The following is a 68,410-nucleotide window of genomic DNA, read 5'->3' on the forward strand; positions in this document are numbered from 1 at the left end:
ATTCTTGAGGTCAAGGAGACCTTCCCAATTACACATGCACAGAAAGCCTCCTTTGAAGGTCAAAAGGGAGGGGGCGCCACCCCATAGTAGGTGATGTCAACTTACCCATAGGCCGCTTCACTGGAATACATCTTGACTAAGAAATACGTATGCACACAGGAGAGGATCCTGAGATATAGCAAATATGGACTCAGAACCAGGCAAAGCAAAATTATTGGCCAAAGGAAACCTGGAAGAAATGCCCCATATAAGTGATTCAATCTACCACAAGGGTGTGACTCTCTCTCTGAGTCTGCCTGTCTGTCTATCCACACATACTATTTTTCCTCCTAATAAACACTTTACTTGTTTGACTATTTTCTGTCTTTGTGGGAATTCTTTTCCACAAAGCTGAAGGCAAGGGGCTTGTGACTGGCCACTGGTCCCTAGTCGTCTAGTGGGTAGGATTCAGTGCTCTCACTGCACGGCCCTAACCTCAGTTTCTGGCCGGAAACCGAAATCCTGTTCAAGCCTCTGCGGGCCAAGGCCATCCAAGATCACTATGACCTTAATTTTGGCTTTTGTGACACTGAAATTGACCATAGCCTAAATTTGACCTTCACTTTTTTCAGAACCATCATCTCTGCAGAAACGTTATCCTCACCATATCAAATAGTGACAGAGAATTTGACCTTAATCTTGTTGTTGACTTTGAACTTGACATAATCTTGGACATATATACACTACCAAATGTAAAACCGATAGCAAGTTGGAAGCAGCCACATAGCACAGGGTGATCAGCTCGGTGCTTTGTGACCACCTAGAGAGATATGGGGATATATATATATATATATATATATATATATATATAGCTGATTCACTTTGTTATAAAGCAGAAACTAACACACAATTGTAAAGCAATTATACTCCAATAAAGATGTCAAAAAAAAATCCTTGTCTAACATAACCTGTCTCTAATGATCTTCTTTCTGACTGATAATTTGACCTTGGCTTGACATTGTGACACGATTGTGAACTCAACCTTGACTCTTTTCACCTATGTCCCATCCCTTACAATTTTCTTGATCTTCTCTTTTACTGACTGATAATTTGTCCTTGACTTAAATGTCGACCTTGTCCTTTTTCTTGAACTTAATCTGGACCTGACCTTGACCTTGACTCTTCTCAGACCCATACCCTGTATCCTGACAATTTTTACTACAGAGTGATTATGGTACCTTGACCTGGACTTTTATACTGACTCTGTACCAGATCAAATCCTGGCATTGACCATAGTCAAATGTTTATTTTTATCACTGACTCATAAATTGACCCTGACCTTGATCTTTTGCACATCATATAATGTCCTTGACTAACATCCTCACAATTTCTATCACTGCCTGAAATTTTGACTTGAAGCTTGAGTTTGGCCTTGAACATCACCTTGAACACGACCTTGGATTAACCTTGATCTTGATGATTTTCAGACTCTTATCCCTTGTTGGGTAAAGAACCCATATCACCACCTCTGCCACTCTTAGGTGCCATAGATCAGAAGTAGCACTAAGTTCTGGACATGTGGAGAGAAGAGACCCAATACATGTACAATTCAAGCAGGAGTGGTCTTGGGTGGTGGACTATCTCTAGCCCATCATTCAGCATAACCAAAGATCAACCTGTCAACACCATTCTGGTGGCCCAATCTGGTCTTCCAGATCAGAAATTTCACACACACACACACACACACACACACACACACACACACACACACACATACCTCAGTCAGCATGGAATATCTACCTTATAGGCTGACTTTCTGTAACTTTAGCCTGACCACTGGGACCTGTAACAGCCCCATCACCATGAGAGACCCAAAATCCTATGGGCCATCTGGCCTACTCTTCATATAGAGTGCTAGGAGAACCTGGATTCCCATGTGTCCCACTCCAGGCCCAGGCAGGGAGGGACCAGGCCAGTTCTTCAGAGAAGGACTTGGAAACATTTTGAGGAAGCTCACCAGATGACCCAGCCCCACACATCATACTCCTGTTTGCCTGGGACAATCTAACCAGTGGAGAGTCTTCCATATGCCAGTTAACCCTCTTAAACTATACCTAGGTTGCTACCTGAACAGTGGCAGTAGCCTCCACCCCCTATCTACAAATAAATATATGGTAAATGATTTCCCTAGCCACATTGGGTGCAGCAGAATGACCCTGCCATTGCTGCCAGCCTCCTGGAACTCTACCTCAGTTACTATGTCCTGATTCAATTCCATTCCAGGGAGACCCAGAGCTCTGGAGGAGCCACATAAAGGCAACCAGTAAACTCCTGACAGGCAGGAGTCAAAAAAAAAATTCAGAAAACAACAGGTGTTGATAAGGATGTAGAGAAATTGGAATCTCCATTCACTGCTGATAGGAAGGAAAAAAGATACAGTCACTATAGAAAAGAGTCTGGCAGTTTCTCAAAAAATCAAAAACAGAATTATCATATAATCCAGCAATTCCCCTTCTGTATATAACCAAAATAATTAAATGTAGGGTTTCAAAGAGATATCTTTACTCCAATATTCAGAGCAAAATTGTTTACAATAACCAAAAACTTGAAATAACCCAATGATAGATGAATTGATTAACAAAATATGGTATATCCATACAATGGAATATTATTCAGCCTTAAAAAGTAATGAAATTCTGACACATGCTAAAGCATGGATGACCCTTGAAGACAGTATGTGGTACAGCAGGAAAAATAAGGCACAGGCCAACATCAGAGAAGCCTGAGACTTCCAGTTATAAGTCCTAGGGTCCTTTCTCAGTCTCACAGAAGACACATCATCTTCAGATCATCAATCACCAAGATTGTGTGGAACATCTTGGTCTCAATGGAGTCACAGTCTCATCTGAGGAAGATTTTTTAATGTCCTTCTGATCATACACTCTGCCAAAAGCAGAGTGCCTGGCCAATCTCAACAGTAGAAGCCAAAGAACATAACTGAAACCAGGTGCAAACCTTCAATCTCACACATTTTCTAAAACTAATGCTGATAAACTGCTAAGGTTGCCCCCTCATATTTTGCAGACCTTAGCACAGATCTATATCAATCACTAGTTAGCTATATTTCATTCGGGTTTATCCAAGAGTAAGCATCATGACAATTGTGTCTCAGACATAAGCACAGTGTTGAAATAGAGCAACTGAGAACTGAACTTACATGGTCGAAACCTCTGACCTAAAGATAAAGCATTTTAAATTACAAACCACTCGTCATTATTCTTCCTTCTGCAACATTCAACATTTATACAACAAAAGAAATAGAAAGATACACATCAAAATACTAATTATTTGTATCTTCCAATGAGGGATAGATATTGACTTAAAGAAATCTTTCAGTTTACCAAATATTCCAATACAGACTTATTCATAACTATGTACAAGCTTGAAAAATATTTTACCTCCTTCCACCATTAAGCATGAACTTTATGAAAAATATCAATAGACTGAAACAGTTAATTGATTATTAATAAAATTTGTTCTTTCTTTAGCCAATCAGCTTTCATCAGAAGAACAGCTTGTGGGGGTTTTAATTCATTTTCCTAATAAATTTGATCACTGATATCAGTATAACAGTAAAATCAAATTTATCTGACTAATTATACCAGTATTAGACCAGAATGAATTTACAGTATAAGTAGCCTAAGTTCCTTACAAAATAAATCAGTTAAATTACAGTAGTATCTTCTCAGCCTTCTTAACAAAATCAGTCTTTGAACTGATTACATGTTGCCATGGATTGGGGTATAAATCACAAGTCAAGTCTCAGTTAATTTTGGATTCCAAGTCTCTCATGGGCAGAGTCCTGTTTCATATTACAATGTTGTACTGACACAGATTCCCAACAGACTTTATCCTTATGCAATGCCTACATTTCCTCCACTGGTAAAATCCTAGTCATGTTTAATAGGTTTCCAGTTCAACCAATTGCACTATTATGTAAGTCTGGTGTGATAGTTAAATTTATATGTCAACTCAGCTGTGCCACAGGGTGCCCAGACATTTGGTCAACATTATTCTGGTGTGTCTGTAGCCTGAGGTAAGACAGATTTCCCTTCCTAACATGGGTGGGCCTCATCCAAGCAGTTGAAGGTCTGACTAGAACAAGAAGTCTGATCCTCTATAAGCAAGAGGGAACTTCTCCAGCCTGACTGCCTTTGAGCTGGGACATAGGCTTTTTTCCTGACTTTGGACTGAAACATCAGCTCTTCCTCGGTCTCCCCTGTTAGCATTCAGACTGAAATTACACCACTGTCTCTCCTGGATCTCCAAATTGCCAACTGCAGATTTTGGGATTGTCAGCAATTATGTGAGCATATTCCTTATAATAAATATCTTTATATATATATGTATATTTAAAAGGAATGAAATTCTGACAGATATTATAACATGGATGAACCTTGAAGACATTATGCTGAGTGAAAGAAGCCAAACTCAAAAGGCTACGTAGTGTATAATTCCATTTATGTGAAATGTCACAAATAGGTAAATCCATAGAGACAGAAAGTAGACTAGTGACTGCCAGGGCTGGAGGGAGAGGAAAATAGGGAGTTGTTTAATAGGTACAGAGTTTCTGTTTGGGATGATAAAAGATCTTTTGCACAACAATGTGAGTGTACTTAACACTGCTGAACTGTATGCTTTAAAATTATTAAGATAGTAAATTTTATGTTATGTGTATTTTATTGTTATTAAAAATAAAAAACAGAGAGATAAATTTAAAAAAATTTAAAAATTTTCCAAGTCCCTCTCTTGAAGAAGGGCAGTGGTCTGGAATGGTTAGGATGCCCTGGGAAGACACCCTTAGCCTGGCAGCATCCTATTTGGGAACGAGTTGTTGAATAGGCCTCCCCCCAATTTTTCTCAGTCTCCATCCAGGGGAAGCAACTATCCAGAGCCATTCAGAGAGGTGTCCTGTGTCCAACCAGAGTCCCACATGAGCACCATTCATCATATTTGCCTCCCCAAAATGTCTTTCAACCCCCTTCCATCGTGGGGACCAAACAACAAGTCACAGAGGTCTGGGGAGAAGACACTGTGTCTGACTGCAGTCCCATGCAGGTCTTGATTATTGATGTGCCTCCCCAAACGTTTTCAAATCATCCTTGGGAGATGGACTATATAAAAGGATAAAGGCCAAACCATACATAACAATGGATCTCTGACCCACAAACTCTGCAGCAACTGGCCAAGAGAGTCAAGATTTGGTTTCTGACTGTAGTTTCTATAATTTTTGCCCCCCAAAAGCCAAATGTGCTCCCCTAACTAATCACATAGGGTACCTGCTTCTCATCGGCTGCCCCGATTTCCTCATGCCAACAGCCTCCAATGGGCACACTTGAGCTTTCTTTTCTCCACCATAAAGCTCTCCCTCTCCCCTGCCTGCCTTTGCATCTCTGCCAAGGGAAGTGGTAGTGGCTGACCCTCTTGCTCTAGCAAGCTCTGAATAAGTAGCTTCTGTTGTTCTCACTTGGGTTGTCTTTATTTATTTCCATATCCTCTATAGTCACTCTAGCCAGGGAGTCCCAGGAAGAGTGCCCAGAGCTAAGTCTTTGTTCCCCATGGGTCCTGGTTATGTCATTGGGAGCACCTCCTGGAAAGGTGCAGGAGGGTGTCTCTAGCCCCAGGCACAGTCAGACATGGGGCCTAGTGGTAGGGGGCATGCCCGCCCCCAAATGTTTCTATGTCCCTCTTCTGGAGGAAGGGTTGGACGAGGGCGAGGGGAAGGGAGGTTGGGCAATTCCTGGCATCTAGCATTGAATTGCTGCATCCATCAAGCTGGACCAATGCCCCTCACACTTAATGCAGGCTTAAGGGATCGCCTTATATGAAAGCTGCAGGAATGTCATGGGCAACAATAAATAGGACACATGTCTTCCTTGGGCATTTTGGGTGCAAACATTCACTCTGAGAAGCATCAGAACTCTAAGCCAGAGAGCATCCTGGCCTCTGCCCAACAGGACTGTCCAGAGTCTGGACTGACAGCAACATTGTGATGCTCTCCTCAGCCCCGCTCACAGTGGAACACACTCTCAAGATCCTGCTGTCACTTGCCAAGGCAAGCCCCTCCTTTCACATGCCACACAGTGAGATCTGGTGGGACCCTGAGAGCAAGAAAGATTCTGGGTGGGGGGTACCTAATGGAAGCCTGGAGCTGCCTGGGTGTTGAAGGGCAGTACTGGCAACAATGTGGTGATCCTCCCACAGCAGGGAGGGCCCAGCAGAATAGACACAAAGGGTCAGGGATGACTCTCAGTCACCTAAGCCAAGTCAGAGAGGACAGAAGTGGGAACAGGGTGATGGGAGGGGGGTTCATGGGGCCCTCAGGCATAGCAGGAAGAGCAGCCCCAATGTCTATCTACTCTGGGGCCCTGCCCAGGAGAGGCATAAACTAGAGGGCATCCATCGGAGACATTGATCAGAGGTTATCAGTCAGAGGCTTTGATCAGAGGGCATCCATCAGAGACATCTATTAAAGGGCATTGATTGTCTTGAAAGCCCCAAGATGGAACATAACTGCCACTAATCCCCAAGAGGATGCCCAACCTGTGGCCTGGAGCCCATGGGGAGGTTACTGCAGCCAAAACTGATGTGGTCTCTCAGAGCCATTGGAGAAACTTGAAAATGTTTTCAGGGACACTTCCAGCAACTGGGCCCAACAATATTACTGTGGTAGTGGGGAAGGAGGTAGCCTTAAAAATTCTAAAAATCTGGGATAACCTCAGTAGTAGTGTTGGTTGCCTTGAAATGAAAAGCCCTGGGTGTTGGTGTACACCCCACAAACAGGTAGCATTTCTCAGCCATTTAGTACCTCTTTAATGGTGGCTGCTGAACCAGTCAAAGGGAGTCATGCAGCCCTGTAATTAGAACTCTTGTAGTGCTGTCTGGGTCAAAATGGTCCAAATCTGGGCTAGTTAGGGCTTCCCATCCATTGTGACTGAAATCCAAAGTAACATAAATTTAGGTGGCTTAAAAGAACAAAAATTTATTCTTTCACAGTTCTAGAGGCCAGAAGTCTGAAATCAAGTTGTCAGCAGGGCTGTGCTCCCTACTCAGGTTCTGGGGGAAATTCTTTCTTGTTTCTTCAAGCTTTTGGTATTCACTGGCATTCCTTGGCTTGTGGCTGCAACACTCTGCCTCCATCTTTACGTGGCCTCATCCTCTTCTCTCCTCTGGATGCCCCTAATAATTGTCATTAGATTTAGGGCCCACTTTAAATCCAAGATAATGTCATCCAAGATTCTTGTGTTAATTACATCTGCAAAGATCCCTTTTCCAAATAAGGTCACATTCACATTCCAGGGATTAGGACTTGGACATATCTCTTAATGGGGGAGCACCATTCAGCCCATTACAGGGTGCCTGGCAAAGTATAATAATATGCCCATTAAACAATACCAGTTTATCTGATCAGCAAGCACCTGTGTGAGGCGGAGGGGGAGAGGGGAGCTTGAATGCTGTCAGTGGTAAAAGAAATCAAACCAAAAACACACCCTTTATTCCAGTAGAATTTGCAGAAACTACCTCAGTCATATTCTGAGGAATAATGACTCACTTGAAAGTTAAGCACCTGAAGATGAACCAAGGCATTATTTGTGAAAATGTGCCAAGTTATACAGTGCTCTCCAAACAAAGGTCTCCTTTCAAGTTAGAGCAAATCACAATGCAGTTAAGCAATATTGAAATGAGCTCAGAATCACATAGTGCAATAAAAATACCATGTTATTTCAATTTAGAAGAAATGAAGAAGAATCAATGTGTTATTTGAGAAAATGTGCTGTATTAGACTTCACTAGAGAAAGAAAAACACTAGGGTATAGTATGTATAGATAGATAGACCCATATCTATCTACCTATCTATCTATCTATCATCATCATCATCATCTATGTAATGGAGAGAGAAAGAGACAGAAAGATTGACTGATATTTAGAAATTGGCTTAAATGATTGTGAAGGCTGACAAGTACAAACTTTGCATGGCAGGTCAGCAGGCTGGCGACCGAGGGAAGAAGAGTTGATGCTGCAGCTTGAGTCCAAAGGCAGTCTGGAGACAGAATTCCTTCTTCCTTGTGGGAGTTCAGTCTTTTTTCTAAGTCCTTCAACTGATCAGATGACACCCAAACACATAATGGAGGATAATCTGTTTTACTCATAGTCTACTGGTTTAAATGTTAATCACATCTAAAAATACTTTCACAGTAACATCTAAACTAGTTTTTGACCAAATATCTAGGTACCATAGCCTAGCCATGTTGACACATGAAATTAACCATCACATATGCTTGTAAAGTTATAAAGGGCTCACAAAACTGACATCTTATTTTGACTTAGAGACTTAGAACAGATGAAGATGAAACAGTATATTGTTTGTGAAAAGGAAATTAGGGTCACACAATCATGAAAAACTAACATCAGGACTTCTGTGGTGGCGCAGTGGTTAAGAATCTGCCTGCCAATGCAGGTGACACGGGTTCAAGCCCTGGTCCGGGAAGATCCCACATGCGATGGAACAACTAAGCCCGTGTGCCACAACTACTGAAGCCTGTGCACCTAAAGCTCATGCTCCGCAACAAGAGACGCCACTGAAATAAGTCTGCACAACACAATGAAGAGTAGCCCCTGCTCACCACAACTAGAGAAAGCTGGCACACAGAAACGAAGACCCAACATAGCCAAAAATAATAAATAAATAAATAAATAAATAAATATTTTTTTAAAAAAAGAAAGAAAAACTAACATCCAATTAGAACAAATGAAGATGAATCCAATTCTAATTATGAAAATGAACATGTAGTCACACTCAGAGCATCATGGAGAAGTCTCCTGGGCACAGCTGCAGTCCCACATGGACACTGGTAGTCAAAGGAGCCACCTCAAAATATATCTAAATCACCCTCCAGTAGCAGCAACTAGTGCAGGCCAGCCTGTGACAACCTGAGAGGGTGATCTGGGCTTAGTGGTAATCCAGGGGCCCAATTTCTGGATAAGCTTCTCTCCAAATTTTTCTAAGTTTCTCACTGGAGGCTGAGACTGGCCCAGGTAATGCAAGAAAGCCTGGGAAGGGAGTCCCAGGCCTGGCTGTAGTCCCACATGGGGCCTGAACATGCAGAGAATCTCCCAGAAAGCTTTTTAAAGAAAGAAACTCATGAAGAGCATTCTTGGCTCATCAACAGCCCCATATCACACGAAAATTTTTCTAGGTCCCTCCCAAACAGGGAGGCTCTGAGTGGGTATCTTGCGTCTGCCTACAGCCAAAGCTAAGGACAATTATCATTCATAATAGGAAAGAGGTGAAAACAGCCCAAATGTTCATCAGCTAATGAAATGATAAGCAAAATGTGGTCCATCCATACAATGGAATATTATTCATAAAAAGGAATGAAGCATTGATACATGCTACAACATAAGTGAGCCTTGAAAACATCACACTAAGTGGTGATGGTTGCACACATTTATGAATATACCAAAATCCACTGAATTGTACACTTTGAATGGGCAAATTGTATTGTATATGGATTATACCTTAATAAAGCTGACATTTTTTAAAAGTTGATTTTCTGGTTTCTGCATGTAAGAAACTTGGAAGTCATCACTCTGTCCTAACATGTAAAATGCTGAACATACTGAAACATCATCAACTCTTCTAGGATCTGTAAAAGAGGTGAGGACACAAGGCAAACTGCTGCCCCAATATTGGAGAGCAAGGCAGGCAAATACAGGGAGTGACAGCTTATCAGAGCAAAGACTCAAGAGCAGAAACTTTGCAAGAATCAGTGCCAAGATAGGAAAACCTGAATTATAATTGACAAATTGCTGGAGGCTCAGTGTGGACAAGTCTGACAATTAAAAACTCCAGTGGGACACAGTCATACGGGAGCCCCCACAATTTTTTGCAATTTACTTCCAGGAGCTCAACCAAGCACTCGTAGTAAATATCAGAAAAAAAAATCTCCTTGTGCTTCTGGCAGGGAAACGGGAAAAGGAAACATTTTTCAAACTTTATCATTTTAATAATTTTAAAATGTACCACTTATTGGCATTAAGTACATTCACATCTTTTACAGTCATCACCACCTTCCATCTCCAGAAAGTTTTCATCTTCCAAAACTGAAACTTTGTGTCCATTAAACACTAACTTTCCATTCCCTCCTCCCGTATCCCCTGGCAAACACCATTCTACTTTCTGTCTCTATGAATTTGACTACTTTAAGTACCTCACATAATTGTATTTTTCCCTTTGTATCTGGCTTATTTCATTTAGCCTAATGTCTTCAAGGTACATCGACATTGTAACATGTATCCAAATCTCTTTCCTCTTCAGGGCTGAATAATAATCCATTGTATGTAATATATGTCACATTTTGTTAATCTACTCATCTGCCAGTGGACACTTGAATTGTTTCCACATTGTGGCTATTGTGAATAATGCTGCTAAAAACATGGGTGCTTAAGTATCTATTTGAGTCCTCAGTTTCACTTCTTTTGGGTCATATACCCAGAAATGGAATTGCTGGATCATATGGTAATACTATATTTAATTTTTTGAGGAACTGCCATACTCTCCACAGTTGCTGCACCATTTGACATTCCCACCAACAGTGCACAAGGGCTCACCACGTCCTCACAACACTTGTTATTTTCTGGGCTTTTTGTTTGTTTTGTTTTGTTTTGTTTTTAATAGTAGCCATTCTAATGGATGTTGAAGTGGGATCCATTATGGTTTTGACTAAATTGTTTTGAGGCTCTACATTCACTAACTTGATTCCCCATTATAAACCCAACTCATTATTTTTTATTAAAGTAACTGGCTTTACAATATTGTGTTAGTTTCAGGTGTACAGCACAGTAATTCAGTATTTTGGAGATTATATTCCATTACAGGTTAGTACAAGATAATTGGTATAATTGTGCTATACAGTAAATCCTTATTGCTGATCTATTTTATATATAGTAGTTTGTATCTGTTAATCCAATACCCCTAATTTGTCCCTCCCCCCTCCCCCTCCCCTTTGGTAACCACAAGTTTCTTTCCTATGTCCGTGAGTCTGTTTCTGGTTTGTACATATATTCATTTGTATTAATTTAGATTTTACATATAAGTGATGTCATGGAGTATTTGTTTTTCTCTGGCATATTTCATAAGCATATTCTCCATGTCCATACACGCTGCTGCAAATGGCAGCATTTCATTCTTTCTTATGGCCCAGTAATATTCTATTGTATAAATATACCACATCTTCTTAATCCAGTTATCTGTTGATGGGCACTTGGGTTGCTTCCATGTCTTGGAGAGGCATGTATCTTTTCAAATTACTGTTTTCATTTTTTTCTGGATATATACCCAGAAGTGGATTGCGGGACCATATAGTACTTCTATTCTTAGGCTTTTAAGGAACCTCCATACTGTTTTCCATAGTGGCTGTACAAATTTACATTCCCACCAAAAGTGTAAGAGGGTAGCTTTTCTTATTCTCTCCAACATTTGTCATTTGTGTTCTTTTTGATGACAGCCATTCTGATCAGTGTGAGGTGATACCACATTGTGGTTTTGATTTGCATTTCTCCAATAATTAGCAATGTTGAGCATCTTTTCATGTTCTCATTAGCCATCTGCATGTCTTCTTTAGAAAAATATCTATTCAAGTCTTCTGCCCATGTTTTGATTGCATTATTTGTTTTCAGTGATCCTGAGTTGTATGAGCTGTTTGTATAATTTGGATATTAATCCATTGTTGGTCACATACTTGCAAATATTTTCTCCCAGTTCATGTGTTCTCTTTTTGTTTTCTTTATGCTTTCCTTTGCTGTGCAAAAGCTTTCAAGTTTAATTAAAACTAATAAATGAATTCAGCAAGGTTGCAGGGTACAAGATAATATACAGAAATCTGTTGTGTTTCTTTTTGCTTTTATTTCTTTTGATTGGGGACTGATCCAAGAAATTATTGCTATGATTTACACCAGAGAGTGTTTTGCCTATGTTCTGCTCTAGGAGATTTTGTTTTCATATCTTATATTTAGGTCTTTAAACCATTTTGAGTTTATTTTTTATTTATTTTGTACATGATAATCTCATTGTTTTACATGTATCTGTTTTCTTAGCACCATTTATTGAAGAAACTGTCTTTTCTCCATTGTAAATTCTTGACTCCTTTGTCATAGATTAATTGACCATAGGTGTGTGGGTTTATTTCTGAGCTCTCTATTCTGTTCCATTGTGTGTCTGTTTTTGTGCTAAATACCATGCTGTTTTGATTAACGTAGAATTTGTAGTATAGTCTGAAGTCTGGGAGGGTTATACCTCCAGCTTTGCTCTTTTCTTTTCTCAGGATTGCTTTGGCAATTTGGGGTATTTTGTGGCTCCACACAAATTTTAGTATTATTCTTGTTCTGTGAAAAATATCATGGGTATTTTGATAGGGATTGTATCAAACCTGTAGATTGCTTTGGGTAGTATGGTGATTTTAGTAATATTAAGTTTTCAGCCCAAGAGCACAGGATATCTTTCTATTTCTTTTTGAATCATCTTCAATTTCCTTCATCAGTGTTTTATAGTTTTCAGTGTATAGGCCTTTCACCTCCTTGGTTAAGTTACATAGGTATTGTATTATTTTCCACACTGTTTGTTTGTTTGTTTTTAATTTATTTGTTTTTGGCTGCATTGGGTCTTCATTGCTGCGTGTGGGCTTTCTCTAGTTGTGGTAAGCAGGGGCTACTCTTTGTTGTGGTGCATGGGCTCTCATTGCTGGAGCTTGTTGCGGAGCATGGGCTCTAGGTGTGTGGGCTTCAGTAGTTGTGGCATGTGGGCTCAGTAGTTGTGGCTCATGGGCTCTAGAGCACAGGCTCAGTAGTTATGGCACATGGGTTTATTTGCTCCATGGCATGTGGGATCTTCCTGGACCAGGGCTTGAACCTATGTCCCCTGCATTGGCAGGCAGATTCTTAACCACTGCGCCACCAGGGAAGCCCCTTCCATGCAGTTTTAAAAGCCATTTTCTTTTTTACTTTCTCTCTTTGTGATATTTCATTTTTAGTGTATAGAAACACAACAGATTTCTGTCTACTAATCTTGTATCATGCAATCTTGCTGAATTAATTTATTAGTTCTAAAAGTTTTATGTGGAGACTTTAGGGTTCTCTATATAGAGTATCAGATCATCTGAAAATAGTGGCAGTTTTACCTCTTCCCATCCAATTTGGATATCTTTTGATTATTTTTTTCTTGTTTGATTGCTGTGGGTAGGACTTCCAATATTATGTTGAATAGAAGTGGTACAATACTATTTTGGTTTTGTTCAAACAATAGCATTTTTGTAACAGGAAAGTAAATAATACACAAAATACATCATTTCAAATAAACCGACTTTTCATATTTTATGTTAAAGTAGTAATTTTGTGAGTAATTATTATCTATTGCATGATGGCTCTTGTCATGTGTGGCTGTGTCCTGTGTTAGCTTTTTAAGCCTGCCAGTCCTGAGCCCTCCCCAGGACCCTGAAGGCAGAGGCTTTCGGCAGGAGACACAAGCCCCGCCCCCTGAACACCGGCTTTTCCCCCGACAGGCCCTGCCTCCGAAGTGTACAAGTTCCGTCCTTCGTGAACCAGGCCGGTGCCGTGTAGTCTTGGAGGAGGACTCGCCTTTTCCGGTTCAGGTTGTCGCCGTACGGCGCCCGGGCTTGCCTCGTTTTTTCCGGTCTCAGTCCGGCGTGGCAGGGTAGACAGGCCACCTTTAGCCCTTTCAAGCCCTTTCTGTCATGGCGGCGCCCAGCCTCTTTTTCCGGCAGCAACCTGTCATGGCGTCGCCCCGAGTAGCCACTTCCGGATCCAGCCCACTATGTGTCCCTGGCTGTTCTGATTCCGCGATGCTCTGGTGGCGCCCAAGGCTTAGCGGAAGTAAAACGTCAGAAGTGAGGCGGTGCCTCTGCGGAAACCAGCGCGGCTCTGGGAAAGATGGTGGTGGTGGGGGGGCGGTGTTGGCTGGGCCCGGGGGCAGCGGCCTGTCTTGAGGGGCTCGGCCTTGCTAGGCCTGGCCCACCCCGTCGAGCAGCCCAAGCCCAGGTTGCAGCCGCGTACCCTCTTTGCCGCGCACGCTCCTTGCCGCTGGACCTGCATTCACAGTGAGTTGGTCGCCGCCCTGTGGCCGACCCGGTGGCTGGCGCCGCTGCGGCGCCTCACGGTGCTGTCATTCGAGGGCCTGCTCTACCTGGTCTGGCTGGGCGCCGCGGCCGCTGGTTGCTGGGGCTGGCAGCTGGACGTAGGTCCCCGAGGCCACGTTGCTCGTGCTCGCCACCATGTGCCTCGCGCTCTCACTCACCGTTCTCTCGGCGCATTGGTACGAGCACGCGCAGTGCGCGCTCACCTGCACCCGGCTAAGTGCTTGCGCACGAGCCCAATACCCAGCAAGGTCGGGCTTTGCCACTGCGCTGTGTCCTGTTCCCAACCCTGCCTGGGCCTAGGTCTCCAGCGGCGCTCTCCACCCTTTTGGGCTGGCTAAATCCCGACCTCACTGCTGACTTAATGTGCCACCCTGGCTCCGGTTACTTACCTTCTCTGGAATTCCCTCCTGGTGTGGTCATTTAGATTCGATAGTTTAGCGCTGGGCCCGGTATATGTTGCTGTTTGATAGGATTTGTTAATTATAGGTCCCATGTTAGCGGGTACTCGGTTTTTCCTGGAAGCGGCCCTGTCTTTGTAGTCTTATCGCCTATCTTGCTTTTCAAATTGTGAGGCTAGACCTGCAGGGTAGGTTTCCCTATCTATGAAACTTGGTTTGAGAACTGAGCATTAGTCCTACTGTACAATGCTCAGAGGCTCACCCTTTCATTCCCCCACTCTGTGTGGACCAAAGCTAGTTTGAAATGCAGTTAAGGCAGCGTTTAGGAGGAGCAGGAGCTATTTGTGAGCAAGTGACTTAACTGCTTGGAGTCTTCATGCCTTTCTGCAAGACGAGAGTGATTTAGTTAAGACTGCCATCAGGATACAACAGCAAGATAGTGCATGTGACCCTTAGCCCTGAAATATGGATGAGTGAGAGCTACCTTGGGTCAGCAGTTGATATCAGGCCCTCTGGGTCTGCCTTAGATGACACCAGCAGGTTTGGAGCCATGGGCACTGAGTTCAGCCTTTAGTCAGCCTCCCATCAGATCCCAGGCATGTGTTTGCTGAAAGAAGAGGGAAAGGAAACAGCACCAGGGGCTGCAGAAAGACAGGAATCCCTCACCCCCTCAAAAGTGGACTGAATCCTCTTTCTCTTCCGAGAGAGTGAAATCTCCCTTATCCCAACAAGCCTTATCCCTGGGGAGGAGCTCAAACTTCTGGGCTTGGTGGCTTCAAGTCAGTACAATGAAAGACCCCAGCGAGGGACAAAAGAATGCAGGGGAGTTGTGGTGGGGGGGAGCTGACTGTTGGCCTGCAACTAAAAAGTATAACTGTTAACCTTCTCTCCAAGGATGAAGAACAAAGAAGAGCTAATCAGCTGTGAGGTTAGGACAGGAAGATCGGGGTTTGCATCAGGGATCTTAGCCGGGGTCCTTAGTGAGAACTGTAACACCTACCTCAGGGTACCATTGTGATTATTCTGCAAAGGGCCTGCCGTGGGGCTGGCCCCATGTAGTGCTTTGCACTTTCCTTTCATAGGTTACCAGAGTTTGTAAATTTGTCTATTTTCATTATTTTCTGCTTGCTTTGGTGGCCCATGAACTCTCAGAGGGGCAGGGCCTTGTTTCTCAGGATCAGGGCTGTGCCTCCCCTCCCACCCCCATCCCCCAAACATTTATGGCGGCAGAGGGTGGGATGGATGCATCCCACGGGATTGAGGGAGCACTAATTGAACTCCATTCAGTGCCTCCATATCTTAGGTGTTTGGGAAATAGCAGTGAACAAAACAGACAAACCCATGGCTTTTATGGTGTTAGTGGGAAAGATAGAACTCATAGTCAGCAGTCAATGCTAAAGAGAGAAAATCAGGACAAGGATAGGAAGGTTGTGAGGGAAGTTTAGATGGAGCATCCAGGGGCAGCTTCCTGAGAAGGCGACCTTTGAGCAAAGGCCTGAAGCCAGTTGTTTGACTGTTCCAGGTGGAGAAAACAGAACATGCCAAGCCCCTTAGCTGAGTTAAGAACAATCCTCAAGTCTCATTGTCTGTCATTACTTAAGGACATAAGGAAGAATAGTGATGTGTTGGGGGGAAGAGGCAGCAGGCCCGGTGGCCTGTGACGGGGCTCATGTGGATTGAGAGCAAACCTCATGCCAGGTATTGTTCTTCCTGTTTGAGTTCATGTCATCAGCAGAGCTCTGGGCATTGGGTGTTATTTGTGACCCCAGCTTTTATGATATAAGCTGGACCAGAGGCATGGTGAGGTGCTGTCCCTTGCCCCAGTGACAGACTGGGGAATGACCAAACCAACACCTAGAGCCCAGAACATGTTCCAGAACATGTCCCGAGAGCTGCAGCCCCAGCAGCCTCCCCATTGGGGACTACGGAGCTGGCCTTGAGAAGGGTTCAGCAATAGCACTTTACCTCTCAAAGGAGTAGGACCCCAGCAAAGTGAGCTTCATGAAGGTGGTGCCAACTGCCAACAATGGTTCCACTGAGCTTGTGGCCCTGCACATCAATGAGGTAGGGACTGCCTGCCAGACCCCCCTGGCATGAGCTTGAGTGGGTTTCCCAGGCACTGAACCCCCAGGCCAGGGGCCTCTGCCACAGCCTTCTCCCACAGGGCAAAGATGGACAGGAGATCTCCATGCCATGGAGAAGAAGCAATCCCTCCACAAGGCCTTTCCCTTGGGAAACGTGTTCTCATACTACCAGAGCAACAGAGTAGTTCAGGAAAACTCAGAGGTCTGCGAAGCTGAGTAGTTTGAGAGCAACAAGTGAGTCCTGACATTCCCATGAGTTGCCCCTGCAGACAGTGGCTCCTTTTCCATTTGTGCTTTGTTGCACTCCTGAGTCGGGGTGCCTGGGAAGTGATTTGAAGACGTCCACCTTTCCAACAGAACATCTCAGGTGAATGTGGTGGGCACTCTTTGAGAAATGTGCTCTAGTCTACTCTCCCCCGAACTTGCCTGCTGACAGGCAAGGCTGGGAGCCCTTTCCCTTGGCATGTGTACTCTTCACTGGAACCTGGCTCTTGAGAGTTGGCTGCTCAATCTGGTCTTGTTGTTTTTGTAACTCTCCTCTTCATTTTAAATTCTTTGTTTAAATGTTAAGTTTTCACCATTCGTCTCATATATATCCCAGCATTTTATGAGTGATGATGAAAAAGATGTTGGTGATCAGGATAGCTCTTATTTGTACCAGGTAGAATGCAGATGCTCTGTATGTGCTTCTCCTTTAATCTTCACCAAAACCACCAGTGCTGACACAAGGCTGGGAGGGGAGAGGGCTGGGCTTCAGAGCCCCCATCCTGGACATGGTAGCACTCATCCTCAACCCCAAAACCTTCAGAAACTCTAGAAAATCTTTTCCTGACCTAATTGCTTTTCAAAAATTACAAATAGGTTACCACAACTGGCAATCTAATAGGAAGATTTGTAAGAAATATTTACTGATCCTCCATTATCCACCCAGGTCAGCCATGGTGGCAGCCTAGGATGTCCCTTTTCACACCATCCTTGCTCGTGCGATGGCACCACACACAACACAGGTGCTCCTATAGTCGTGATTTCTAAATTGCCTCTCCTAAGCATAGTTATTAAATTTGCCCAAGTTTTCAGAAACCCTTTTGATTTTCCAGTATGTTCCCAGCGTATCCCTCTTAGTGCTATTTTCACACTGCCTCTCTCCCCACACCTCATTTTTCCACTTAAAGATTAAAAAATAGCTTAAGTAGATTTTTCAGAGTTATCCCAATACTTAGAACATAGTTTGCACACCAGAATGTTTAATGAATGTTGCACAATCCTATGGAGGATATTTAATCTCAGTATCTGTACCAATGGTATACACATCTCATTTCTTAGAGTCTGTGAAGGAAAAAGTCATTCTGATAAAATCTCCAAACTTCCTATTAAGACATCTTCAGACTTGTCATGTAAATGTCTAATGGAAAGGACTGGAGGGCCCCCTAGATTTTATAATTGTTTCTTGTTCTTGTTATTGGACCCACACTGCTACCATTCACCTGAAATGTCTGTCAGATGGTATTTTGTGAATTCGATATTTATGTTCTTCATGACATTTCTGCATTACTGCTCTTGAATGATTAAATTTTCGGATTTTTACCTACTTGGCTTTCAAACTACATTATGGATCATTCATATTTCTTAGTCTTAATTATGATTTTGGTATTTTACATTAAAAGCTAGTCCATTTACCTTAAACAAAATGATGTGATCTCAGAAATTATTTTAATTGGGAAACTGATTTGCATGAGGTGAGGTACTTCTGGTCAACTCAGATACACACTTGTTAAGTTAGTCGATTCTGTAATAACAATTAACTTGTCTAATCTGAAAATCAGTAACATTTCTCCACTCAGCCTCCACTGTTTAGACAAATATATAAAAGAATCTGGAAATATTGGTTCCCAGACAAAGCAATAAGATTGCTTCTTGTTTTTAATAGAGAAGTCTACTCTACCGAGTTCATGAAAGACAGTGTCTTCTAATCAGCATTCACCACTTCCTTTGCCAGGAAATTTCATTTCCTGTCCATCATTTCAAACCGACATTTTTTGGTAAAGTCATTTAATGTATATAGACATAGTGGCCTCCCTGGAGTAGGATTAGCCAACATAGAGCTACTGTTGCTATTCTTAATCTGTAACTGCTACTGCTGATGGGTTGAACTGAGGAAGGGAATCATGGGGTAAGGATGGAGCTGCCCTGGCTTATTCTCACCTGTCTGGTGCACAGCTCATGAAGGCATTTTACAGCACACCAAGTGCATCTTTAACCTCCCTAATTTGTGGGAATTTTATTGTGACCTTCCAGCTCTGCTGCACACAATGATTTTACCTCATACCTAGTCCCCCAAGTCCTCTGCCTGACTCTTAACTCTCCGGAATCCTGCTTCTCTGGAAACACCAGGTTCCAAAATGGACCAACCAGGCCTACTGCAAGCTCCTTCTTTATTTGACCTTACTATTGATAATTTAGGGTTTCCATCTATTAGAAAACAGGTTTAAGTCTGATTTGTAGGTAAATTAGGTAGCAGTTAAAGATGAGTCCTGGGTTGTAAACAAGTCTCTTGGTGCCTCCCTCCACTGCCCCCTGCCCCCAAAATAGCACAATGTTTAAAATGCAGCTTGTGCTCAAGAAATACATATTAAATGAACAGTAACAAAAATAATAATTTGAAATCCCCAAGAGATTGAAAAGCTTGCTCTTAATGTGGAAAAAGTATTTTAAAGTAATGAGGGAGCCTGACCACAGGCAACACAATGTTGTGTAACTGGGAGGAACAGAAGCTCTCATAGGTCCCAAATCTTTGGCATACTGTATGTATGTTATTAAGGAGAAGCAAGAAGATACAATTTGCTAGAGATTGTGCTTCTCCCCAAATACATGGTGTGGAGAAAAACTTCACTGCTTACTAATCCAATGTAGTTTACTCCATTTTCTTAATTTGTGGTTGTTGCATAACAGAAGGAAATTTCAGTCTTATTGCAGTTTCTGTCCTCCAGGAAAGAAAAATGAGGCAGAGGAACAACCACTCTAAATAGCTAGTGGGAGGTATAAGGCTGATTTGATTTTTTTGAATGGTGCTTACGGAGTTTTGTTAAATCTAAACCATGACATTTTGGTTTCAAACAACCAATAAATACAGTGCCTCCCTTTGATGTCTTTCTACCTTGCCTAGGCCCTGTCCCCTGCTGACCCTGCCTTTACCGTCATCAAGACCTGTAGTCCCTCTGTTGCCTCTTGGTCTCCTAAGCCATCAGAGCCTTTCTGACCACACTCAGTTCCCTTGATACTTATCAACTATGTGTCTTAGGCAAATGGTTTACCACTCTGATGTTTAGTTTCCAAATCTGTAAAACAGATAAATATAATATCTATGTCAGACAGATTGGGAGAATCACTTTATCCTATGGAGTAAAAGGCCACCTTTAATGCCTTGCACAAGCGCCTTATAATTCCTCACCTCATTGGCCTCCAGCCCTTGCCAATCCCAGGGAGAAATCAGCCGTCTTGCTTTCTCTGCTCCTGCTTACATTGTCTGCAGCTCCCTAGCATCTGAAACTTTTCTGTAGGCATTCCTCCAAGGGTAGAAGAAAATGAACAGATACATGTAGCAGTCCTGAGAGTGTTGGGGGTTATAATCAAGAGCACCTTACCACAAGCACTTAATTTGATTGAAGTTTCTCATTTATCTTAAAAAATTTACCCTGATTTTCATTCTGTCTATATTAAAATAGTTTTAAAACATTCAGTTAAGCACTTAAAATTTCATTCAAATGTTTCAAGTAAAACTGATACTAGAGGAAGATGTTCTGTTATTCCTACAGCTTTATTTATTCTAGGCACACAGCTGATAGACCCAAGGGTACCTGAATTTGCAAAGCATAGCCTAGCTGATTGTTCTGTTACAGACTTGTAAGATATGCAGTCTCACCCCAGCCTTCATTCCACTCAACAATTTTTTCAGTCATTAATTGACTTTCTATCATATTCACAAGTATTATCCTGAACATTTCCCCTCTTTGAACTCTAGTCTCCTATCTTACTGAAACAATAGATGCCATCTGACATCCCTCAATTTCCATTTCCAAATTTAACAAATTAACACTTAGTCCCACTTTTCCCTTTTCTAAGTTCATGAACGTCCCTTTCCTCTGTTACAGTTTAACCTCCCTTGAGCCTTCTTGCCTCTTACGACCTTGTGCTTCTATCCTCCTTCTTTCTTTTGTTTTTTCAGTTTCTTTCCCTAATTGTTCCCAGATGTTTCTAGCCCAAGCATTTGCCCCGTAACCTAAGTTTGCCCAACTTCTCTGCCCACTAGGTAAGCCTCTTGTCTTTTGCTCCATAGTATTTCTAGATTTCCACCGAGATTTGGAATATGTACAACAAATTATGAAAAGGACTCCTCACCAACCCAGGACATGCAGTTTCCTCTCTAAGGTCAATAATTGTTCTCAATTTGTGCAAGAAAAACAGCACCCAATTGGTTAAGAACTATAAAGAAGTGATTTTTTTTTTTTTTTTTTTTTTTCTTTGGGCTACGCTGTGTGACATGCGGGATCTTAGTTCCTCAACCAGGGATCAAACCCATCCCCCCTGCATTGGAAGCACAGAGTCTTTTTTTTTTTTTTTTTTTTTTTTTTTTCTTTTTGCGGTATGCGGGCCTCTCACTGTTGTGGCCTCTCCCGTTGCGGAGCACAGGCTCCGGATGCGCAGGCCCAGCGGCCATGGCTCACGGGCCCAGCCGCTCCGCGGCATATGGGATCCTCCCAGACCAGGGCACGAACCCGTATCCCCTGCATCGGCAGGCGGACTCTTAACCACTGCGCCACCAGGGAGGCCCTGGAAGCACAGAGTCTTAACCACTGGACAGCCAGGGAAGTCCAGTGATTTTTAACTGATAGTTTCAAATATGACCAAAATCGCCCCCCCGCCTTTTTTTTTTTGGTGGTACACGGGCCTGTCACTGCTGTGGCCTCTTCCGTTGTGGAGCACAGGCTCCGGATGTGCAGGCTCAGCAGCCATGGCTCACGGGCCCAGCCACTCCGCGGCATGTGGGATCTTCCCGGACCAGGGCACGAACCCGTGTCCCCTGCATTGGCAGGTGGACTGTCAACCACTGCGCCACCAGGGAAGCCCCCACAATCCCATTTAAATCAAAATGTTCCTATTAGAAAGCTTTAGATAACAGTAAATCATCACCTATTTGAAATATTGAGGAAAAAACTTTAAAGGATTTAAAGGATTTTCAATCAGTAATTTCTGAATTACACAAAGCAACTCCTGGTCAAAATTGGAAGACTTACTGGAGTACTGTGTGTTTAAAACAGGAACACTTGCCACAAAGAACAAAATAGCATCTTGCTCTAAGTCATTTTAAATAAAGCCAGAAAACATCTTTAAGTTTTCTTTTCCTGGGTATGTTCAATGAATTATTAGCCTTGCTGAGATGAACCAGATCCATGGGACCCTGAAATCACCATGGTTAAGTAAAAAGTGGCTTTCAGGTGCTTTTGGATGAGCTCCAGGCAGGAATCAGAAATCTGAGCAGTAGCAGAACTGGGTCATGAGCCTACGAATCTGTCTATACACTGTGCCAATTCATGATCATTAGCTTCACTTTCTTGAGAGTGAAATTTGAAAAGGAAAGTAGCTAAATCCAAAGGTCTTTCATGTCATCTATTTAGAATAAGAAGTTATCAATATAAATTCCTATGAGCCACAGAAAGGATAGTAATATTCTAACGGTTTTACATGGTAAACACAAAAATAACTATAATAAGTGTGCATATTTATTTGACATTCTTTGATAATTTTTCATTTCTTTCACCTTTGCATAGGGCTATTTGGCATTTTCTAGACTTATTTCACCCAGATACTAGAAATAAGCAGCTACACAGACCTGGTGTACAAGAAATAAGATCTAATCTACAAAATAAATTTGGATTCTGCAGCCTGACCCTCAGCACTAAAAGGTAAGTGGGGGGAGGAGGGGGCATAGTCAAGGACACTGAAGAACTCTTCCTACTATTTCTTTTAAACATAGGACCCCCAGCTGTATTATGCCAACTGAACAAAGAATATTAAAAGGCAGAGTTTGTGGCCCACATTAATTAATACATTTCTTGAAAAGAAGGGTTGCATATTTTTTTGAAGTTGCATTACTGAGCTTCCAGCCCCTTATTAGTAAAACTGAGTGGAATCTCTAAGGGAGTTATTTTCTGAAAAACACTGATAAAGAAGATGGAAACACTTTAATATTTGGGGCCCATTCCATTTAAGTTTAAAAATATGTGTTCATTGGTTTCCTATGGTTGCTATAATGAATTAACACACACTTGGTTCTTAAAACAACATACATTTACTTAGAATTCTGGAAGTCAGAAGTCTGAAATTTGGTTTCACTGGGCTAAAGTCAACATGTAAACAGGACTGTACTCCCTTTTGGAAGCTCTGGGTGGAAGAATCCCTTGTCTTCTGTATTGCTAGAGCTTCATAGCATCATCAGATCCATCACATCACCCGATCCTTTGCAGTCAGATCTCCCTCTGTCTCTTCTAAAGACAGTTGTAATAATATTTATGACCCACCCAGATAATCCAGGATAATCTATGTCAAAATCCTTAATCATAACTGCAAAGTCCCTTTTACTGTATAAGGTAACATTCACAGTCTCAGGGATTAGGAAATGGACATAATTGGTCATTATTCAGGCTACTACAATGAGTGTCAATTTAAGTTGCTTGACTTAAATACTATAATGTAAGCTAAAAGAAAGAAGGCATAGTGTGGTGGCCAGATCCATATGCCCCACAGATGGTAAGACCTTCTTGTCATTGTCCATTGTGTGAGCCTAGAGCTGTTGAAATTTCTCCATAGAGCAAATTCAGACCTTAAATTGCTTTGACTCCAGATCTCCAGCTTTGTAAAGGGGCAAGACAACTGGGTCACGCCAGGGACAAAATCAATCATTCTGAGATGCTGAGAAGAAATCAGAAGGCATACTTAACAGCTGATTCCAAGTAGACACAATTATCCACCCTCTCCTAAAAGACCTTGTATCCAGAGATACATCAACAGCACTATGGAGGGAAAGAATAACTGACATTAATGAAATGACAAGGATGGCTGTAAAGGGGGCAAGACATTTTGTGAAAAGCCAGAAATACTCTCCTAAAGAAGAAAAATAACAATATTGATCTGGAGATTTCCGATCTGGGCAGTGACAATGATTGAGTTAACAATAGCAATGATTCTTTGGAAAGGCTGGGTAGGAACACTTGAAATTCCAACAGACCTAAGTTTTTTTTTTTTGCGGTATGCGGGCCTCTCACTGTTGTGGCCTCCCCCGTTGCGGAGCACAGGCTCCGGACGCGCAGGCTCCGGACGCGCAGGCTCAGCGGCCATGGCTCACGGGCCCAGCCGCTCCGCGGCATATGGGATCCTCCCAGACCGGGGCACGAACCCGTATCCCCTGCATCGGCAGGCGGACTCTCAACCACTTGCGCCACCAGGGAGGCCCCAGACCTAAGTTTGAATACCACTTCGCCATTCATTAGCTGGGTTACCTTGAACAAACTACTTTTCGGATCCTCTGTTTCCTTACCTTAAAGCAAGATTTTTAAAAAAAAAAATCTATTTCATACTGTTATTGTGAACATGACATGAGATCATAAATTATCTGAGTGCCTGGAACTCATGGCTGCTCATGGAGCCCTAGGTACAGATGCAGTAGTAGCTGAGGGAGAGGGGGTATGATATAGAGCTGTGACACAGCTTATGAACATTGAGCTGCATGCAGTGACTGTAAACATCAACCTACTTTGCCAGCTGCTTGGATATGTTGGTTGATGTGCCCTGGCACACTGCTGTGCATCATCTGGAGAATTACTAAGGTTCAGGTGAATTCTTGAATTTCATGCTATGCTCTCTGCACACATGTTCTCTGGCATCACTGTGGATGCTCTGTATTTCTGGACTTCTTGTGTCTTTGGCTTAATGGGCTTCAGTGCAGGGATGCAAGCTGCAGTTTGTATCACCAGACTCAGACCTCATTGATATTTGGTATTGACTCATTGACTCGCTTCATTTTGACATCAAGACGCCTGCTTACTTGCAGCTCTGCTGCCACAATTATCATTCAACTTCCCTGCTTAGGCTTTTGCCACCATCAGTCCTCCTCTTAACTGTTTTTTTTTGTTTCTTCCTAGGACACTAATATACTATCTCTGCTTGTTTCAGTTTTTACACAAAAAAAGGTGAGCCTTTTCTAGACATCATGAACCAATCACAGAAAGTAATGTTATTGATGAACTGATAAAACACCATATGGGAAAATTCTTTGTGTCTTTGATGCTTTCTCTTGTATAAGAGTTTTCCTGGATCTCAAAGGGATGGTTCCGTGCCCATACCCCCCCGCCACCCCAACACTTTTTTCCGAATTAATAGCTATTCAGTACTCAACTACCCAAACGCTGTTTGTTCTCCAGCTAGTAATTCTAATTTTTCTGACACTATCGCAAATTATGACTAACTTCTAGAGGGCGTATACTATCATTTTTTTTAATTGATTTTTCTTTTCTGAAAGGCTTTGAAACTACTTACGAATTATATTCAGATGAGACAAGTAAGGATACAACAAGAGAAAACATCTAAAGGATGTTTTGCAAATGTTTTCATTTCAGGAGTAGATGTTTTCAGATACACGTGTTCAGTTTTGGGGCAATACAATTGGTTCCAAGCTTTCTGGGTGCTAGAGTAAGAAGAGAAGCACATTGAGGCACTATTAAAAAGGAAAACATAAAAAGCATACTAAGGCAAAACTTTTCTTGCAACTAAATTCACATGGGAATTTATTATAATAGTCTTTGTCATAGTGTGTGGCTATCTTAACAATAGCTTTATAAAATATAAAGGATTATTTAAACAGAACATTTTTCATATCAACCCTCTGAAGGCATAGAGACATATATTTCATCCTAAATCAATGAAGATCTTTCTTGAAAGACCATGTATTAGTTTGCTAGGGCTGTCATAAAGCACCACAAACTAGGCTGCTCAAACAGAAATTTATTGTCAGAAGTATGATATCAAGGATATTGACAGGACTGATTTCTTATGAAGGCTGTGAGGGATAATCTTCACGTGTCTCTTCTAGCTTCTGGTGGTTTGCAGGAAATCTGGCATTTCTTGATGTATCACCTCCATCTGTCTTCATGTTCACGTGGTATTACCCTTGTGTGCATGTCTCTGTGTCCAAATTTCCTCTTTTTACAAGGACACGAGTTCGTGTTGGCTTAGAAGCCCACCTTACTGCAATATGACCTCATTTTATCTTAATTAATTACATGTGCAATGACTGTTTCTAAATAAGGTCACATTTCTGAGGTTACTGGAGGTTAGATCTTCAACATATAAATTTGTAGGGGACATAGTTCAACCCATAATAGACCAGATGATGTGGGATAAATAGTTTAGTTGCAAACAACCTGTCCCAACACAGATTCAGGCCTGGAACATTTCATTGGATAGACTATAGCATTGTCCAATGTCATAAGCAAACTTTGTGAAGCCCAGGATCATATTTACTTCCTGACCAAGCTGTCTATTGTCTACTTGTGTACAGAAAGTGCTATTGAAAACCTAATGAATCAAAGTCTAACTATGAGAGATTCTGAAGTCTTTTTCTAGTAGTGATGATTCAGTGGATACATTCATGCTCTTTTCATTGAAGCTGTAACTCAGTACCCCAAGATTGTTTGTAAGCTTCTCTAACCTACTGAATCTTACCAGATGTCCTAAAAATATATGTCACTAGGGCACGTGAAAGAGTAGGACTACATCTAGGTGTAGTTACCACCACTATCAGGAAAAGTAACTATTTTATGACCTCCTGACATTTTCTTCATAAGAAGACAGTATTATTATTGTGGGAGAAGAAAGATAATTCAGTCCTTCCAGGAATTCTAGGAGGACCACATATTTCCTCTCCGAGAAGTTTTTTTAAAAAATGATGTCTGACTTCTAGGTCTTTTCTAAAGCTAGAAGACAAGGTAACCAGGAAATAACAAATAATCAGGCAATGGGTGAATAGATAAAACAGAAAAAAAAAAAAAGTCCTCATGAAGTACTCAGTGTCCTGCAAAGTACTATAGTGTAGTGATTTAAAGCAGAGTTGTTGCCAGAATCTGACATTGTTATTTTCACGCTGCTGCCACTATTGTAATCATAACCACTGTATCAACATAATGTTCTAATTTTCTTCTTAAAAAGAAGAAAGCATATTCTTTTGAAGAATATGTTCAAGGGAAGCCAGATATTCCCTGTGCTCTTCTGTAGCTGTATGTCTAGTTGAAGCTTCAGGTTTTAAATTGAAGTAGACCTGGACTGAATCCTGTCCCTACCATTTATAACAAGTGACTTTCACAACTTCAGGTTTCTTAGCTGAAAAATGGGTGTAAATACCCATTTTCTATCCTGTTAGATTGTTAGCATAGTTCCTGCACATAGCAAATGCCAATGTATTTCAGGAATTATTATTTTGAGCAACTTCCTCTTCTCTAAAATAAAGAAAAATTCTAACTGTTGCAGAGGCTACTTGCCCTATTTTATTGGTGGAGAATATAGGGGGTATGTCTTCACATCAAAATATTTAATTAAAACTTTTTTGGTACATAACTAATATCACTTGCACTCAAGCAACCTGAGCATTCTTGTTAAACATTTATTAGCAGGCAAAAAGTTATGCTAAGAAACTAAACCTTTAGAGAATTTTCTGTTTAGGGAATATACTATTCTGACTCGTTATGATAATATCTTACTCTTTAGCCAAGTAAACAGTAAACAACTCATAGAAATAAGTGAGAAAATTATTAAACATATGCTAGAATATTATATGGAAAGACTTGTGAATGTTTTATGTATTTCTACATAAGTTTATTACATTGACAGTATTTTCCCTGAGGTGCTACATATATAATGCCATGACAACGTATCTCCATTTTATAAGGAGTTCAGTTGTAAGCATGAAACAAGGATTGCTTTGGTTAGAACACTATGTATATAGGCTTTTTTATTTAAGAGAAACCATTTTTATGTGATATTCCTTGTCTTCACTACAGTCACTGGTTTAGAGAGAGGTTTTTCATCTAGCTATAATTTGGATTGACAGTTTGCTCTGTTAAACCCTGGCATGTAATCTGAAAAAAGTGTTGAATACAGTATATGATATACTGACTTCTTGTTTAAGTACAACTTTCTGAGAGTTTCACAGGTACTCTTTTTTTTTTTTTTTGCGGTACGCGGGCTTCTCACTGTTGTGGCCTCTCCCGTTGCGGAGCACAGGCTCTGGACATGCAGGCTCAGCGGCCATGGCTCACGGGCCCAGCCGCTCCGCGGCATGTGGGATCCTCCCAGACCGGGGCACAAACCCGTGTCCCCTGCATAGGCAGGCGGACTCTCAACAACTGCGCCACCAGGGAAGCCCCAGAAAGGTAATTTTTTACTTCATTTTGATTACCAATTTTTAAGTCATATGTATTTTTATTCAAAGTTCAAATTATGGAAGCTTGACAGGAGCCAACACAAAATAGAACTCAGAAGTTAATCCTTAAGATATTCTTTTATCTGTATTATTCCTCAACTAGAAATATTTGAAAGGCTCTTTTTTTTCATACCTGTTATCCAGCACTTTGTTGTATAGAGATGGCTTAGAATAAATGTGTTAGTCCCTGGTGATCTGGTGAATTTGAGGAAAAAGTAATATGACAAGGGTGGGGCAGGAAAGGGATGGAAAAGAGAGGAAGTGAGGGTTTTAGAAGTAAGAATCATAACAAATTTCAATTTTTTTGGAAAGTTTCAGTGTATAATTAACTAAATTTTTAAAAGTATGCTCCCCAGCCATCAGTAGGACATTCATTGAGATTTAATCCATTAATATTCCATCCTCTTTCTCACAGCCCTTCTCTACCAGGGAAGAGGGCATTTGACATAGGAAAAATAATATACAAGGAGTTCTACAGCCTCACAATTTGAAGAAAAAATTTGTTATGGAAAGTTCAGAAATGCTTTTTAAAATATTCTAGATTCTAAAACTCAAACATGTCAAATCCTTGTGAACATCAAGTTGTCATGGCAATGGCAGAGTAGAGAGCTCATTGAATTTAGGATTGTAAATACTAAAAAACTTCTTTTGGAATTATGTTGTAATTGATTATTACATAAAATACAATTGCTTAGCATGAAGTCAATATAGATATCAAAAAAACATTGGAGGGCTTTAATGAAATCTTTCATTGGCCATGGCAGAAAGGCAGTATTCAGACTTGCAGAATTTGGTGTACCCATGCAATGTTAATGTCAGATAGGGGTCACACAGATTGCATGTGTGATTGCACAGCCATGTAATCAAGGATCAAAGACAAGATAATCAGGATATTTCATATGTCATTTTACAATATGCTGGATCTTTTTGGAAGCAGCAGTGTGGATTGCAATGCATATTGATATAAGCTTCAGGGGATCTGCATCTAAACCCTGACTTTACCACTTAAGAGTTATATAAATTTGGACAACTCATTTAACCTCATTACACCTCAGTTTCTTCATTGAGAAAGTGAGGATAACACTAGAGCCTTGTTTTCCATCTCATAGAATTTTTCTGAGGATTAAATGATTGCAGGTAAACTACAAAGCTCTGTAAAATTTAAATGGTTGCTATTGCTACAGGAAATATTTGTCAGATTCACTTATGAAAGAACTTGATGTTTTTTACCTTTCAGTGTAAGTCCATTTATAAAACATATGCTTATTGACTCAAGTTGGTGATCAGTTTTTAAAAATTTTACCTTAATAAAGTGCTGAATCATTGTGCAAACATTTCAGACAAATGCCTCTGAGCATAATCATTCATAACAGTTTTCTTTAGAACTTTAAATTGAATACCACTGTCTATTTTGGAATGCAATGCTAACATCTTAATTTATTTTCAACTAGTAGTTAATTTCCTTTAGATTGTGTATTATCAACACTACCTAGTCCTGAGAGTTTCCAGAGTTTTAGAAACACATACTAGGCTGCCAAAATCTCAGCGCCCTTCTGTGGCAGCTCAACTCACTTATCATTTTCTCCTCAACATCCTACAGGACAGGGGACTAAAATCATTTGCTTAGAAATAGTTAAGTTAGATAAGATGGTCCCCCCAAAGATACTATAAATAACAATAGATTTCTTATATGACAACTGTATCCAAGTACTGAGTTATATTTTAAAAAAAAGCAAAAACTCATTCACCAACAACCCCGATTATAAAATATCTAGGAATAAACTCAAACTTTTTCAACTAACATCGTAGAAGTCTTGGATTAATAGTAATACATGATATATTACCGAATCAGAAAAGTCAGTGTCAAATGATGTTTAGCTGGAGAGTAATACTTCAGCATAGTCAAGACATTTTTTTAAAAAGGAGCTTCCTACGTATATAAGAATGTAGTATAATGCTATAGACATTTAAAAATCTGGTACTGGTACTAGAATAGATAAATACATTAGTAGCACAGAACAAAATGCTATATTAGTAGCATAGAGAGAACAAAAACAAACTCATGTGGGAAATCATATATAACAAATGTGGCACTTAAAAACAGCTGGTCCCGTTACCCAAACAAATGATATTTGGACAGTTGGACCATTTGAAGGAAACCAGGTAGATCCCTACCCCAACCATTTAGAAAAATAAATTTCTTATGGATTAAATATCTAAATTCAATATAGTAGCATTTAATATGTATATAAGCATATTATGTATATTATATATATATATGTATATATATTACTGTACAAGAAAATGTGGGTGAATACTTTTATAATCTTGAAGAGAAAATGGCATTTCCAAGAATGACCTAGAACTCAGAAGCCACATAGGAAATATTTGGTGATGTGCTGATCTTATCTGATTATATAAAAAATTAACATTTCCATACAGTGAAAGGCAGAAAGTGCAAAGGTAAACTACATGAACTATAGCCAAGAGCAAACAGGATGGGAGAAAATACTAAGCTGCAAATCAGTAACCAAGGCAAACAACATGAGTAGACAAATGAGCAAAAACTATGAGCAAGAAATTTATTGAAGACTACAAATGACCAATTAGTGTAGAGAAAGGTACTTGATCTCACCAGTAAAAAATAATCAAATACAACATTTCTAATCAGGCTGAGAAAAATGTCTAAGATTCTATCTGGTATTTACAAGAGATGAGAAATCTAGCACTCTCTAACACTCCAGTTATCTTTTTGGAGCACAATTTGGAAATATCTATTAAAATCTCAAATGCACGTGCCTTTTCACTCACCCAGCAACACCACATCACAGAATCCATGTTAGCACAAGAGAAGAATGATACCTCTGTAAAGCTGTCCATCTGTTACCAATGGTAACTTTTAAAAAGGGAAATAATATAAATTTCCCTTAAGTGGTACAAATAGGTAACTTAATTATGTAATTCCAACAATGAAAAACTGAGCCCAGAGAAGAAGATGGAAGAGATGAAGTAGAAGAGCATCTCCATAGGCTGGCAAATAAAATGTCCTCAATCTACTGTTAATTTCAAAAGCCAACTTATAGACTAATAGACATAATCATCATATCATAGTACATCAAATTGTCAGCAATGCACATCTTTATGAAATGAGGCTAGAGCATAAAGACTTTCACTTTTTTACTTCATATCAGAGACTGCAAACTGGTGACCTGCCAGCTTGATTCAACTAGCAGATGTATGTTTTACAGAGAGAGAATGTTTTAAAAATCAAAAGAATTCATGAGAAAACCTGGACTTCCAGCTCTCTTAAAATAAGAAGATTTGGAAACCCAGGACCCATATTCCTGCCTGGCAACAGTTGACTTGAGCTGGATAAATGCTGCCCCCTTTAAAAGGTATGTGCCCTCTCTGTGTCAGACTTGACTCGTGTTGTTACCTGCCAGGTTTCCAGGGACGTTGGAATTTGCTTCCTTTATTTCATATGCTCTTATATTCTGTGAATTTGTTACAAGTATGTATTACTCTTGCAGATAAAATGTAAGGATTAAAATTTATGGTGGTATACCCTGTGAAACTTATAATAAATTACCAAAGAATTTCAATGATAATATAGCAATAGTATTGTAGTGCACTTCCATTTCTAGTAGTTATAAATCCAGCATTTTAAATTAGCTGCAACAAAATTGAGACTAGCTTACCAAGAAATATCCTGAATGTTGAAATCAGATATTAAAAATAGAGCATCTGGGCCTCCCTGGTGGCGCAGTGGTTGAGAGTCCGCCTGCCGATGCAGGGGACACGGGTTCGTGCCCCGATCCCGGAGGATCCCACATGCCGCGGAGCGGCTGGGCCCGCGAGCCATGGCCGCGGGGCCTGTGTGTCCGGAGCCTGTGCTCCGCAACGGGAGAGGCCACAGCGGTGAGAGGCCCGCGTACAGCAAAAAAAAAAAAAAAAAAAAAAAAAAAAAAAAAAAAAAAAAAAAAAAAAAAAAATAGAGCATCTGAATCCATATTTATAGAACACCTACTATATGCAAAGAAAAATGATAGATGCTGCATAGCATACAAAAAAGGAGTGTGTTATCATTCCTTTTCTTTCTAAGTCATCCATTAGGTCTACAATAGCTAACTGGTTGTCATACATTGATACTATTTTTTTGTAGTATTCATCACATAACTTATTTTATAATTCCTTACAGCACTCAGTTATTTTACAATCCTGTTTCTAAGAGAGCTTTACTACTGTTTCAATAATCTTTTAACTATTTTTCCATCCTTCTGACTCTGCATTTCAGTATCAAATTCATCTCTAAAACATTGCTCCAATCCTGCTTTTATGTACTCTGTTTTTCAGCCAGAAATGGGCTGCTGATTGTTTTCTAAACATATAATTTCAGATCTTCCATTTACTTGAATTTTCTTCTTCCTGGAATGTCAACTCTTCCATTTTAGTTGTGGTTTAAAACCCTAGCCAGCCTTCACATCTTAGCTCAGATGCTGTCTCCACCATGAAGGCTTCTGCCGCCCCAGACAGAGATCTCTTCCTCTGAACTTCTATTGTGGTTTGCCTGGACTCCTGATACATCACACAGTCAGCTGATTGGCGTCACAGTAATTAAGGCATATGTCTCCTGTATCCTTCTAAATATAAGTTCCTAAAGAGCAAGGATTGTTTGTAAGCACAGAACTTTGCATACCATTAAAAGTTTAAATTTTTCACTTGAAAAGTCATGAGATATACAAACTGATGTGAGGCAGAAATGAGGAAGCAGACAGAACTGTAATGCGGAAGGTAAAGCAGACTGATAGAGGTATCTTATAGGAACTTAGGCTGCATTAGGGTGCTTGTGTGGGTGATAAGAGGACTGTGTCATTGCCTAAGTGTAACACATGCACCTGGTACTTCCTTGACAGGATGACAATAAGGGAAGCTATTCTCAGTAATAATAACAGGGTGTTCAGCTGAAGTCAACTGAGGATTTGGAGCAAGCTGGTTTGGTACAGCCTGTGTTGAGTGGCTTAAAAATTATAGAGTGAAGAATTGCTTAAGAGACAATGTTCTTAGGAAAGCCAGATAAAGCTTATAGGACAGAGTGTCAGGCTGGCTGTTGAAAGACTCCTGATAACTTTCTGTCATTTGAAGAGCTGTTGGTGGTTTGGAAATAAATGATGTTAAAGTAATCAACTTTTGACTGTCATGAGTCCTCAAGGGGAAGTGACATGAAGCCTCGATAAACCTGAATAGCATGACTATGATAGATGCCATGATTTATCAGGTTACCAGATTTATCAGGTAGCTGATATGAAAACTGGTTCATACCCACCCTCAATGGCCACAAACCATGCAGTTTATTTCAGCCAGGACTAGACTTCCATAATAAGCCAGTACATATGGTATGTGGCAAAGAGTGGATGCCTGATTAACAAAGCTAAGGAGGGTGTCATAAAAGCAAAAATGAGTTCAAATAGGCTTTTTTGGAAACATTTGGAGGATGAAGGGTTTGGCACAAGGATGAGCAGGCTGAAAGGTGGCCAGGAATCATTTCATTCATTATTCTTTTCCTAAATGGGAAGATCCTGTATCTTGAGATTGATGCACATGAGAATAGAAGCCTGACTTTGGACTTCTGACATAAGTCAGAGCAATTAGAACACATGCCTCCAAAAATCTGCAGATGGGCAGGGACTCTGAGAGTTTCCCTCATGACCCAACAGTGTCCCTATACTGAGCTGGAGCTAGACAAATCCAGAGCTAGGATTAAACAGGGTACTTCCAAAAATCATTGAACAGGAAAGAAGTTTTATTTTTGCTCCTACAGGCAGGATTTCATTTGTTTGCTCAAGTAGCACCTGGGAGATCATTGAAAAATACCTGGATAGACAAAAGGGAACCCTTGTGCACTGTTGGTAGGAATGTAAATTGGTGCAGCCACTATGGAAACCAGTATGGAGGATCCTCAAAAAATTAAAAATAGGGACTTCCCTGGTGGTCCAGTGGTAAAGAATCCACCTTACAGTGCAGGGGACGTGGGTTCGATCCCTGGTCAGGGAACTAATCCCACATGCCGCAAGACAACTAAGCCCATGTGCCACAACTACTGAGCTCACGCACCTCAACTAGAGAGCCTGCGTGCTTGCAAACTACAGAGCCCACACACCCTGGAGCCCACGTGCCACAACTGGAGAGAGAAAACCTGCACGTTGCAATGAAGAGCCCACCCACCACAACAAAATATCCCGCATGCCTCAACGAAGATCCTGTGTGCCGCAACTAAGACCCAACACATCCAAAAATTAAAATAAATAAATAAAAAAATAAAAAATAGAACCACCAGATGATCCAGTAATTCCACTCCTCGGTATTTATCCAAAGAAAACAAAACTTAGTTGGAAAAGATATATGCACCCCTGTGTTCATTGCAGCATTATTTACAATAGTCAAAATATGGAAGCAGCCTAAGTGCCCATCCATAGATGAATGGATAAAGAGGATGTGGGGTGTGTGTGTGTGTGTGTGTGTGTGTGTGTGTGTATTTTCATGACTGGGTAATGAAATATTACCCAGTCATGAAAACAGAACGAAATCTTGTCATGTGCCACAACATGGATGGACCTAGGGGGTATTATGCTAAGTGAGATAAGTCAGATAGAGAAAGACAAATACCATATGATTTCACTTACTGTGGAATCTAGAAAAACCAAATGAACAAACATAACAAAACAGAAACAGACTCATAGATACAGAGAACAAAGAGGTGGTTGCCAGAGAGGAGAGGAGTGGGGAGAGGAAAGAAATAGTTGAGGAAGATTGAGAGGTATAAACTTCCAGTTACAAAATAAATGAGTCACAAGGTGAAATGTACAACATGGAGAATATAGTCAATAATAATGTAATATCTTTGTATAATAACAGATGGTGACTAGACTTACCATGATGATCATTTTGTAATGTATGGAAATATTGAATTGTCATGTTGTGCGCCAGGAACTAACATAGTGTTGTAGGTCAATTCTACACCAAAAAATAAACAAACTTGGGAATTCCCTGGTGATCCAGTGGTTAGGACTTGGTGCTTTCACTGCCAAGGACCAGGGTTCAATCCCTGGTCGGGGAACTAAGATCCCACAAGCCATGCGATACAGCCAATAATAATAATAATAATAATAATAAAATAAACTTATGGAATAAGAGATCAGTTTTGTGGTTACCAGAAGCGGGGGAAGGGAGAACTGAATGGAGGTGGTCAAAAGGTACAAACTTCCAGTTATAAGATAAATAAGTACTGGGGATATAATGTTCAACATGATTAATTAACACTGCTGTATGTAATACATGAAAGTTGTTGAGAATAAGTCCTGAGTTCTCATCTCTAGGAAAAAAGTTTTTTTTCTTTTTATTTTGTGTCTCTATGAGATGATAGGTGTTTACTAAACTTATTGTGGTAATCATGATGTATATAAGTCAAATTATTATGCTGTACACTTTAACAGTGCTGTATGTTAATTATATCAATAAAACTGGAAGGGAAAAAAAAACACTTGGAGCTGATCAATGGAGATAACAAAAGTTGTACAGTTGTCCCTCTGTATCCATGGGGGATGGGTTCCAAGACCCCCAATACCAAAATCCAAAGATGCTCAAGTCCCTTTTGTATAACAGTTTACATAGCACTTGCATATAACTTATTCACAGTCTCCCATGTACTTTAAATTATCTCTAGATTACTTATAGTACCTAATACTAATACCTAATACCTAGTATGTAAACGCTGTGTAAATAATTTAAATACAATGTAAATGCTGTGTAAATAGTTGCTGGCACACAGTAAATTCATGTTTTGCTTTTTTTGGAACTTTCTTGAACTTTTCTTTTTCCTGAATGTTTTCAATCTGCAGTTGGTTGAATCCAGGGAGGCAGAACCTGGGATTTGGAGGGCCGACTGTAGTTGAGAGCAATGGATTGCGAATCAGATAACAGCCAGCAAAAAGAAACAGAAAAGTGAGAAGTGCTCAGGGCAATTTTTTTCTTCTCTTCTTCTTCCTGTTTTTTTCTTTCTCTCCTTCCCTCACTTTCTCTCTCTCTTTCTTCCCCCAGAGTGCTCCTTAATGAGAGATATCAGCTCTTGCCCAGTAGCTCCTTAAAGGGGCCACTGGATACCTGACTAGAATTTCAAGACCACCAGTCTAAGTCTACTGTAGATATGAACATCTCCTCATATCTCAGTAGCCCCTAGTAAATCATTGCACATTTAATACAGATAGAGACTATGAATCATAGTCTTAAATCATGTTTGCTTTTATTGAAAATAGATAAAACTAGTCATATTCAAAGGCATGAGTATATTTTTCACATTATATTTGATTGTACTTATATAATTTCATTTTTGATAGCTAACATATGCATATGATTCAAAATTGTCATTCCTGTCCCAGTGACATAGTCCCCTTCCCAGAGACAGTCAGTGACACCAGTTTCTGGTATATGCTTCCAGAATTGTTTATGTATGCACAATTACATATACAGGTATCTCACACACCTGTATAGTTAATGTTAATGCCTGTACATTAATGGTAATGTGTTATTAACATTAATAATACAGTCCTGAAAATCTGCAAGAGAATGCCTATTTTTATCATTCTAATGCATCTTATGTCATGTCAACCCGCAGACCCCCAATTTCCTAGATCATATATAAACCACAGTAAAATGTTTATATATGTAACATACTATCATATTAGGATAAAAATTGCTTAAAACATCACCTACTAATCACCAATAATAGACTTACTAACAAACCTTTGCTTTGTATGCCTGACTAGGGCATCTTCAGGCACTGACTTCAGAGAAGCAGATGACTTTTGTTGACACTTGTGAGCATCCCAAAACGTGTACATTTGATTCTTAACCTACCAATTGTGTCTGCAATATAGCTTGAGGCTTTCCCAAACGTTGTTTTGTTAAAATTGTACTGAGTTTGGGTGATGTAAATATGTTATTTTTCTCTATTAAAAAGTGTTGAGATATGTATATATTATTTTTTCTATAAGATTTCTGTATTAAAAACTAGGAAGTGTACTATCAAAAAAACAAAAACAACAACCAGGAACTGAGAAGTTGCCTTTTACTATCATTTTGCACAAATAAGTATGCTGTATACACTATTTGTACACTTTTTAAAGCTTGCTTTATACACACAATATTACCAATAGTTGTCTCTGGGTAGTTGGACTTTGGGTAATTATGTTCTTTTTGTTTATCTGGTTTTCTGTATTCTCTACATCTTTCAACGTGAAAAAAATATTTCTAAGGATGTATATATTTTTAAATTTTTAAGTAACTAGTTCAACTTTTAAAAAGTCACTTATGTGGACTCATTCCTCAAGCCAGATGTCATTATGTTTAAGTCCAACTCAGCCTATTCTTAATCTATGATTATTAACGGAACGTGATTCTACATATACATGGTCTCCCGATGAATCATTTCTACTTTTAATTAGAATTAATTATTGACAATTACTGTGATAACTTTAATAATGTGAACCTTAGGATGTTTACTTCATCATGTATTCCACCATTAAAATGCAAATAATATCCTTAAACAAGAGTTTCACACTTTCACTTACAGCTAGTTAAAATAATTTTGCCTGTTTATCAAAATCTAAAAGAAAACTTTGGACACTCAAATCTACAATTCAGATCCACAAATAAATAACACAATGAAAACTGAAAGCACTTTCCAAATCAACTAATACAAACAATATAAATCTGAGTTCATGATCCAGGCAAATGGCTGATGAATGACTATAATACACAATCTATTGCAATCAAACAAAATCAAGGAAGATCAAATTTGAATTAGAATGTAAATGAAATAGAATTTCAAATAATTTAGCAATGTTTTTGCCTTCATAATCAAATATAATTTTGCTGACAGCATAATTAGAAACTACCCTTGCCCTAGAGTCAAGTGGATGTAAAGATAGAGAAAATGCATTTTGTGATTAAAAAAAGATTAGGAGCTGAGGAAGAAAAGCCTACCTCTTTTTCCCCAAAGTAGGAAAAATTTGCATTAAAAGACTGATTGTTGATCAAGGGTCAAATATCTACTAAATCTGGTCTCCTCTAAAGTCATCTTGGTCCTTCCCCATGCTGCTAGTGCATTCTCTTGCCTCTGCTCAACAGCATTTCTCGACTGGCCTTTCTGGATCAGTGCCTAAGTTTTGACACTGCCTAGATGAGCAAGGTTAATTTCCTATAGACAGTAGGTATATGGAGGAAAATCAGAAATATTAGCAGGGCTAACCTGTCAGTCTAATAAACAAAAGAAGAGAGGACAAGGAGAAAAGAAAAAAGAGTGAGGGAATGATTTAAGTGAAGATATCAAAGCATATAATAAACAGTCCACAAGGTATAAACCAACTGGCCAGAGAGGGTATGCAGTGCCACTTAAGGGCCGGAGAAACTTCTGTATCACTCAAGTTGGAAGCCTTCAGTCATGTGCCATTATTTCTCCACCTAGACTTGGATCCAAATAGTCCAATCTGCCAGAAATGTGAGGTGAGTATTACAAATTTAGGTTGGAAGACAGGCATCTAAACATGCAATGTGATAAATGTTCAAGAAGAGGAGAGTATAGGATGCCCTGGAATACATAGAGGGTGCAACTAATATGAATTTAAAAGAAACATAGTTTAACTGAGGCTGAAAGGATGGGAAGAGGGTATCCAGGCAAAGAGAAGGGAAGGGTTTTTCTGTCCTAGAGAGGGAATGGATTCTGCAAGTGCCCAAAGGCAAGAGAATTGTTAAAGAGAAGTGAATTTAGCATAGACTTGAGGAGAGTAGTGTTGAGCAATGAGATAGGATTGGACACCATCAGGATACTAAAAAATCTTGTATGTCACATCAGGGATAATGGAGCCACTGAAAGTATCAGAAATTAACTTGAAAAAAATCACTTACCAATGACTGGCTCTATATAATTTTACTTTTAGACTAGACACAAGACAATTTAAGCTAGAGGATAATTAAGAATTTTGCAAAGCCCCGAGAACGTTGTTATAGCTTTTAATCATCACTGTACTTTAGATGAACATGGTATATCCTCCAAATGGCCTTTTAACTTTATCACGGGGCATTTATTTATGATTTAGCTCCTTCTCATGAAAATACTGTATCTTTTAAAAAAATTCTGATTGTTTAGATTACAGAAAAATAAATGCTTATTATATTTTAGAATTGCTGGGAGCTTAAAATTTTGAAGACTCATTTAATAAATAAAATGTTTTCAGCACATACTTTATATATGAATGAACAAAAATACTTGAATATATAGAATAAAAATACATGTGAATATATATAGCATATGTTATGTACATAATAGTACATAATTTCAAAGGAATTATATATAATTATATATTTTGTATAAAATATATACATTATAAAGTATATATAAAAATAGAAATTAAAAAATAATGAGCAGAAAAAAATCAGAAATCAAAATTCTAATAGAAGAAATAGAACCTTCCCAAGGGACTTGGAAGACCCACTCTGGAGACAACTGTTATAACCCACATAAAATCTTCTGAGTTCTGATTTTTTTTCATATACACAAATTCTTGAAGAAATAAAATATTGTGTGGGGATTCTTAATTTCAGGCACACTTTCCCAGAAAATTAATCGTGTTCATACTATTTTGATTACAAAAGAAAAATTCCAACCACAAGAATCACTGAGGTCACCATTTACTCTTGAATGGATTCAGTATCTTATGTTGCCACAGGAATTTCAAACTTGTAAAGTTGTATGACGCTCTCGAAGCCTTATGTTTCTTACTGCAAGAGAACAGATAGATTTTAGTATTAAAAATTAAACCTAAGGACCTCGATAAGAGAAAAATTAAGAAGGTAAGAGGGAAAAAAAAATATGCGGTAAAAAGGACCATCATTTAAAGCCCTCCAGAGGCTTCCTAGTTTAAAATAACTCAGTCTTTTCTGGACTGAGGACCTGCATTTGAACACACCACTGAAAACCCTGGTGTGGTGGACAGACCATGGGTTCTTGGGTCAGCCTGGTTTTGATCCAGCTCTGTGTGAAATTAGGCAAGATACTTAACCTTTCTAAGCCTTTGTTTCCTTATCTATAACATGGGTATGAGTGACACCTACCTACTAGGATTGCTGGATGGATTAAATGAAATAATGAAATAATATATGTGAGGTGTTTAACACAGTGCCTGGGCTGTAGTAAGCACTCAATAAATACCAGCATAATTGTTCAAAGAAATAGAAGTATACAATGAACAGAGCATCACCTTTTCTGACAAAAAGCCCAGGGTTAACATAAAATATAAACACTTTTTAAGCTTTTGTTCTTACAGAATTTTGTTTTTCTTATTATCACAGTGTACTTTCAAATGTCTGTCTGAATCAAGGCCATTTCGTTTAGATTAAAAACTAGAAATAGCAGGCTATCAAACTTGCTTTCTGCAAAGCAGCAGGCAGAGTCCTGAGGGCCCAGGATGTGGAAGAGATAAACATAATTAAGTGGGAAGGGCAATGATTAAGGCAGTCTTAGCTTAAGCTAGGACAGGTCTTGCTAGTGGAAGGGCAAATGAGGTGATAATTTCAGTTCAAGAAGCTGTGAGACGGGGCTTCCCTGGTGGCGCAGTGGTTGGGAGTCCGCCTGCCGATGCAGGGGACACGGGTTCGTGCCCCACTCCGAGAAGATCCCACATGCCGCGGAACGGCTGGGTTCGTGAGCCATGGCCGCTGAGCCTGCGCGTCCGGAGCCTGTGCTCCACAACGGGAGAGGCCACAACAGTGAGAGGCCCGCGTACCACAAAAAAAAAAAAAAAAAAGAAAGAAGCTGTGAGACGGTTGTTAGGAGAGAAATGAGAAATATTCTCAAGGAGAAAGAGGGCTGGAAAAGTACAACATACACAGGCTTCTTTCCTAAATCTAATATTTGCCTGTGTGCCTTATCACATGCCACATGCCATGCTAGGCATTTTCACAAACTGTCTTTATCTGCGTATTTTATAGATTAAACCCTAAGGTTCAGAGATTATAAATTGCCCAAGATTATACAAAGAAATTAGAAATTACAGTCAGTGGTGGCATATGTTGTTTGTAGTGATGATTATCATAATATGGGTCAGGGACATTAGAGAGACCAGGCTCAAAGGAGCTGAGCTATGGAGAAAGAGTCTGCTCCCAGATTTTTAAGCAGCAGTTTTAGGATCTTCCACTAGACTGATAATAGCCAAATTTGCATTGAAAAGTTAGTGAAGTAAAGAGATAAAAACACTGAGACTTCATGTGGGTGATTTGTTGCTACAGAAGCCACTTGATTGGTACTTGATGGTTACAGGCTGAACAGTTCTTGCTTTTTGTCCAGGAAATGCAAAACTGAAGGAATGCAGATTTGCCAGGCAGGGAAATAACTCATTAAGCTCATAATATGATAAAAAGAAACAGGTTGTGAGAGAAAATTTTTAAATAGAGTTTTTTTCTGAACAATCTTATTTAGGTTATATCATTGTTTAATAATAAAGTTTTATGCCTCGTTGTCATCTATTTTGCCTACTGATTGCACAATTTACAGTCACTTTGGGACAGGGGTCCTGAGGCTGATTACTAAAAAGCTGTGAAAAGTTTTATCCTTATCCACAGTTAAAGCACCCAAGCACTTGACCTATCTTTCAGAAATATTTTCAGATTCTATAGATACTAAAAAAAACTCTGCTTCTGTGATGCTGTGGAAATAGATTGGGTATCTAAAGCCTGCACTGTAGAGACTATTTCTCACCTACTAAGATTGTGCCTATAATTAGTAGATACTATCACCAAGATGGTGAAATTTAGGCTCATCTATTGGGGCCTATGTAGTACAGGAACCCTAGGAATCAATGACTAAAAAGTCCGGATTTAGCTTTTGTTACTTAAAAAAAAAAATCTTAATTAAGCCAGACACAATAGGAGAAATCTTGTCTGATTCCACTTACATGAGGAACCTAGAAAACTCAGAGAGACAGAAAGTTTGGTAGTTATCAGAGTCTGGGGGGAGAGGAGAGATGGGGAATTATTGTTTAATGGATACAGAGTTACAGTTTGGGAAGAAGAAAAAATTCTGGAGATGGATATTGGTAATGGTTGTACAATGATGTGAATGTACTTTATGCCACTTAGCTGCATATGGTTAAAATGGTATGTTTTATGCATATTTTATTTACCATAATAATGAAATTATTAAGCCACAGCAATAATGCCAATAATACCTACCAGTATTGACTATTGCACTGGAGAATGTGCTAAATGCTTTTCATGCACTCTCTTAGTTAACCCTTAAGGTAAATACCAAAGAGAATGAAACACAAAAGCTTAATTCATATGTCTAGGCTTCACACAAATAGTAAATGGTATAGCAGGCTTTGAACCTGGGTCTATTTACAAAGCTCATGATATACCTACAACATTATATATATGGGACTTTAGAGAACTTTTTAAAGTTTATATAAAACTTTTATATTAGATTTATATTTTCATATCATACCAAAGGCAAGATTTAAATAAATAAAAAATCAAAGCTCAGTGTTCTAACACTAACAAGTGGCTTTATTCTCAGGTGATGCTTTTTCAACTCTCCTTCATCTACAGAACTTTAAACACACAGCAGAGGCAGTCTCAGGGAACAGCATCCATCTTTGTCTCTGACAGTACAGTGTAATTTTGACAATAAGATGGAGGAGGGGGAGAGTGAATTTATTCTTTCCCCTTCTGTTCCCTACTGTTGTTTCAGATCACAATGCCACTAGATGGCCTCTTTTATGATTTCAAGAATGGACTTGTTACTTTTTGATTTTGCCCTCATATCATACTCTGCTCTCAAAACTGTCCCCCCTCCGGCCTGGGTAATCCATCAGGGGCCCAAACTTCCGTAGTTTCACAAAGGTAGGCAAATGACTCCAGCAGAGACAGAATCGTTTTGAAGGAGTGAGTGTTGACTTTGCTACCACTTAAAAAAAAACCTGCCTGAAGATGAGGCTGGTACTTAGAAAACCAGAGCCAAGAAATGGAGAGAGTTGTCTTGAGGCTACTTTAAAATATCTGGCTTTTATTTATTTATTTATGGCTGCATTGGGTCTTCATTGCTGCTCGTGGGTTTTCTCTAGTTGCAGCAAGCGGGGGCTACTCTTCGTTGCGGTGTGTGGACTTCTCATTGAAGTGGCTTTTCTTGTGGAGCACGGGCTCTAGGCCCGTGGGCTTCAGTAGTTGCAGCACACGGGCTCAGTAGTTGTGGCATACAGGGTTAGTTGCTCTGTGGCTTGTGGGATCTTCCCGGACCAGGGATCAAATCTGTGTCCCCTGCATTGGCAAGTGTATTCTTAACCACTGCACCACCAGGGAAGTCCCAAAACATCTGGCTTTTGTTCCAGGAATGCCTGGCACACAGTGAGCACTGGATTATATTTTCCTTGAAATAACATATTGTCTGACCAACTTATGAGAACTCCAAGATCTTGATTTCTGAAATGTGGCCCTGAACGCAACCTCTTCTCATTCCGCTTCTCCCATTCATTCACTGAATATTTATTATGTATCAGGTGAGACAACTCAAACAGAAGTCGTAATCTGTGGTGAATGTAGCATCAGAAACATTTAGAGTATTATAGGCGCACAAAGGAAGCACCTCTTCCTCTGTGGGAAGAGCATTCCAGGCTGAGGATGGAAGGAGCAAGCTCTCAGGGGGCTATGCTTGGTGGGTTCAAGGACACCACAGAGGCCAGTGTGGCCTGTCTCCTTTGTTTCCACCTTTCTCCCCTTGTGAAGGTGGTTATCCATGCAATGTGCCCTTTAGTTTATCTTTTTCCTTTCTTCCTTGGAGAGAAGATCGCTTTCACTCCTAAGGCTATGAATAGATGACTTCCAACACAAACCGTCAGTCCTCATCTCTCCACACAACCCCAGACAAGCATTTTCAATTGCTTTCATGAAACCTCCACTTGGATTTCCTCCTCATTCCTTCAGATCTACATGTTCTTCAAAGAATTCATCATCCTCTCCACCCCAAACACACCCAACCAGCTCCTCTTCTTGGTAATACTTTCCTTGACAATGGCCCATTGTTACTGAATCAGTGAGGCTTACAACTTTGGAGTCACCTTTCCTTCCCACTCCCTGGTATCTCATGTGTAATCACATACTCAGACCAGATGGCAAACTGTCCAAATTCCAAGGATGGCCCCCATCAAAGTTCTAAACCAGAACGAACATGTGTAATTGGGCAATCATTCTCTGTCTATTGCAACCAAGAGGAAATTATTATTTTTTTTTTCCTTTTTGACTCACCTGCAATATTTATTTTTACCTGAAAACTTTTATGGAGGTAAAATCTGGAAAACCACAAACCACACTTCCAGATGAGCTTCCATGGTTAATGCGTTGTGAACAAATCATTTTAAACACAGTGAAAACACTTGAGAGCAAGTGTTTATGAATCACTACACTTTGACTTAAGACAGTTGGGATTGCCAGTTGGGTTTCCCTGTGCGGTTTCTAAGGTGCCCAGGGATTCTAAACTATTCTGTCTTAATTTTATCCTGGTATTGAAGTGATGTGAAGTCTCAAAATTCACTTCAGTGCTGTACAAGGGCTTCTAAACAGCTCAATTTCCTCATTAAGACAGCACTCCTATTCTCTCCATTATTTTTTAACTTTTTATTTTATATTGGAGTATAGTTCATTAACAATGTTGTGATAGTTTCAGGTGTACAGCAAAGTGATTCAGTTATACATATACATGTATCAGTTCTTTTTCAAATTATTTTCCCATTTAGGTTGTTACATAATATTGAGCAGAGTTCCCTGTGTTACACAGTAGACCCTTGTTGGTTACCCATTTTAAACACAGCAATGTGTACATGTCAATCCCACATTCCCTAACTATCCCTTCCCTCCATCCTTCCCCCCTGGTAACCATAAGTCATTCTCTAAGTCTGGACATATATCCAGAGAAAAACATGGTCTGAAAGGATACATGCATCCCAGTGTTCATTGCAGCACTGTTTACAACAGCCAAGACATGGAAGCAACCTAAATGTCCATCAACAGAGGAATGCATAAAGAAAATGTTGTTCATAAATACAATGGAATATTACTCACCCATAAAAAGAAATGAAACTGAGTTATTTGCAGTGAGGTGGATGGACCTAGAGTCTGTCATACAGAGTAAAGTAAATCAGACAGATAAAGAGAAATATCATATGATACCACTTATATGCAGAATCTAAAAAGAAATGATACAAATGAACTTATTTACAAAACAGAAGCAGACTCTCCATATTTTTTTTTTTTTAACTTTCAAGCATCACTTCTTTAGAAAGCATTTCCAGGAGCTGGGCCCACGTCAGTGACGGGCCAAGGTGAACTGTGGCTGAGGTGTGGGAAGTGGCATGGAGCCGAGCCTGTGGCTGTGGAAGCGTGGGGGGACCACAGTAGAAATCTTCAGGGGCAAGAAAAAAAGGCTGGACCTCGAAGTCCCTGAGCAGCTCTTCTCCTTGGATTTGGGGAGCCTGCCCCCTCATCTTTAAAAAAAAAAAAAGAAAAAGAAAAGAAGAAAGCATTCCCTTATTTATCAATACTGTATTCACCCTCATGTGCTTTGTGGTACTCCAACATTCAAGCCAAAATATTTGTCAATTCTGATTGAGAAGTAGGCAGTCCATATGAACAGTAAAAAATAATTTATCAAGAATAATTAAAATCCCATTTTAATGATTTCAAGAATTCATGGTGGTTGTTTGGCCTGATGCAACCCAGCACTGGAGCCTCCCTGGCTCTTTGGTGGGGCTAATGGCAGACTCTGGGAGGGCTCACACCAAGGAGTAGTTCCCAGAGCTTCCGCTGCCAGTGTCCTTGTCCCCGTGGTAAGCCACAGCCACCCCCCACCTCGGCAGGAGACCCTCCAATACTAGCAGCTCAAGCTTTTAAAATCAACATCTTCCCTGAATCCAAAATTATTGCTCAGATTGGTGACTCCATCTCAGTGACTTAAAGCACAACAGGCTACGAAGCCCCATTGTTCTCCTGGAGAACTCAGTTAGACAGTCCGCTGAATGGGAAGGTGAGAAATGAGGGGGCAGAATCCATGCTGACCATGGATCCTGTTAGTCTGGGGAATGAACACTATTACTTGTGCACAGTGATTTGTGAGTCTCAGAAACTGAAAGAAGGAATCCCAGTGGAGATCTACTCTTTCCTTAAGGACCCAGAGATTCATTTGAGTGGCTCCCTGGAAGTTGGGAAGCCAGTCACAGTCACATGTTTGGTCCCTGCTGTTTACTCATTTGAAAAGCTGGAGATAGAATTACTGAAGGGCAACCGTTCTGTGAAGACACAGAACTTTCTGGGGCCTTCAGAAATGAAGTCCCAGGAAATGAAGAGTTTGGAAGTAACCTTCACTCCTGTTGATGAGGATATTGGGAAAGCTCTTGTTTGTCAAGCTACATATTAATGAAATTGATTCTCAACCCCAAGTACAGGGGGACTACAAAAAACCTGCAAGTCTACGTCTCACCCAAGGACACAGTTATATCTGTGAATCCCTTCACAAGCCTGCAAGAAGGTGACTCCGTGATGATGACATGTACCAGTGAAGGTCTACCAGCTCCACAGATTTTTCTGGAGCAAGAAATTAGACAATGGGAATCTACAGCTCCTTTCTGAGAATGCAACTCTCACTTTAATTGTTATGAGGATGGAAGATTCTGGAATTTATGTGTGTGAAGGAGTTAACCTGGTTGGGAAAGACAGAAAAGAGGAAAAATTAATTGTTCAAGAGAAAATGTTTACTGTAGAAATCTCTCCTAGATCCCAGATTGCTGCTCAGATTGGCGACTCAGTTGTATTGACCTGTGATGCCATGGGTTGCGAGTCCCCAACTTTCTCTTGGAGAACCCAGATGGACAGCCCTCTGAATGGGAAGGTGAGGAGCAAGGGGTCCAAATCCACGTTGACCCTGAGCCCTGTGAGATTTGAGAACGAACATTTTTACCTGTGCACCATGACATGTGGGCATAAGAAACTGGAAAACGGAATCTAGGTGGAGCTCTACTCCTTCCCTAGAGATCCAGAAATTGAGATGAGTCGTCTGTTAGTGAGTGGAAACCTGGTCACTGTAAGCTGCAAGGTTCCTGATGTGTATCCTTTTGACCGGCTGGAGATTGAATTACTTAAAGGGGAGAGTATTATGAAAAATAAAATCTTTTTGGAAGATGTAAGTAAGAAATCCCTAGAGACCAAGAGATTGGAAATGATCTTCATGCCCACCACTGAAGATACTGGAAAAGTTCTTGTTTGTCTGGCTAAGTTACCTATTGATGAAATGGAATTTGAACCTAAACAAAGGCAGAGTACACAGGTACTATATGTTAATGTTGCTCTCGGCAATACAACCCTCTTGGTCAGCCCCTCCTCCATCCTGGAGGAAGGTAGATCTGTGAATATGACATGCTCTAGCGATGGCCTTCCAGCTTCGAAAATCCTGTGGAGCAGGCTGCTAAGTAATGGGGATCTACAGCCTCTTTCTGAGAATATCACTCTCACCTTAATGTCTACAAAAATGGGAGATTCTGGTATTTATGTCTGTGAAGGCATTAACCAGGTTGGAATAAGCAGAAAATAAGTCAGATTAATTATCCAAGTTGTTCCAAAAGATATACAACTTAACAGCTTTTCCTTCTGAGAATGTCAAGGAAGGAGACACTGTCATTATCTCCTGTACGTGTGGAAATGTTCCCCAATCTTTGATAATCCTGAAGAAAAAAGCAGAGTCTAAGACTAAGTCTACAGATGGTCCATATACCATCCACAGGGCCCAGTTAGAGGATGCGGGAGTATATGAATGTGAATCTAAAAATGAAGTTGGTTTGCAATTAACAAGCATAACACTTGATGTTAAAAGAAGAGAAAGTAACAAGGACTATTATTCTCCTGAACTTCTTGTGCTCTATTGTGCATCCTCCTTAATAATACCTGCCATTGGAATGATTATTTACTTTGCTAGAAAAGCTAACATGAAAGGGTCATACAGTCTTGTAGAAGCACAGAAATCAAAAGTGTAGCTAGTGTTTGAAATGTTCAGAGATACTATTTATCAGTTCAGATCCTCAATACTGCTCATCATTCCATGAGGAAAACAACAAGCTAGGAGTCCAGACTTCCTTGAATGTAGTAAACTCTTGGAAAGAATGGCTGCCTATGCCCCTTGTTGTGAGAAAGAAGCCAAAGGAAAATTTTGGCCTAAAAAATAGGCACTACCTTTGAGATGTGATAACTGGAGTAGTTTCTTGATGTGTATATGCAATAACATGACTTGGATATATGTAAAATAAAACTATGCCAGAGCAAGACTGCTTGAAATATCAGCACACTATAGTCACATTTCTAAAATTATTAAAATGTTGCTTGGACTGACTGTTATAACTTAATGCATGTTAATATTGATTGGCAGTGGAACCATGTCATCTTTGTACTATTTTATTTCCTTTAACAAAATTTTATTCCTATAAAGTTCATAGACAACAATTCCATGTTTTGCAAAGATGCTAGAGTTTTACACTGTTATAGGCAAATGATAAACCAAGAGGGCACTGGGTTGACTTTCAGGTACTGAACACTTTAACCTATGGTATAATGGTTGATTGGATTTCTCTGGATGGTACTGACATGGTAGGGAGACGTTTTATGATATTGTTTGTTCATCAGACTCTTGTGTAACTTTCCCAATGAGGTCTAAAAATGCAACTTCTTTTGATTTTCCTTTGTAAATGTTTAGTTTTTTTGTATAGTAAAGTGATAATTTCTGGAATTGAAAAAAAAAGAGTTCATGGTAATTCTAGTCAGGATAAATGTTGCCAGTTAAGAATTAATATGAAGCATAACAAAATATCAGTGGAGGAAATTATTAGCAAAACAACATAAAGTAGAATTATATAAGGTATATAAATTATCCCTTGTCAGAAGATTGCTGACTCTGAAAATTTAATGTCAGTTACAAATTAGGAACACAGTTAATATATTTATCTCTAAATGTTTTCCTTGCTCTAGGGCAGCATGCTTGTCAAACTTTTTCACACTATGGCACACGTAGAAAATCATCTTTGTGTACCGCACTGGTGTAACTAAATGAAGCTGCTCACAGACGTGGGAACAGACCAGGGTTCTGGGCTCCAGGTCCTGTCCATCAATCCCAAGGGCTGAGAGGGCCCATATCTGAACATATTTGTCACCCATTCATGATTGAGAAGCTCTAGTCTTGAAAATGGGAAGGCAGCATAGCATAGTGGTCCTAAACTCATCTCTGAAATCAAACTGTGTTCTCAAGCCCTTCTTAGCCATGAGAGCTCTCTGACTTTCAGTTTCCTCGCTTGTAAAGGGGGCTAATCAATTCTACCCCACAGAGTTAGATCATCCCTGAAAGTGCTTGGAATTATGTCTAATACACAGTAGGAGCTCAAAAAAAGTTAGCTGTTACCTTGTACTCAAACTTTGGTACTATCCAAATATGAGTAAGCCAGATCATATGGAGTAAAGAGGTACACAAACTTCCCATGAGATGAATGGGTCACTAGAGCTAGTGCTACATTATAACCATCAAAATCTTCATGCTCTGCCCTTAAGAGCCATGTCACATCTAAACCAGATTGTGGCTTACATTTTCCCAAAGAATAATTCTAGATATACAATAGAATTCAGTGGGCAAACATGATGTAATTTACAGTATTTTAAACACAGAGTCCCATTTCAGAAATGAAACTATTTTCTACATTAAAGAAAATATCATTTAAATTACTTATTTTGACCATTAAGAACCTAAGATAATATGGGTTTTGCGTAAGTATTATTACCTGAAAACTTTATAAAATTGAATGTGAATTTCATGAAGTCAAGAAGTAATTTTACTTACCTTGAAAAGAGCCAAAATATGTGAATCAAACCGAATAGTTGTTAATATGAAAGGAGAGTTAATACTTAAATATTAAATAGAATTTAATTCTCAGAGATTCTATCTCATTCATGTAATTAGCATCTCATTTAGCCAATTCATATGTTCCATGGCAGAAAGGCAAATTTAATGGGTACTTTTTTCCCCGCTAGAACATATAATTAATATCTGAAATCTGTTGAGAGTTATTTTGAGTTCTCTATATTTTCACCTATGGAGAATTTGCTACAAAGGAATCTCTTTACAAAATTACACAATAATTTTGTATGGGGTAGTATTTTATACTCTCAAGAAGCATAAAAAAGAAGAAAATCCAAGATGAACACATTTTCAACCTTGATTTATAATGGCACAGGGGTCAAAAGAAAGATACATTTATTGTTATTATTTCTAGTGACAAGAATAAGTCTGTGTATCTGAAGTAAGGGATTTCACATGCAAATGTGCTCTGGCTCACAGACATTTCAGTGACTACTTTTTATTTGTTTTGTTTTGGTTTTGGTGTGTTAATATTGGGTAGATTGTCTATATACCTTCACAGTTACATGTATAATGATAAGCTGATCATATTTACAACACTTTTGCCTGAAAGCATAAGTGCTTTGCTGTAATTTTAATCACAACTTAAAGGCAACAAGCCACAGTAATCATAAAATGGTAGTTTAAAGTTTAGAAAAATAGTTTATTTTTAACTGAGTAATGTTAAGATAATTATGTAATATTCTTTCTCCGATTATTATATATGTACATATATTTATAAAGTATAGCTTTAAAATTGAAAAACTGTAACAGCACTTTTAGAGTGGAACAAATATCAGAGGAAAAAATGGTAAATAGCTTTTTATTACAAAAGTAGACAGACAGGGCTTCCCTGGTGGAGCAGTGGTTGAGAGTCCGCCTGCCGATGCAGGGGACACGGGTTTGTGCCCCGCTCTGGGAGGATCCCACATGCTGCGGAGCGGCTGGGCCCGTGGGCCATGGCCGCTGGGCCTGCGCGTACGGAGCCTGTGCTCCACAATGGGAGAGGCCACGGCAGTGAGAGGCCCGTGTACACTATTTAAATGATTAACATAATCTATATAAATTATTACTATGTTTCACTTATATACACTCAGAAATCATTTAGCTAAACATAATAGTTTTGATTGTTTGCAACCCATTGAGTTAATGTGGATTTTTGATTCCATAAAGAATACTTACAGTTTTAAAACACTATTTTAGGTGATGATATTTTCAGGGTAATTGATTTCTTTCCCCTTCATTTCTAAATATCTGTGTCTGTATGTCTAAAATAAATTCCCCCTTTTAAGAAATAAATTTCATTTTTTTGTAGATGCCTCAGATATTTTAGAACTTGGGAAATAACACTGAGTAAAATGTTAATACACTTTACTGTTATAGCATTTTATTAAATTAAGTATTGATAATCACGATTTCAGAGCTTTTGGACACAATCAAAAAGAAAAAAAAATTTAAAAATTATAAATATAGAAATAACTTGGTTATTATTTGTATTAGAGATAATAATACCAATTTTTATTTGTTGCTCTGGTGCTTAGCACTGTAGGACATAGGAGATAAAGTGAAGCATTGAAATAATTATGATGCCAGAACACTTGGTCACTACCTTAGGAGAGCAAATGATTTTTAATTGTGAGCAGATGAATTTTTGATGTTACAATAATGCTTATCTGTTATTTGAAAATAACTAAGAAATAAATGTTGAGTCATGGCTCTGACCTTTACTAGTTCTATGACCTTGGGCAAATTAACCTCTCAGTGCTTGGTTTGCTCATATATACAATGGAGATAATAGTAGCACTTACTTCATAGCGTTGTGTAAGAATTAGTAAATTAAAACAGAAAAATACTTAGAACCTTGCCTGAGTAATAGGCATTCAATCAATGTTAGCTATCTTAGTTGTTTTTCATGAAAGTATATATTTCCCTGCAGTGTTACATATGTTGGATGTTTGTGTGTTTGTTTTTTAAGCTTTGGCAGTTTAACAAAATAGTATCATAATCATCTTCATTTACACTTTCTTCATTACTAGATTGAATTCTTTTCAAATTATTTACAGTCTGCGTGAATCTCTGGAGAATTATTCTGAGTGAAATAGAGCCATTGCCAAAAGATTGCATATTGTATGGCTTCATTTATATAACTTTTTTTTTAACTTTTTAACTTTTTTAATTTGTTTCAAAGTTAAACCCAAGACACACTGACTTCACAGGAAATCCAATGAGAAATGTTTTTCTAGGCTGAACACCTGTTTCCCCTTAGTCTCTCCACAAAAAAACATTGCATGTTAATTACTTTCATTTTACAATCACTGCTAAATAAACTTGTTTAATATAATAATAAGTCAGTAAGGGAACTGAACCACATTCAGGATTGAAATAATGCAGTTTTCCATGAAGATATCAAAGCCATATTTTTTACCTCAACTTCCAACATTTCACGTAGGTTAAGGACGTCCCTCAAGCATCTCTAAGCCCTCCTTCCCCCAGCTTCTAACTCATGGCATTCTGCATGGCAGGCCTCCTGAGAGTCTAGGGCATAAGAGTTTTGAGGGGTTCAGAAAGAGGGCTGTGGACCCCCTGCCTGAGGCTTTGGTTTGAGCCCTGGATCCGGCCTTACTTGTGTTTCCCCACAAGGATGGCGTCTCAGGCTTTCCTGAAGTTGCGTGCCATGCAGAATGCCATGAGTTATATAACATTTTTGAAATGCTGCAGGGGGCGTGTGTTTGATCCCTGGTCAGGGAAAAATGATCTCACGTGGCGTGTGGCACGGCAAAAAAAAAAAAAAAAAAGAAATGACAAAATTATAGTAATGAAGACCAGATTAATAGTTGCAAAGATTAAGTAGGGGGTGGGGACAGGAGAGAAGTGGGTGTTGCTATGAAAAAGGAAAATGAGGGATCCTTGTGTTGATAGAACTGTAGTATATTTTGACTGTAGCAATAGTTGTGATATCCCTAGTTTTGATACTGTACTATACTTATGCAAGATGCTACCACTGGGAGATACTGGGTAAAATTTCTGTGGTATCTATTATTTTCTTACATAAAAAAAAAAAAAAAAGCCCCAAAACTCCCTACACAGAAAACCCCAGGACCAGATGGCTTCACTGGCAAATGTCACCATTTTTTTCCCTTGAGACATGTCTTTAGTTGTAAACAAATCTGTTCTGATTTGCCTATTTTCATTTTCTTTTTAAAATTATTATTGCTAATTAATACTGTTTGTAATTCTTTAAAAAATTTAAATTAGATTTATTTAAACTAAAATAACAAAACAAAAACAATTCACCCACCCATGGCCTCTTGCAACCACCAGTCTGTTCTCTGTATCTATGAGCATTTTTTTTTTAAGATTCCACATCTAAGAGAGATCATGTGGTATTTGTGTTTCCTTGCCTGACTTATTTCACTTAGCATAATGCTGTCAAGATCCATCCATGTTGTTGCAAATGGCAACGTTGCATTATTTTTATGGCTGAATAATATTCCATTGTAGATATATACCACAATTTCTTTACCTACTCACCATCGATGGACACTCAGGCTGTTTCCATATCTTGGCTATTGTAAATAATGCTGCAGTGAACATGGACATGTATATATCTTTTTAAGGTAGTGTTTTCTTCCCCTTTGGATAAATGCCCAGAAGTGGAATTGCAAGATCATATGCTAGTTCTGTTTTTAATTACTTGAGGGACCTCCATACCATTTCTCATAGTGGTTTCACCAGTTTACATTCCCACCACTGTACACAAGAGTTCCCTTTTTTTCACATCCTTGCCAACAATTGTTATTTCTTATTTTTTCTGATAATAACCATTCTGAAATGTGCGAGGTGGCATCTCATTTTTTTTTTTTTTTTTTTTTTTGTGGTACGTGGGCCTCTCACTGTTGTGGCCTTCCCGTTGCAGAGCACAAGCTCTGGACATGCAGGCTCAGCAGCCATGGCTCACGGGCCTAGCCGGTCCCCGGCATGTGGGTTCTCCCCGGACTGGAGCACGAACCCGTGTCCCCTGCATCGGCAGGCGGACTCTCAACCACTGCGCCACCAGGGAAGCCCTCTTTGTGGTTTTGATTTGCAGTTTCTTGATGATTAATGATGACGAGTATCTTTCATATAGCTTTTGGCCATCTGTATGTCTTTTTTTGAAAAATGTCTATTCAGGTGTTCTTCCCATTTTTTAAATTGGATTGTTTTTTGCTGTTGAGTTGTGTGATTTCTTTGTATATTTTGGATATTAGCCCCTTATCAGATATATGATTTGCAATTATTTTCTCCCATTCAGTAGGTTTACTTTTCATTTTGTTGATATTTTCCTTTGCTGTGCAGAAACTTTTTAATTTGGTGTATTCCCAATTGTTTATTTTTGCTTTACTTTTGGTGTCAGATACAAAAGAATCATTGCCAAGACCCATGTCAAGGAGCTTACTGACTATGTTTTCTTCTAGGAGTTTTATTGTTTCAGGTCTTATGTTCAAGCTTTTAATCCATTTTGAGTTAATTTTTGTGTATGGTGTAAGATAGTTGTCCAGTTTCGTTCTTTTGCATGTGGCTGTCCAATTTTCCCAACACTATCTTTTGAAGAGACTGCTCCTTGCCCAATGTGTATTCTTGGTTCCTTTGTTGTAAAGGCTCTATAGTCTGTTCCATTGATCTATGTGTCTGTTTTTATTCCAAAAATTATATTGTTTTAATTACCATAGTTTCATAATATAGTTTGAAATCTGGAAGTATGATGCTTTCAGCTTTATTCTTTCTCAAGATTGCTTTGGCTCTTTAGGTTTTTTGTGGTTCCATATACTTTTAGGATTGTTTGTTCTCTTTCTATTAAAAATACCATTGGAATTTTGATAAGAATTATACTGAATCTGTATATTTCTTTGGATAGTATGGATATTTTAACAAAACTAATTTCTCTAGCCTATGAACATGGAATATCTTTGTATTTATTTGTGTCTTCTTCAATTTCTTTCATTAATGTCTTTTAGTTTTTAATATACAGGTATTTCACCTCCTTGATTAACTTTACTCCTAGGTATTTTGTTCTTTTTGATGCAATTGTAAATGGGATTATTAATTTCTCATTATGATGGCTCATACACTAATAAGCATACACAGCATATTTTTGTATATTGATTTTGTATCCTGCAACTTTACTGAATTTCTTTATTAGTTCTAATAGTGTTTTGATGGACTCTTTAGGGTTTTCTGTATATAATATGTCATCTGAAAGTTTCTTCTTCCTTTCCAATTTGAATTCATTTTACTTCTTTTTCTTGCCTAATTCCTCTGGCTAGGACTTTCAATGCTATGTTAAATAAAAGTAGTGGGAGTGGACATCTTGTCTTGTTCCTAATCTTAGAGGAAAAGCTTTCAGCTTTTATTATACTGAGGTATGTTTCTTCTATACATGTTTTGTTGAGAGTTTTTATCATACATGTGTGTTGCATTTTGTCAAATTATTTTTCTGCATCTATTGAGATGATCATATCATTTTTATCCTTCACTTTATTAATGGTGTAAAGTGGTGTATCACACTGATTGATTTGCAGATGTTGAACCATTCTTGCATCTGGGGAATAATCCCATTTGATCATGGTGTATGATCCATTTAATGTGTTGTTAAATTTGATTTGCTGATATTTTGCTGAGAATTTTTGCATATATATTCATTAGGAATGGCTTGTAATTTTCTCTTTGTGTGTGTGTGTGTATGGCAAACTCGTCTGGTTTTGGTATCAGGTTATACTGGCCTTGTAAAATGTATTTGGAAGAGTTCCCCACTATTCTATTTTTTGGAAGAGTTTGAGGAGAATTGGTATTAATTCTTCTTTGAATATTGGTGAAATTTCACCAGGAAGCCATATGGTTCTTGACTTTTGTTTTTTGGGAAGTTTTAAATTACTGATTCAATCTCCTTGTTAGTTATTGGTCTGTTTAGATTTTCTATTTCATCATAATTTGGTTTTGGTAGGTTGTATGTTTCTAGGGATTTATCCATTTTTTTCTAGGTTGTCCAGTTTTTTGCATATAATTGTTCATATTGGTCTCATTATCCTCTGTACTTCTGTGGTATCAGTTATAATATCTCCTTTTTCACTTTTGATTTTTATTTATTTGAATCTTTTTTTATTTGAATCTTTTTTTTTTGCTGTTGTTGACTCTAGCTAAATGTTTGTTAATTTTGTTAACTTTTTTCCAAGAACCAGCTCTTAGTTTTATTGGTCTTTACTATTGTCTTTTTAGTCTCTTTCATTTATTTCTGCACTAATCTCTGTTATTTTCTTCCTTCTAACTTTGGGCTTTGTTTGTTCTTCTTTTTCTACTTACTTAAGCTGTAAAGTTAAGTTGTTTATTTAAGATTTTTCTTGTTTCTTGAGGTAGGTGTTTCTCTCTATGAACATCCCTCTTCAATCTGCTTTTACTGCATCCCATAAATTTTTGTATGTTACATTTCCACTTTTATTTGTCTCAAAGTATTTTTTGATTTCTCTTTTGACTTCTTTGACCTATTTGTTATTCCATAGCATGTTTATTCTCCAGTTTTCTTTGTGTAATTAATTTCTCATTTCTACTGTTGGTTAGAAACAATGCTTGATACGATTTCAATCCCCTTACATTTATTAAGGCTTGTTTTGTGGCCTAACACATGACGTATCTTAGAAAATGTTCTGTGTACACTTGAGAAGAAGGTGTATCCATTGCTTTTGGATGGTACCTTTTGTAAATATCTGTTAAGCCCAACTGGTCTAACATGTCATTTAAGGCAGATGTTTCCTTATTGATTTTTTTTGTCTCAATGATCTATCAATTGGCATAGTGGGGTATTAAACTCTCCTACTATTATTGTATTGCTGTCTATTTCTCCCTTTGGGTGTGTTAATATTTATATATTGAGATGCTCCTATGTTGGGTGCATAAAAATTTAAATGTTATATCCTCTCTTTGGATTAGCCCCTTTATCATATCCCTTTTTGTCTATTATTATTTTTGTCTCTTAGTCTTTGTTCTAAAGTCTATTTTGTCTGATATAAGTATAAATACTCCAGCTTTCTTTTGGTATCCATTTGCAATGAATATCTTTTTCCATCCCTTCACTTTCAGTTTGTGTATATCCTTACAGCTAAAGTGTGTCTCTTGTAGGCAGCATGTAGATAGGTCTTGTTTTTTTAATCTATTCAGCCACCCTATGTCTTCTTATTGGAGAATTTAGTCCATTTATATTTAAAGTAATTATTCCTAGGTATGTGCTTATTGCCATTTTGTTAATTGTTTTCTTGCTGTTTTTGTAGTTCTTCTCTGTTCCTTTCTTCCTCTCTTGCTCTCTTCCTTTGTGATTTAATGACTTTCTGTAGTGGTATGCTTATATTCCTGTGTCTTTATCTTTTGTGTACTTTCTGTAGGTTTTTACTTTGTGGTTACCATGAGGCTTACATATAACAACTTATATCTATATCAGGCTATTATAGATATCTATAAAACTCTAAGAAAAATAAAATGAAAATAAATTGGGAAAAATACTTCCTATACAAATATCAAAGGGTTAATCAATTAATCAATAAATTACCTCATTTTTATGAAAATTTCTAAGGTATTGATAAAAGATTTAAGAAAATAAACACTGAATTACTGAAAGTAAAGAAAGAAACGAATTTCTAAACCTTAATGACTGTACTTATTACACTGAGCTCTACAATATCCCTCAGTGAATTTATAAAAGTATTCAGAAAGTTTCTATTAAATTCACAAAAAAATTAAATGTTCCTGTTTTCAATAATGCAAAAAAGGAACGAGCCCTGGTATAGTATAATTATGAGTATTAAGTTATATTCCCTAGCATTTATATCAAATATGAAAATTGAAAAATTATTTACAGTCAACAATTTTTTGGGGCCACATCGCGCGGCTTGCGGGATCTTAGTTCCCTGACCAGGGATTGAACACAGGCCCTCAGCAGTATAAGTGCAGAGTCCTAACCACTGGACCACCAGGGAATTCCCTAGAGTCAACATTTTTGTATATTTATTAAATACAGTGAAGTAAGCAAGTCATATTCCATCTATACAACATCATATTCATTTTAGTATTCAGTAAGTCATCAAATGTTTGTAATGTATCTACTTGATGCCAAGCACTATTCTAGGTGTTGGCAATACAGTGATGAACAAAACAGGGAATAAGACAAGTGCCTCTGAGAGAATGCGCATGTTGAAGTAAACTAATTAAATATACATTAGTACCTATGACTAAGACTCCATGAAACATCTGGTTTCTGTATTTCTGCTTCAGCTGAGCCCTAATCAGGGTCCCTGATCTATTCTAGGAAAGGGAAGAAAAGCAGTTGTGTACAGGCTAGTGATAAGGAAGAGAGATTTTCTCCAGCTGGCCCCTTCTTTTACTCGGTGCAATGGCAAATACCATTCAAGTAACTCAATATGCTACTACTACTGATTTTACTATTAAAATTTTGGAGGGTTAGAGCCAAGAACTCTAGCTATGCTTGTTCATAAACATGAGAAGGACAGAAAACACGAACTGAGGGAAATGTCAGGGCCAAACTCCATTTAGTGAAGTCTTTCACAGGTGAATGGAAGAGCTGAGATAGAACTCTTTCTATTAAATTTACAGATCAAGTAAGATTCTTCAAGTCTTTCAACATCAGCTTTCTAAATATCTCTCTTGATACAATTTTGTAAGGGTGTACAAAGTACATATCCTATGAACACTGGACCAGATATCTTCCTTGGAGTCACTATGAATATCTGTGACATCTTCTGAGAAATCCCCCTGCCAAAATGTCATCAGGATCATCCATTTTATCCTGCTCCTAGGAAGAAATGTTTTAATGGCTACTTAATTTTGTTTTTCTTTCCCATTCACTAGTTACTGGGGTACCCAAAAAGCCCATGACCTATCTTTAAAAATAAAAATGCCAGCTATTTTTATTGAATTTGTGTAATAGCAAACGTAAAATATATAAAATCAATCCACATATGTTTTGTATCTTTCAGAGACAGAGTTAAAATTTTGTGAAAGAATACTTAAGTAGTCTCAAGCTAATTGTATTTCTTAAGAAAACTTTCATTTACAATCCCCTTTGATGATTATACTGCTAGTGAATTGAAAGTGAGAGTAGTTTTCTCTCTCTTATATATGTAATAAGGCAAATAGTTACCTGTTTGTTAACACTAGGAAGCTTCTAAATGAGCCCCAGGAGAAACAATAATTCCCAAGTTCTTATAAGGAATGAGCCTATTATTGCATGTGCAAAGTTAAAACCAGATTTAGAGCTCATCTGTTTTCAGCTACTATTGCAATGGAGGATAATGCTGGAAGGAAGGAATGGTCAGTCCACATAGCCTAAGGGAAAATTACCATAGAGAGAGAGGAGCTGAAAAACCTAGCACTCTGGCATGCCTTCTTCTTGGATAAATATGCAGATCCTATCTACTTTGCATTTTAGAAGTATGGGACAGATGAGCAATTATTTAAATAGAATTGGTCTACTTAGCTGCTTTCCTCCTTTAACTGATATGTAAATGTTGGAGATCATCCAGGTTTAATTTATGGACTTTCTTTCTTCAATGTCTACTCTTTCTCTGCAGGTGATCTCATTCATCTCAATGGCTTTTATATGCTAATAACTCCTAAATTTACATCTCTGCCCCAAACTTCTACTCTAAGTTCTAGACCCATATAACCAATTGCCTAATAATTCTAGGATTCTTAATTATAACATGTCTAAAACAGAACTCATGAATTTCTTCCCAAGCCTGTTAACCCCTCCATCTTCCTTGCTACATTGAATGGCTAGCCTCCACTCAGTTGCTAAAGCCAGAAACAAAAATTTATTTTTAATAACCTCTTTTGGAATTCCCTGGTGGTCCAGTGGTTAGGACTCAATGCTTTCACTGCCGTGGGACTGGGTTCAGTCCCTGGTTGGGGAACTAAGATCTCACAAGCTGTCTGGTGCAGCCAAAAACAAACAAAACAAAACACCCTTTTTCTAACCTCCCCCATATCCAATTTATTAATGAGTTATTAACTCTATCACTTAAATCTACCTTGAATATATTGTTGCTTGCCAAATCTGCTGGCCCACTCTTTCTCATCTGGGTACCTGTGAAAGTCTGGAGACTTTACTTCTTGGCCTCTTCTAATCCATACTCCACATACCACCAGATTTACTTTTTGAAAAATGAGAATTCCAAATTTACAGGAAATTTTCAGGTATAGGGCAAAGACAAAGGTCTTCCTGAACTCAGTTTCAGATATGATGATGCATTCATAGTCCCTAAATTCTTCAGTGAGTATCTCTTCTCCTGCCATCAAGACGTTTTTACCATCTAATACAAAGAACCAGTTCAAGTTTTCTGATTATCTTTTTTTTTTTGTGGTACGCGGGCCTCTCACTGCTGTGGCCTCTCCCGTTGCGGAGCACAGGCTCCAGACACGAAGGCTCAGCGGCCATGGCCCATGGGCCCAGCTGCTCCGCGGCATGTGGGATCCTCCTAGACCGGGGCACGAACCCGCGTCCCCTGCATCGGCAGGTGGACTCTCAACCACTGCGCCACCAGGGAAGCCCCGATTATCTTGATAATGACTTTGTGACTAAGAGATTCAATCCAGGATCACATGTTACATTTTAGTTGTATTGTGTCTTTAGACTATTTTAACCTGGAAAAGTTTTTCAGTCCTTTATTTTCATACTCTTAATACTTTTGAGGATTACAGGTCAATTATTTTGTACAAGATGCCTCAGTGTGGGTTGTCTCATAAAGAGATTCAGATTATGCATTGTTTGGCATAAATATAACAGAAGTGATGCTTTTTTCCCCCTCATTGCCTCATATTGGATTGTCTTCCAAGAAAAAGATGCCAAGTTGAATTAAACACAAAAGAGACTTATTGGGAGAAATGCCTGTGAAGAATAAAGGAGAAGCAGAAATTGGCAGAGAGAGGGTCTTTAGACCAATATTTGGGACAAACACCTGAGAAAGGTGAGAAGGAGGTAAGAACTCACACTCTAGTGCATTTCTGAGAAAATATCAAGACAGACTGATGGGGTGTCCCCAAGAAAATGTTTCTTGTTAGAGGAATCCCACATCAGGCAGGAATGGACAGGCTTAAGTATCCCCACCATGCTCAGTGATTGGCTGGCAGTAGACTAAGAGAAGCGGACCTCAGCATTCATAGGGATAGTGGCTGGAAGTGTCAGCAGCTTTTCTCTCCAAGGTATGTTTTCTCAGCAGGGCACTTCCATGGCCACCATATAGGTGGTATACAATTTTGATGATACGATTTCTGGTGATATGCACTTGGTTAAAGGTGGTACCAGCCAGATTTCTCCACCACAAGTATGGTAGTTGCTGAATGGTGATTTTTTATTTCCACAATAACTTCTAGATTTATTAGTTGGCATTCTGCTATAAAGTAGAGCTTTTTTCTACTTTCTCTAAAAAATTTTTCCCATTTCTTTACTAATTTTTTTTCAGTATTGACTCATATACTCTTATTTCATTAATGGGCTATGACTTGTTTTTATCTTTATTTATGCTGGTGCTCAAATTGTTCCAGATTTGGCCAGCAGGAGTCCTTTCAGGCTGGCTCCTGATTCTTTTGTTTTGTTTGTTTGCTTGTTTTGAGGTGTCCTATCATTCTTTGAGCACTTCCTTCTCTTCACCACAAAAAAAAACAGCTCCAGGACCACATTGTTCTGCTCTGTTCACAAAAAGAGCGAGACTAAAGGAGGGACAAAAGGGGGTGGGAACGAGGCTGGGTCATGGTCAGGCTGGGTGAGAAAGTGTCTGAGAAGGAAGAACACAGCTGCCCTTGCCTGGTGAAAAAACAACAACAACAAAAAAAAACAAACCTAGGATTAACCATTTGTCCCAACTAGGATTAACCATTTGTCCAAGGAGCACTGGTTCCTTTTAGCAGAGAATGGCATTTTGAAACCAAGATCTGGGTACTAGGTGTTCTCATTATTATTGGAGTGCCACTGCTCCCAGACCATCTCAGTGAACAGAGATAGAAAAAAAAAATCTATATGCATATATAACATATGTGTACACATACATACTTATATATAAATATATATTTATATATCTCTATTTCTGTTTAGAAAATCAAGACTGAAATTCTAATCCAATGCCAAAAAGTTCATTCTAACATTCCTGCTTTCCATATTTGTAGCTCCTTCCTATCACAGTGAGAAACATGACTTCCATTATACACAGTGTGTTTATTTATTCCTCATGTATAAAACCAATCTCATGACCTCATTAGGTCACCACTAGACTTTGTGCTCCTTCCTTGAGCAACCCCAGGCTTTCCTCTGGGACACTGTTGCACTCCATCTCAAAATGTTTTATAAACACCAGGTCTTTGAAACAAGTTATTATCATCATTGGAATAGTCCAATCAAGAAGTGAAAGAGTGGCATGGACTTATATATACTACCGATGTAAAATAGATAGCTAGTGGGCAACAGCTGCACAGCACAGGGAGATCAGCTCAGTGCTTTGTGACCACCTAGAGGGATGCGCTAGGGAGGGTGGGAGGGAGACACAAGAGGGAGGAGATATGGGGATATATGTATATGTATAGCTGATTCACTTTGTTATAAAGCAGAAATGAACACACCATTGTAAAGCAATTATACTCCAATAAAGATGTTAAAAAAATCTGTACCTTTAAAAACAAAACAAAACAAAACCAAAAATAAACAAAAAAACAAACCAAAATTGAATTTAGTGAAATAGTATATAAACTTAAGGAAGAAATACAAAATATGAGGGGAAAATAACAGAGAAAGAAAAGGACAGATAAGCTGAGAAACATTAAAGATATTTATTTAATCCTTTAACAGTTAATTATATAGCACCTACCATGTGGCAGGTGCTGTTTTAAGAGCAGGATATGCACCAGTGAAAAGAAAAGATACAGACACAAATTTTTGAATAACAGAAGTGCTAAGTAAAGAATTCACACACAAAAAACCCCCCAGAATCACTAATAAGGGGTACAACTGTAAACTGAAGATGCCTTTCAGTATATTAAGAAATATGATTTGAGTCGGGGAGGAAGTAAAGAAGAAAACCAACAAACAGAAACCAAGATCAAACATGTCCTGGGAAAATTTTCAATGTCAAGGATGAATCACTGACTTTAACTATAAACCTATAAAACTTTTAGAAAAAATAACATAGAAGAAATGATTGATACATCCAACATCCTGGATGTATCTCCAGAGAATTATACTGGTGAAAAAAGCCAGTCCCCAAAGTTTACATCCTGTATGATTCCATTTTTATAACATTCTTGAAATGACAAAATTATAGAAATGAAGAACAGATTATTCGTTACCAGGGATAAAGGAGGAGGTGGGAGGAGGGAAATGAATGTGGCTATAAAAGAACAGCATGCTGTGGCTATAAAAGGAAAGAAATTTCCTTTCTTGTGATGGAAATGTTCAGTTTCTTGACTATATCAGTGTCAAAATCCTGGTTGTGATATTGAGCTTTAGTTTCACAAGATGTTACCATTGGGGAAATTGGTAAAGAGTACACAAGATCTCTTATTTCTTACAACTGCATGTGAATTGAATTTACAATTATCTCAAAATTAAAAAAAGCTGAATTAAAAACTAAAAGTATGTAGTCAAAGATTAGTCTGTTTAATCTAGCTATCATCTGTGTATAAAAGTAGCTAAAAACATTTTTAGACCTGCAATATTTATTACCCAAGTATATGTTTCCTGTAAAGATCTCTAGAAAACTCAAGACAACCTGTGGACAGGGATAAAGAGGTCCCAACAGAGGCAGTTCAGTATTTAGAATAAGTATTATGTAGTTTAGAGATGAGTAAAAAACTTTACTATAACTAAAAATTGGTGTAATTACTGACAGAACAAGAGTAATTATGAATACTCTAGAAAGGTAAGGGATGTGATATTACTACTTATTATGAATACTGAAACATTAGTTAAAACTAACAAAAAGACTTTCCCATTTAATTAATGATGAAGAATGAGGGAACAGAAAACATCATTAAAGAGCATAAAATTATTTTTCTCTCCTTAAAAAGAAACAAAAATATAGGATGCTTGATTAGATAGTTATAAATTGATAATTGCAGTATTATGACTGTGACTTGCTTTAACTCATTTATAAAGTGTTAAAAGTAGGATATTTACTTTCAAACATTATTAAAATATTAATTTAAATAGAGTGCACATCATACAAGTAACACCATAATGGAAAAAGGAAAAGGGAGAAGTATAAATTTTTAAATTATAAAGTAAAATAACAAAACATAAAAGTGGCAAAAATATCAATCAAAATAAGTAGAATCTCAGATAAAAATAAAAATAATTTGGAATAGTAAATTCTTTAAAATAGATAAAGTAGAAAAAAATTTAAATGCAGCCTAGAAATTAATTTAGAAAAGAATGTTTACAATTTGGTTTCCAAATAAAACCACAGAAGGTCTTTTTGTTTTGAACTTCAAAATGAGAGAATTTGATTCTAAAGGTTATGTCATTTCTAAAACATATTGAATAGAGAAAAAAAATTAAGGATTGTGATAGTATATATAGTATGTCTCCATTTTTGTCAGTGAGATAAATGCATACAAACATATTTAGATACATATTTATAGAGAAAAAATCCAAAAATATTTACACTAAATTGTTAGTTGTGAATTATATATACCTGTTAAAAAGATAAGATTTCATTAAAATAACTAAAAATACTAAATAGATTTAAGACAAATCATGCAACATTAAATAAAATGGAATGTAAAACATAATGAACATACATTTCTGCATTAAACAATATGTGTAGGATAATAGTTGAAAAAATTAAATTTTAGGGAGGTGGAATTAGGCTTGAATTATTTTTAGAAATTTAAAATTTATCCTTGTTCATTAATTCTGAGGGTAGCGCCTTGTAATTCTTTTTTTTTTCCACTTTAAGTCTTTAATTCACCTTAATTTTTTCAAAAGATAGCTTGTTTTCACAATGCTATTTATTGATATCACCTTCTTTACATAATATATTCTTATGTATACATGGGTCTGATTCTACACTTTCTCTTCTGTTCCATTAATCTAACTATTCTGATTTCAATGACATTACATATGAAATTTTTGCACAGAAAGTCTTCTTTTGTTACCTTTTTTTTTTTTTAAACTTTCCTGGACATTTTCACACTTTCATTATTGCAGAGATCCATGCATCAGTTTATTAAAATAAAAATAAAGAACAATGCTTTGGAATAATTATTGTAAGAAGACTAACTTGACATAATTTGAGAGAATTCAATGTGTGATTTAACAATGGGATGAACTGCCTCTTTCATGTTACAAGAATAGTACAGTCCCGCTCACTCATTCCCAGCTAACAGAACAGCTAAAAGTTTAAATATATTATAATCCCTGTAAGAAAAATAGTACACCATTCTATTTATTATTTTTTTATTTGAATGATGATATGAAAGGGTAAGTCAAAATGAGAGGTGTTTCTAATTTGATTATAAAATTTTAAAATGCTTTATCAATTTTGACTTTGACTTCGAGTTAAATCAACATGAAGAGTTTTCAGCTCATCTGTCAGGAGTAACAAGGCAAGAAATTTAGTGTACTTATGTGATACTAAATGGTACTAAAAGCTGCACCTAAATAGGCTTATTCTTAACTGATGAGCCAAGAGTAACTCTGATACCCAACAGAGACATAATTTTAAATTATTTGGTCTCATATCTCAGTGAGACTATTAGGGCCTCCCTTTTGCCCATGGAGCCTCTATACAGTGTCCCCTGCAGAAATGGTAATTAAGTCTGTCACTGAAAAAATGGGGAGCAGTGAGGGAAGGAATTTACCTTTCTTAAATGTCTGTTATGGGATAAGTGCTTTGCATTTAACTTATTTGGGGGGGGATACAGTACAAAAATTGAATCAGAAGCCAACTACTGTTCACTTTCCTCTCTGCAGAGTTAACTCATTTAAATAATTCAGAACTTTAAGTTAAATGATTTGTCAAAGTAGTTTCTATAAAATTTCAACTTTTCTGTAGTATTACAACTAAAATTGTTTCTTTCAGTTTGAATAAATCCTATTTTACTTCTAATTTTGTATATCAAATCAATAAGTACAAAAAGTCCATAAGCTAAGTCTGATTATAAGCTCAGTTGCCATCTACTCCTGAGTGTTTAGTGCACATATTTAACCTTGAAAGCATTTTATAACCATATGCATACTTAGAACTTTCACTATCATTTCTTAAGCTTGAGACTAATGCTGGAGCCGAAATGATCTTATAACTCAACTGATGCCCTACTTCTACATCCAGGAGATACGATAACGCTTGCAACTGCTACCTAAGAACTGCTACCTTCCTTTTCCTTTTAATTATTTTTTGTAAATTTCTCTGTATTTTGAAAAAAGGTTTTGCTTCTTTTGCTTCATGGGAATTATAACTATTTTTACACATAACAAATTTTTTCTGAGTGATACTGTCTAACCTAAGTGCCCTAAAATCCATTTTTTCTTGATCTCAATGACAAATATTTAAAACTAAGAGATTGGAATATATATTTTTCCATTTGCCTCAAACTATTTTGATAATTATTTGTTATTATTATAGATGCAATTTTCTAGGGCTTGATATTTTGAGAGTGAGTTTTAAATTCAGCCTTAATCAAATTATATCAAGTTTAAGTGGATATGTAATAAAACTTTCACTTAATCAGGGTGATGGTCCCTGGGCTTTGTGGTGCTTCTGAAGCTTCCCATGTCACCAAGGCAACACAGGCTGGATGCTTTTCTGTCACTGCTTATGTAGGCTTCCCATCTGCCAAAGAGTAGACTAGTATAGCAGGCACAGAATGGGGGAATAAGATGCTCCGTTGCTAACTTTCTCTGATCCTGTGTCCTTCTCTTTCAACATGAGAATGCAGAACTAGATGAATCTTAATTCCTTTCAGCTTTAAAACACGTTTTCCAAAATTGAACAAACTAATTTAAAAATAAATTTCCCTGGAATATGAATGTTGTGAGTAGTAGAGAACGCAGTAAATGAAGTATGAGCTTCCTCTAAGCCATGCAGTTCTTAGGATGTGCTTCATCCTGTAAACATTTTGCAATTTTTATTTCAGAGATGGAAGAAAAGGAAAGTTAAGGAAACATCCTAAGATTAATTGGAATTGGAACTATATTTAACTGTAGATACAAATTAGATACTTACTCTAGAGAGCCATGATTCTGCTCAAGAAGTAGATGAAAAATAAAATGAAATTGAGATGGAAATGGTCCTTAAGTACAGAATCATAGCCTCCACACTGTATACATGTGTAGATATTTTTTGACTTGCACAAAATTATATAGCAAATTGGTGACAGTCAGAAATAAAGTGCATATGTCTCTTAACCCCCAGGTAAATGATCTGTTTAATTCTCTAATATCAGTATCTTCTGATATAAGCTAATGGTATCTCATATCAATAAATTATAACATATAATCAATAAGCTATATAAATTATAGATTGTTCATTTTCCTCACTATTTAAACAGTCTTCAGTCACTTCCATCTTAAGAGAAAAATCTTTTCTCAGTGGTTTCAACCTTCAGTGGGTATCAAGGTACCTGGAGCTCTTAAAAAATAGTCAGTGCCTAGGCCCTACCTGCAGAGATTATGAATAAATAGGTGAGTAAGGGCAGCATGGATTTTTTTTTTTTTTTTTTTTTTTTTTTTTTTGCGGTACGCGAGCCTCACTGTTGTGGCCTCTCCCGCTGCAGAGCACAGGCTCCGGATGTGCAGGCTCAGCGGCCATGGCTCACGGGCCTAGCCGCTCCCCAGCATGTGGGATCCTCCCGGACCAGGGCATGAACCCGTGTCCCCTGCATTGGCAAGCAGACTCTCAACCACTGCGCGACCAGGGAAGCCTGAGAGCAATGGTAAATAAGAGTAGATACTGAACTTAATAGCTTCTCAGGGAGGGAAATGTTTTATAGTCATAGGCTTGATCCTATCAGGGGAAAGTCTTCTTAAAAGGTTTGCAGTTGGTTACAAAGTACATAAAAGGAGAGTATGGTTGGTTCTGAACAAACCCACAAAGTCACTTCTGAACATAAACTCAAAATACACATTCTAATGAGAGAGATTTGGTTATATTATTTTCACAAAC

General features: G+C 38.4%; 1 non-coding gene and 1 pseudogene across 1 annotated transcript; one reads left to right on the forward strand and one right to left on the reverse strand.

The window, feature by feature from the left end:
• The first annotated feature begins 14,324 nt into the window (after nt 1-14,324).
• Nucleotides 14,325-48,318, forward strand: LOC132500614 (vascular cell adhesion protein 1-like; annotated as a pseudogene).
• A 9,828-nt stretch (nt 48,319-58,146) lies between these two features.
• On the reverse strand, nt 58,147-58,219 carry TRNAI-UAU (transfer RNA isoleucine (anticodon UAU)). The gene has a single exon. It is a non-coding gene; the product is annotated as a tRNA-Ile (tRNA).
• Nucleotides 58,220-68,410: the final 10,191 nt, after the last annotated feature.

This window comes from Mesoplodon densirostris, chromosome 13 (genome assembly GCF_025265405.1).
Source record: "Mesoplodon densirostris isolate mMesDen1 chromosome 13, mMesDen1 primary haplotype, whole genome shotgun sequence".
NCBI lineage: Eukaryota > Metazoa > Chordata > Mammalia > Artiodactyla > Ziphiidae > Mesoplodon > Mesoplodon densirostris.